This window comes from Augochlora pura, chromosome 9 (assembly GCF_028453695.1).
Source record: "Augochlora pura isolate Apur16 chromosome 9, APUR_v2.2.1, whole genome shotgun sequence".
NCBI classification, from domain to species: Eukaryota; Metazoa; Arthropoda; class Insecta; order Hymenoptera; family Halictidae; genus Augochlora; species Augochlora pura.
Window position 1 is genome coordinate 5,398,168 of NC_135780.1, and position 72,089 is coordinate 5,470,256.

The following is a 72,089-nucleotide window of genomic DNA, read 5'->3' on the forward strand; positions in this document are numbered from 1 at the left end:
CTTTCCTCTATCACAAAATACTAAAATACTATATTACTATATTACTATACTAAAATACTATATTACTGTATAATAGTAAAGTAACAATTAATTTTTCTCGGTTAATTTACTTGAACTTTGTTAGTTCATTCATCCAGCTGGGTCTATGATTTTTCGGAGTAAAAAAAAGAAGCGACTCAAAATCGTCGGCAATCGGGTCTTGCTCTTCAAAGTTCATCCTCCGTCGATTTCGTCAGTGGGAGACTTTTGCGCGTACGTAATTGCGAGTCATCTCGCCCAGAGGGACCTCTTTCCACCTCCGTAAGAGGGATCGTCGTCGCACGCAAAGGTCGCGCCGTGTAATTTACGAACGAGTAAACATTCTTCTAACCGCGATAATGAACTGGAAAACGGTACATGGGTGTCCCGTGATAGAGACGCGAGAAATACGACAACGGGGCCCGCGCGGTCGGCGAGAAAAATTAACCTTTCTATAGTTTCGCGCGCTAAAGTGACTCCGGAGAAAGCGACGCGCCGCTTGTTTAATTTATAAAGGATATACGTGGAATCGATTGCTAACAATTTGGAGGAAAACATTTATTCGAACACCGATATTATTTATACCAACAAATTGCGAAGTTATGTCTACTCGTAAAAATTGTCAAAATCTTCCAAAGTACAAATCGCAATATATAATAAGATTTTAATTTTATTATTAATTCACAGGAGTTGAGACAATATTATTTTATTATGCTCTTTTTTGTTAAACATTTCTATTTTAATACTAGATCTATCAAGTATGCCATATGCTCATTTGAAGCGTATATTTTTCAGAAATGTTGTTAACAAATTGCCATCACGCTGACTAGAGATCATAGGTAACGAATAAATATTATTAAATCATTATGGAGTAACTAGGAGTACTAACATTGTCATATTTCGATAACATTAGCGTTAAAGAATATTTATTTCCTTCTATTCTGCGCGACCTATATATTTAAAAAATCTTATGATAACATTGGAGCTTGCAGAGATGATAAATGATTGGTTGAAAAGCCGATTTGCAAAGTGTCAATATATTTATTATTTGTAAAGACTGGACCCGATCGTGGTCGCGGCGGACACCCGTTACAAAACGTTAAAGACGAGCATGTGGGAGAGTCGTGCACCAGGTACCAACGTCCCATATCCCCCAGTATAACGTATGAACACCACGGGCCCGGGCTGGTATAGGAGTTTAATTGGTGGTAATATGAATCCGCGTAATATAAACCGCCATCAGTCTCTCGACAGGAGAGTAAGCGAGCGAGACGGCCGGGGCCAGGGAGGCGCAAAAGAAATGACAGAGATGAGAAACGACGGGGATAGGCGGACGGAAACGATGTCTCCACCTTCGTAATACCGACGACTCTTTTTATCACTGTCGCGAAACACGGTGTCCTTTGAACGTTCCGAGAGGAGCAGTCCCGCTGCACGAAAAGCGAAAGTAACGGGGAGCAATTTAGATCGAACCCGATCGCTTTGTCGAGTTAAGAATTAGGTGTCCCCGGCACGGGCACCCGGGGACGAGACAGAGACGCGGGGAGTGCTAACAAGGTTTTTAAGCGATCGCGATTCCGTCCGTCCCGATTCTTCTGCCCGTCCGTTTTCTATAGCTCGGAACACCGTTCGACGGCGTCCCGAAGCGTTTCAAACTGCTCCGAGGCTGTTTTAAAATCAACCTCGTGGCGTGTTGTTTCTGCCATTCGGTGAAATTACAATTTTTATTCTGCTGAAATTTGTACCAACTTCTGCGAGATTCTTTTACCTTTTGTAGCGGTTCGGGCAAACAAATTCTTCGCGAATTTACTTTGTGGAGTCAGTAGTTTCAATGATTAAATGTTAACCTCAATCTTTAAAGAATCAGTGTCTCGAAATTAATTTCAATTATTAGAGAATGAATGATTCAAAATGGAGCTCTTTCTTTGAAGGGTCAATGTTTCAATATTAATTTCAATTTTTATATAATCGATAATTCAAAGTTAATTTCTATTTTTTAAGAATTCATGTTTCAAAGTTAATTTCTATTTTTTAAGAATTCACGTTTCAAAGTTAATTTCTATTTTTGAAGAATTCACGTTTTAATTTCTACTTTTAAAGAATTAATGTTTCAAAATTAATAACTACCCTTGAAGAATTAATGATGCAAAATTAATATCTGTCTTTGAAAAATCAATGCTCCAAAATTTATTATTTATTCATCATATATTTCTTGTTTCGTTGATATTAATTTCTTAAATCGTGTTTCAACTCTTTAATAGCAAAAATTCGATGGTTTATCATTGAAATAATTTCTAATGATGTATAATAGCAACTGTAAAAAGCAGGATATGCATCTGTATTTTTAGATGCAGAACGTTTAAATAAATAATAAATTCGGCTACCCATTACCATAAAAATAAAATATCAAAAACCTATAGAAGAACATTTTTAAAGCAAAATTACATGTTTAGAATTCCATAGAAATTGTTTAACCCTCTCTTAAGCATAATAGGTTTAAAATTTGCAAAAAAATCAATGTGCATGGAACTTAAAAAATGGCAAACTAAAATCACAAACGATTCCAAACACGGTCCGTTATTTGGATGAGAAAGTGTCGGAACGTTGAAAGCAACGGTACAAATTGCCAAGGGTTCTACGGCCCTCGGCAGAGCCCTAAATCGGCGGGCGCGACAATCTCGAACTCTCTGGCGAGGGACGGATCGAAAAGTTCGTTGACTTGCGACAGTCGTAAGTCTCGCGATCGCAAGATAAATACTCGAGTAGAAAAAGATTCCCGGCTCGGTCCTCCTAAGGGAGAGCCCCGATCCCGCCATCCCTCAGAGTCCATCTTCCCCGCCCTGCTCGCCTCCGGCAACCACCCCACCGCATTTTCTCTAATGTATTCACAAATCTTCCTTCCAGCGCGCGACGTTATCATTCTCCGAACAGCCTCGAGCGTCGTTTTCTTTCGGGGGATGGTACGCGCTCGTGGTACGCGCGCGCGCGCGCGCGTGTGTGTGTGTGCGAGAACGCGGCGGCCGGGTGCTTCTTTTTTTCCTCCCTTCCGTGGGAAGGGGTGGAATTCATTTCGCGGCCCAACGCCCTCGTCGCCCAGCCAGCGGCGCGCCGTTCGATTGCTTCGATTATCCTTACCTTATTCCTCGAAGCTCGCCAAGCCGGGGCGGCTCTCTCACCCCCTCCCCCCCTGCGCCGGCTTCCGTCTAACTGCCATCAACCACCTTGACCCGGGCAATCCTCTTTTTCTTCCCCGGCTCTCGATTCACCATTCTCGTTTCGGAACGTCGACGACGGCCGTCGACTCGATCGGTCCGCGATTCCTCGTCGCCGATCCCCCCCGCGCCACTTTCGACTACCCTCACCTCGGCTCTACCCAACCCACCGCCGTCCCTGAAATCTATTCTTCGGAGGGGGGGAGGGGTGCAGGTGCCCGAAAATCCCCGGATGGATCTCTCACCTACGTCGTCGGAGGGCCGGGATTCTCTCGCTCGAGAGACGCAGATAGCGAGAGGCGAACGGCGGTGGAATAGGGTTGAAATAGAAATCGAGGAACGAATGAGATCGGAAGGGGGGCGGGCTAGAAATTAGGGTTCTTGCGTCGAATGCTGAATTTCTTGGATCGCTGTTACGCGATATCCCTATGGTTACCGTGTTATTTTAGAGTTTGCCGTTTATTGCCCTTCTCGCGATCACGTGGGGGAGAAACGTGCCGGTTTGGATCGAGACGTTTTATCCTCGGCGATGGTTGAAACGAGCTTAAATCATGCACGTTCTGTTATTAAATCATCTGCTAAGTAGTTTCTTTATTTGACAAAAATATATAGAAATAGGTGAAATAAAATCGGATACAAAATATTTGATTTGGACTCTTTGGACGTCGGAATTTTTAACCTCTTACATTGTGTATTCTTTTCACCCTGCGTTGATTAGTATTTAATTATCCTTAACCCTTTGCACTCGAGTGGTAACTTTGAGCCACCACTAAAATCGTTCTGTCACCTACTAAAATCATTTTTATAGCAACAAAGCTTAATATTGGATAAATTGTTAAAAATTAAAGTTTTGGTACGAATCACAAGAGTTAATTTGCTATATGTAATGCACTTTGTTACTTAAAATGGAAATACTGTACATCAGAAAAATGATTTCAAATTTACAATTAAAGTTGCTTCGGGTTAAACGTTTCAAACCATTCTCCGCGCGTCTCGCTCTTAACATTCACCCGGAATCGAACCTAACCTATGAAAGTAATTCCCACCGCATTAAACAAAAATGTCTGCCTTTTTCCGCAACCGGGATAGCTTATCCGACACCGAACGGAACTGGAGCAGAAATTTATTCATAATCGACTCCGCTGCGGAAGGTCCCGGGGATTCTGATCATTTCTGTAGTGTAAAGAATATCCCCCATAAGACCGGCGCGTATAGGTCGCCCCGTTGGAGGGGTTGAAATTGCGTCGTCATTCCAGAATATGAGATTTTCAGGAGCGACGCTGGTGGGGGGGGGGGGGGGGGGGGCGGTCGTAGGTAAGAGGTTGCCGGTTTACTGGCGAAGGGAGAGAAGCTTCAAGAGAGAGAGAGAGAGAGAGAGAAATTCGCGAGCGTGTATCTGGGCGAAAGCGGACGTTCAGGGGGTGGATATAATGGGCGCGGCGTGCGGGGGGAAGGGGAGGGTTCGAGTCCACGGCTCCACGTACACGGCGGCGCATAAGCGGACGACGAATCCAGCGACGGGAAAAAGCGCGTGTTCGTACGAAGAAAGCCGCGCCCGCGGGGACATTATTGGATTCTGAGCATTCCCCGAGTTATTAAAATTCGAAGCAAACCGCGGCGGCGCGGCGGAGAACGGGAATATGCGGCCAGAACGAAAAATCCCCCCGCCCCTTCTTCGCGACGGGGGGTGGGGAGGACTGTCGAAGAATATTAAAGTCTCCCGATACCCTTCCCCCCCTCCCCCACGGTCCGTCGATCTTTCAGGGAAAAAGGCGATGGTTTTCCTGTAAACCTCACCCGCCCTTTCCTTCGACGGTTTGTTAACCACCAACCCGGGGTGGGGGAGAGAGGGGAAAACTCGGCAAGACTTATTCGCCTCGATAATTTTTCCTCGGAGAGAGAAAGAGAGAGAGCCACGCTAATTCGAACGGTATACTATCTGAGAAATTCGATACCCACGGCTCATTTCGCTCGTCTCACCCCCTCGTGCGTTCGATTATGCGCGGGTGGCATACTTAAATCGGGGAGTTTCTCGTTGCGTCAGGTTATTTTGTTAAAATTATAATTCGAGAGATACAGCGAATCTGCAAAGTGAATCGTTTTTAATAGAATGAAAAAATGAGGAGACAATCGAAGTTCCGAACGTTTATCAAGCTAATTTCGTCGCGGATCGATTTGAAACACGGTCAGCATTTTATCCGCCGCCCCGCCCACCCCTTGGCCGATGCTATCGGCCGCTATTATCGAATCAAAATGATCAATCATCAGGGTCAATAACAAATACAAGGCAGAAGTGGCTTTCTCGCCGATGTGGCAAACACAAAAGGCGATAGCCGGTTTTCAAGAGGGTCCGGTGAAAGGCTGTAGAAGTCACCCCCGGGAGAGGGAGGGGGGGAGGGGGAGTGGCGGATTTAGAGAGGGAAAGGTGGTGGTCGGTGCTTGTTCTCAAGCTAGGTTCTAGGGGGTGTCTATCGTATGCGAGCAAATGCAGGGATTGCCCGCCGTAATCTGTATAATCGCTTCGCCGTCCATCGATCATGTTTTAACAATAAACTTAATATGATTTTCCGTCGAACCGCCCGGAAACCTGGACACGCTCGATGCGCAACGTTTCGGCACGATCTCCCTTAATAACGCGCGTAACAATGGGGAAATCCGCGTCCCTTCGATATTTCTTTATTTCTGTCAGTTGTAGCCACGGCTGTTCAGATTTCGCTGCAAACTTTTCGACAGCTTCGCGAAGTTACGAAATATCTTCGATAGACATTGAGGCATTTATATTCTAGTAATAATTACCATTTAGATTACATGCAAATTAATTTATATACTATTCTGACTTAGTAATATATATATTATATATACTAGTATAGTATAGTATATTATAGTATAGTATATATATAGTTTAGGATCATACATATATAGTATACTATAGTATATATTAAAAAAGTTTTCTGCGAGCATACTAATTTACATAAACACCTATAGCAGACTTTAAAAGTTTGGAGTTACATAATAATTATAGTAAAAACGAATTAAATAGGTTGAACAATTTACTTTTTTATTAATTGTAGCTAACGCACGAAGTTAAACGATATTGGATCAAAATCCATAATATCAATTATTTAGTAAGTATTTATTCTTTCAGTAACTTGGATGAATTATTTGAAATGTTTCATCGAATCGAAATTAATCAATTTTATTGAAAAGCTTTTTTACCAAGCTATTCAAAATAATAGTAAATTAATTTATTCAAAAGTAACATTAAAAGTAAGTGAAATTAATAAAAGTAAAAGTAAGTAAAATTAATAAAAGTAAAAGTAACTAAAATTAATCAAAGTAAAAGTAAGTAAAATTTCAAGCAAATTGTAAACATTTCGAACAATTATTACTACAAATATCCTTACTTGTCCAACAAATACGCACATCGTAGATCAGTAAAGACTAATATGCACAAAAGCAAACGATTATCCGTTCAAAAGAAGAAAAAGTATAATCCCCGCATAAGATAACACAGTTCCATCCTAAAGCGTACAATAATTTCCCTACCGGCGCGCGTCTTTCTGACAAACAGGCTAAAGAGTCCGGATAAAATCGAATCGCCGGCTACCTCGGCTACCTAACGAACAAATAAAAATCCCTTCCGCGCGTTACGTTTTCCGGCGCATTGGTCGCGCATAATAGTTACCCGACATAGGCGGAGGAGGTCCGCTAATGGCGCGCGCGCGCGGATGGAACAAGGAAAACGGCAAACAATTTTTTTTTCCCCGCTCGCACAAATAAACGAGAGACGCGTATTTGCGTACGAGCGTGAGCCGGTACGCAAATAAAACGCGCGAGGATTAAAGACGGGGCGGAGAGAGACAGCGTTCATAGGGGGAGGGAAGGGAGGGAGGGCACCGCGAAACAAGGGAACGAGATGGAACGGGGGAAAAATAGAGGAAACGTCGGGCTCGTCCGATTCCGTTTGATTTTTGGTTTTGCATTGCTGCTCGCCGGCCCGGAAGAAACGCCTTTAGAGAGTTTTTCCAGCTGGGAAAGCCGGTCGAATGTTGCGCGCGCCCCGTTCTCCGGTAGCAGGAGACTCCTATTCAATCCCCTCTTTCATTTCCGTGATTGCTGTTTTAAATAATTGCATCTCTATGTTACCGCGCGCGCGCGGCAGGTCCGTCACCCTTTTCTCGGCTCGTTCGCGCAAAATATTTCGGAATCGGCAACGCCTACCCCCGCCTCGTGCACTCGCTCTATTCACCCTCTCTCTGCGGACGCGCGGTCGTGTTTCTCGTGGAGCGGGACGGCTCGCGATTTTTAATTAAATACCAGTATCGGCCCCGTATCGATGAAAAGAAAATTTTGGCATCCGGTCGCGGGCACGACGCGCTGCCAAACGCGGGGATTTATAAAATTGGCTATCAGCCTGGCGGGGGCTCTCTGTATCGGCGCGATGGACGCGGAAAAAGTCATTGGCGGGATTGAAACGGCCGTTCGATCGTTTTTTCTCTGTGTTTCCGTGGAAATTAAATTCGCCTGATATTTTTCCTTTGAAAAATAAAAACGAGAGAAGCGAGGGGTCTCGCCTTGTGTGCACGTACATACACGCGCAAGCGCGTTAGTAAGTGTGCGCGTGTTTTCCGCTCTTTTTTTGGGGAATCGGCAGCCAGGTAACGCTTCGACGGAGAAACGGCAACCCTGGGAAATTAGAAGCGTCCGAGGGACCCGCCGCTTTCGAGGGTGTTGTGCCCTCGTCACTGGATATTTTTTAACGAGCTACCGTGGGGGAAAATATCATATTTCTGTAAAGGCTCTCCCCTCCCCTCGGTTAATCCCCCTTGAATTTCAGTCACCATCTCGGGCCGGTGAACGGATCGATCGTCTTCGAACCGTCTCCTAGCCTATTGTCTCCGCCGTGGATAGGAACGTGGGGGAAACCGCTGGGAACAAAATTTACATTTTTCGATCGCGGTGCCTGCGTCAACTTTCGCGAGATAGAAATTATGCCCGGGAATCGATTAATCCCTTCGATCTTTTCACATTTTAATTCAACTAAACTGAAATATGAAAAATACATAAAAGGAAGAATATATGCAACTATTAAGAGCATACAACAAAATATAACAAAAATTAGGCAGAATATAGGAGAAAATATAAAAAGGGGAGCGCATGCGGTTATTAAGTTTTTAAAAGAGTACAAGAAAAAGAATACTTTATTTTTAATAGAACTGTTAAGGATATTTTAAAAAAGATCGATTTTTTAATTATCCCTAATTTTGCCACAAAGAAACATAACAGGGAACAAAATACTATTTACTTTTCTGTTTATAATAAGTAATTTATTACGTTTTTAATATACATGTAATTTATTACGCGTGCAATGCATAAAGGTCATCGCAGACCCGGCCATCGTCGTGCGAGGGTTAAATGAAACAATCAATCACGCGCATCACACTCTAGAAAATATAGCGGTGTAACATTTATTTGGCTGGCAGGTTTATCAAACCCGCGATATATCAAGTTATTTATTGTGGCAGAATGATTAGGAATGTTAAATGGCGTCCGATAGTATGTTTATATATATATGTATATATGTATGACATGCCAATCTGGAAGCTTTTCTTAACGCACCGTTGAATGTGGTGCTAATAAATCAGTTAAGCATGGACGATTCTATATTTCTCTCTCGCAACGATATTTTCTGGTCAAATTGTTATTACTGTTCTGTCGAGCATTTCTGTTCAAATAAAAGTGTAATAAATTTAAATTTCTGCTCTCAGGTTCTTTTCTTCTCAAATTATCATTGATCTAACAAGCTATATAACAATTTGTATTTTGAGTAGGATTGTCAAGTATTTCTGAAAAACCATATTTATAGACGTATTTATTTATTCTATAGTTTGTGCCTATTTTACAGATACAAATACTAGACATATCTACCTGGAAAATTTATTCAATAAATTTGTTCCTTCAAGCATGAACTATTATAAAGTACACACATATTCATTTACACACTTTCACTTTAATAGTTTTGCTTTAATAATTAATAAAACAATTGAGTAAAGCACGAAACATTCACGAAAGCCACTACAGTGGCGCGTCGTGCCTAAGAGGTTAATAGTCAGAAATTAGATAATCAAATAACAAGAGTTATAGCCTGCTTGTAACTCAACTTCGTTGGAATTTTAACAAAGTATAGTTCAATCTCCCAAAATTACCATTAACCCTTTGCACTCGGAGCCATTTCAACTGTAAATCTGAATGAATTTTTCTGGTTCGTGATATTTCCACCCCATTTAACAAAATCAATTTTTATGCATAGAAAATTTATTCATGTGACTCCTACCAACAGTTTCACTACTTGACGATATTTTCCATCTAAACCTTATTGTTACAAAAATTATTTTGCAATGTAATGAAATAATTTCAGTGATGCCTCGGAGTCACCACTCTAGTGTAAAGGGTTATTACCGCTACCAACGTGCAAGGATACCCGTAGACGTGTCGAAATCCTCTATCCGCGAACCCCCGAAGAAAGATTGTTTATAAGCGGACGACTGTCGCCGGTTCTCGAAAACAACGCAGCGTGCGGTGTCGGTGATGCAAATCGGCCGATCGTAGGCGTGTCGTTCTTTACCGAATCTCGGCCGGTTGACCGTGTCTCCGTTACACCGGAGATTACGACCGGTCGGGGTGCCGCGGAAGATAAGGGCCGAGGGCACACCGGCGCCGGAGGCCGAAGACAAGCGAGCAGCAGCGCTCCCTGCCACGACGTTTTTCTCTCGTTCCGGCCGGAATCGGGGAGCATGCGAAAGAGAGTCCCCGATCGACAATGCGACCGGACAACGAAATCCGAGGGCTTCCGCGAAGTGACCGGCGCGCGACAATTCTGACGGGGGCGAGCGGCGTCGGGAAGCTCGCAAAACTCCGATACAGAAGTGGCTCGAGCTGGGCGAACGAAACTTGGGGAAAAGGAGGGAGGGGAGGATAAGAAACATAGCTCGTCACGTATCACGGCGGCGGCGGTGCGGCTGTCGTGTTTCGTGCGAGCCGCGGCGGTCTCCTCATGATTCGAAATCGTTCGGTGCAAGCAGCAACGAGACAACGCGAAAAGAGGAGGAGAGGCCGGGACGAGAGAGAGAGGAAAAGCGAGAAAGGGGGAAGGCGAACGGAACGAGAAGGGAGGAGGCGAACGGAATGACAGAGAAGGAGAAATAGAGAGATGGAGAGAAATAGGGTGAGCAGGAGAAGTAGAGAAAGAAATAGAAAGGGAGCGAGATACCGGGAGACAGAAACGGGCAGGGGAGACAGAACGAGGGGAACCGAGGAGAAGGAGAGAAAGAGCGAGAGAGGCAGAGAAAGGGAAAGAAGCCTGGAGTGCTAAGCCCGATGCGAGAGTGGCCAGGCTAAGCCCAAGGCAGAAAGAAAGGTTTTATCTGCTCGCAGTTATTTATCGCTTTCCGTTGTAGCGCTGTCGTCGGGGCACGACCAATCAGAAGTCAGTATCCCTGGGTACCAGTCCGCGCCATCCGCATACATTATCGTGCGGAGCCTCGGCCATTGTCTTTCCACCGTTGTAAATCACATTTTATTCCCTCGCTTACGGTTTCGTTTTATTTATTTGTCGGAGAAACGTATCGCTACCGTACTCGTGGCCAAGGGGCGAGCGAGCGAGCGAGCGAGCGCGCGAGCGCGCGCCAACCGCTCGCGTTCTTCGCTATAAACGCTATAAACGCGCGCACACATAAAGGGAGAGCGAGAGAGAACGAGAGAGAGGGCGATAGAGGGGGGGACACAGAGACGTGTAGGATAGCACGAGAGAAGAAGACACACGGTCAACCCGTGCACCGAAACACACGCTTCCACGTGAAATCCGTGTAAGGGGAACACAGAGACGACCGTCCAGAGGGTACTGTCTTCGTGGCACTTGTGCTCCGTTCGCCTTCTACCCAGGGGCCGCGGCAGTATGTGTGAGAGGGGGTTGGAGGCAGCGACCATACGACTTCGATTTTTATTAAGCACCCGGACCGAGACCGACCGACCGACCGACGTCCTCGTCCTCGTCGCCGTCCCCGACGACGACTGTTTAACTAAATTCCATCGCGGGATCACCCTGCTGCTTCGTGATCTCCCTCTAGGCCCTCGCTCGCTACCTCCCCTCTACGCCGCGTTTTTTCTTCCCCCGCCCTCCTCCGCTCGGGCCCTTTCTTTCGAATCGGTTTCTTCTTTTTTCTCTCTGCACGCTCCGGTGGAATAAAAGTGAAAGGTTCGCCTCGCATGATTTACGGAAACGATGCTGATGAAGCTGCTTTCCGATTCATTCTCGGCTAACCCCGGGGTCCCCCCACCTCCCCTCCCCACCCTCCGCCGCCGTAAACTCCGATACGACGATCCGCTGCGGATGTCCAGTATTTATCTACTTGGACAATTCGCTATGCGGGCCTCGCGATTGGTTTTTCATTTTATTTGTTAACACCTTGGGTAACCCGTTACTTGTTGCGACGATGGAGTTATTTGACTGAGAAAAAATCATTCTTGCGTTAACCCTTTGCACTCCGTGGTGACACTGAAATTGTTACACAACGTTTCAAAATAATTTCTATATATATATTATTAAAGTATAGATTTTAAAAATCGTGAAATTTGTAACTTTGTATCACAAATTATTCTCTATTCTTCAAGAATTCTCCAACAGGAAATGGAAATACAGTTGGTCGAAGAATTGTTTTAGATTTCCAGTTAAAATAACTTCGAGCGCAAAAGGTTAATATACAATGGGATCATAATGCACTTTGTATTAACTTATATTAGGATGATTTCATGGAAATATTTTTATGCGAACAGATAACAAATAGAGACAAATATGCTATTAAATCATTTGAATGAAATCATTTTCTCTAAGGTTGAACGTTTTGCAAAAGAAACTTATTTTTTCACACCATTTCAATAGCCTTGATTTTTCAGTTGAATAAACATATACAAGCTATTAACATAATAACGATAAATTGGTATTAATTTATGCGTCAATATATATCGCGCTGTTCTCGCTTTTTCATAAAGTTGAAATTGGGTACTTCATTTTGCGACTTACATAACTAGTTTATCCAGTACATCGAACTTAAGATGTAAAATTATTCAGTTATAATTACTTTTAACCGTATCGGATTACAAAAATAATATAACGAACTTCATGCTTCATTCATAAGAGATACGATCGCGAATAAGACGCTAAAAACGAAGAATTATCGAACACACTTTTACTAATTGTTATTGGAATAAATTCATCTAAAAAGCGTACTCCCAATCAATTATTTTTCTTTCCGATTTGAAATTTGCATAAACGTATTACATCGGAAATATTATAGAACGGTTTGCTTCGTTTTGTTTTTATTTTGTTTTTTATTATTAAAGAAAGAATCGAACGACCTTAACTGGTTTTAATTTAAATTTTAGTGGGTTTTTTGTCACCGCGGATACATTAAAATGGCAGGGTTTCGCGAAGGCTGTGCCGCCGATCTTACTACCTGAAACGATTGCAAAAGTAGAACACTTTAGTTAATACCTTTTATCGACCGGCGATTTCATACGCGCACTTTGCGCCGCATGTTAATTATAGGTTGCGTTACCTTACGCCGATACTTAACTATGTACAGTGTTGCCGTACAACCAAGACGAAGTATGTGTTTCGCTCCCCGGACGAAGGAGCGAAGGCTTCGCGATGTTTCAAACAAGAAGAGTTGAAAAACCGTTTCGAGACGGACAACGTTTCTCTCGCAGCCTCCCCATTTAAATATTTAATAAACTCGATCTCGCGAGCGTACTTACAACAAATAACTTCACACATTTAACACGGCGTCGATTTAACATATTTAATGCCGTTACGGATTTGCAATGCCCTGTTAACCTGTTAACCTGTTAACCCTTTTTTTTCGTGACGAGAAGTTATATTATTTTCACCCAAAATTATTTTGAAACGTGGCATAATAATTTTTAGGTTAGGGTAATTTTGTACTGTTCAAAATAATTCTGGAACGTGCTGCAACAATTTTAATGGCTCCGCAGAGTCGCCGATCGAGTGCAAAGGGTTAAAAGTGTTATAGCGACGTTTGAAACGAAATTGTTAAAATTCGAACCGTTAAAAATTTCATGGTACAATAATTATACATTGAAAAATTTCGTAGACGAAAAAAGTCTGTTAAAATTGCTGTTATCTTCCTGATAGGACGAAATATTTCATCTTTCCCCATTAATAGGTTACTATCGCAATCTAATTTTCCTACCACCATGAACCATAACCTAACATTCATAGTATGAACTAAATCTGTATGAAGAAAATCTTGTTGCAACAAAGTTTCTTACAAGTCCGATAAATTCGGCGCACTGACAACGAAGACTATTTAACAAAGCATGTTTACCGAACAACTATACAACTAACAGTATGTTTAAATATCCAGATCTCATGTTCGGCAAACTGGTATCGTCGCGTTCAAAATGATTTCTTTCGTAGCGATCACATAAATCACGTTACAGAAACGTCGCTTTAGAAACCGGACCCTGCGTGCGAAGAATATGAAAACGACGATCGTCCACGATACGAAAACGAAGAGCGATTATCATTGATCGGCACCACTCGAACGAGCATCGTTCAAATGTTTATTGTTCGGACAAAAACCGTCCTGTTGCGCTACGAAACGCGCGAGCGCCAGTTCACGCGGCGGCGAAACAGAGTGAGACACGTCTGTAAAAGTATTCTTCTGCGTGTTCACAACGGAGGCGTCGGTTTCGAGGCGAGAGAGAGTCTGGCCTGCTCTTGTGTAGTTTCTCCGAATCGGTTACAGAAATTATAACGACGCGACCCTGTTACGATTTTCCCGAATGCGGTTCGCGTTCGTGTTCGTATCCCGGAGAGTACACGCTCGGCTGGTTTACGAGATTCGTAACACGTGGACCACCAAACCGTTTGCTCTCTATCGCAAAATTTCTTATCGTTTGTCCAAAGAGAATTAAGAGATATAGAAAAAAAAAAAAGAAATTACGTGAATCACCATCAAGACCGAATAAAACATCAAATGCTTGTGATAGTTTCAGCGGTGCAAGTAGACCATGCAGGCCAGGTTCTCTCCCAGCCTCAGTCGCGTCCTGGCCATCAACAGGTCAGTAACAATGATAAATATTCAAGTTTCTTTTACGCGTGATCCGTTTGAGAAGCGTAATAGTGTGTACACCGTGTATGGTAGTCTTGTCTCTTTTGTTCTTTTTTTTTTAACGTGTTCGACACGTTGATTGCCGGCATCGTCTCCATTTTGACGAAGCTCTCGCGCGAAATGAATTCCTTCCACCGACTGTACCAAATTTCCTTACGATCCGAAGGGATACAGGAGAATTGTTGTTGAAGAGATTTCGTGGTCGTCGTGTCGGCTGTCAACGTGTTAACACTGTGTAGATAAATTATTAATTATTATTGACACCGAGGTACTGTTCGTTGCATCTACGTGCATTTAACAATGCCTCGCCTCGATTGTTACTTTTGTGGCGTCGATAGCAGTTTGATCTGCATGCGAAGTATATGTAGAATGAATATTATATAGATATTGTTACATAGACGATGCAACAGTTGTGTAATTTAAGATAATACGCTTTTGTGGGAAAACCTCGTCGAATCGGAAAATTCATTTTTAATTCGCAATTATAATTCGATCATCCTTCAATTTAAAAAGCTATTTCCAGCAAATTAAATATAAAAATTTATTCGATCATATATATATATATATGTTAAATCGATATAAAAATAAATTCCTTCGCACGCGTGACACCCCAGAGGGAAATTACAAGTGACCGATTGCAAAACGGAATTGTTTATTTAATCGGTGAAAGGGAAAGCTGCCGGACAATGTCGTGCCGCTTCGAATACGTTACGTGTTCGCGGCTCGATCGTATATTCTCCCGTCGAAGCAACTATTTAATTGTTTGTTGTCCCTACTTTTCCTTTATAATGCCATTCATTTCGCGCGGAAACCGTATCATCGTACGTAAAGAAGAAAACTTTAAAACGATAATTTCGCATCGGGCGAGCGCGGTCGCCCGATGGGAACTTCGAAAAGTTTCCCTCCGTTTCGGAGCAAATTGTAGCCACATGTGCAACGAGACAATAACACGTTTAAGCTGTTGGTGCTCGTGCTTGCACGCAGCTACACGGTTCTATCAATTTTTTAAGGATGCTCGTAAATAAGCTTCTTCGCATTCTCGCCACATTTTTTAACGTTCCTATTTTAACGTTTTTTAACGTTTTCTATTGAGAATTTAAATGTGGTATAAAGAAAGAAATACAGTCGCGAATTATTCTTTCGAACGCTTTGAAGATCGGTGAAAATTGGAAAAAGTGGCAAATAAAATTTTCGTGAGAATTGTAGATAGATGCACGCTTTGAATAATTCATTTTATTAATGGTTCAAGAATGATTTTTATCGATACTCATTAATCGGTTATTTTTAGGTTATTTATAATTCGTTTATAATTAGTTAACAAACGGATTAACTTTGGTCGTTAAACGGTCGACAGGAGAGCAAAGAAAACTTTTCAACTCTTTGCCAGTAAAAATTTAGCTCGATTTTCGTTTCTATTTCGATTTTATTAATTTTATTAGTCGCGAAGGATATTTGATATTTAAAATAGTATATAATAGTATTAAAGGTTATGATAGTACAATGTGGTACATTTATCTCATTAATAGATATTAAATTATTGATTACTATTGATTGCTGATTTATAGGTTATAGTTCAGAGTATAACAAGCCGATTTATAGGTTATCTGTCGTAAAGTGTTAAAATATCTAGAAGATTTTCTAAAACAAAAACTCTTGTTACACTTTGTACATTCCACCCTACATAAAAGAGCCTAACTGACCTAAGTCGTTCGAAAATCGGCGGAACGTCAAACCATCGTAACCCATTTTCACGGTCGTCTCTGCATACCAACCCCCTCGGCGACAAAATCGACGCGGTCTAATCACTTCCTCGAGACCCCCATAAGCCACGTCCGCGTTTTTTTCCCTTGTACCCGCGGCTACACCATCCCCAAGCGACTTTTTTTCTCGTTGCGTGCAAAATTAGTCTAACCTCAAATTAGTTGGCCGTCTACCCTCGAGGTCTCTCTCCCTTGGCACACGTTTTTTTTTGCTATCTTTCTCTATGAAACTCGAAACCTGTGCCGGCAACGTTGTTTTGAATTACGTCGCGCGACCAGAAGCATTTTTTGCCGTCGTTCGCCTCCCTTTCGGTTCCCTTTCGGTTCCACTCGAGCGTGCCTCACCCTCCATGCAAATCAGCGTATCGCGAATCTACCGCGCCCTTTGCTAAGGGCGTGCGCGCACCACGAGTCCTCTTCCGAAAGGAAATACTCCGGCCGGACATCTTTCGCTCTCTCCCTCTCTCTCTCGCTCTCGCTCTCTTTGTGGGTTTGTTAATATCGTCGTTTTAGATGGGGTTGAATTAACCAGTCGCGTGTCAAGACTTACGCGGAACCATAACAGAGCTATAGAAATTATGAATGGCTAATAATTCGGGACGCAAAGTGTCATCTGTAGGGTTAAATGCTGCAGAGTGGTGTACTGTTGATTTAGATACACTAATATACGACTTCAGACAAATTCTTGGACAACTGTTACAATTTCTCTAATTTATTATAATTTCTCTATTTTATTACATTTTCTCTATTTTATTATAATTTCTCTATTATAATTTCTCTATTATAATTTCTCTATTTTATTATAATTTCTCTATTATAATTTCTCTATTTTATTATAATTTCTCTACTTTATTATAATTTCTCTAATTTATTATAATTTCTATATGTTGAGAAATCGTCGCTTATTTTTTTCTGAGATAACGTTGGACGAGACAATAAATTATTGAAATCTTCATGATTATTTGATCTTCAAATAATAAAATGTTTATTGGAAAATCGTACACGCGTCCCTTGATTTCAACAGATTTAAGCAGCGCTTTAATAAACATCGCTCTTATAAGCAACGAGGGTACGGATACTTATGGGACTGACTGTAAGTATTCCAACTATCACAGTCGTGGACCGGGAAGCCTCGTCAGCATTGGAATACAGAAAAGAATTAAGGAACGGTGAAAATAAACGTATCGCGAAGCGTATCAGTTACGAGCCTCGACCCCTAACACGACCCAAAAACAGTCAAGTCTCCTTGTCGTCATGCACATTTGTAATATTCCACATTGTACCAAACAATACCCAGCATCCAGCACCGGAATAATGTCAATGCTTATTGCCGTGTTACTCCATTATTCACCGTGTTAACCTGCCGTTGAAATCTCTTTCCGCGATTCAGCAAAAATAATTTTCCACAAATATCGATCGACAATGAAGCATTGTTCAACCGAACTATATTGTTAAGCTAATACTCGACGAGCATTCGAAAATCTGTAAATTAAATGTATATTTTATTACTCTAGGATAAACTAGGTTTCGTATTCCAATATTATCATAATTGCTAATTATTTATTATGAATTGTTCAGACGAGTATTTATGAAACAGCAGTATTTTCTAAAAGAATGATAACATTGTGCATATTGTGCTAAAAGTGTCAAACAATTCTTTAGCAGACGATTACTAAAGGATCCACGAGTGAAATTAATTATAATAAATGTTTTTAAAAAGTTATTCGAAAACTCTATTAAAAATCTGTCAGAATTTATATTTCTATAAAATTCTACTATAATTGAAATTTATAAGAAAAATCCACGATCTTACATTTTCAACGATATTAAAGATGCTTTATTTCTTAAAATCGACTTCGTCAAACGATTTGTACACACCGAAGAAATTCGCAACAACAACCTCCTCTCGAATGATTTTGATTGGAAACTCGCGGTTCAGGATTTGCCGAAAACTACCAACGAACGATTCGGCAACAAATAGGTGTAATAAACGAGGAGGGACGACGGACCGCGAAAGCGGACGGATATCCAATTATCGCTCGTCAGTAGTCACGACATCCGATAGCGCTGGAATTGCAAAAATAAATTCCTTTGTTGACCGAGAGAGAGAGAGAGGTGGGACATTTTGTCGAAGAGGGAGCGCGACATGGGGGGAAGAAGGCGAGAGGGGTTCGGAGGGGTTCGGAGGGGGATATGGTGTCAGGAAAGGCGGGTAGGTCCAATAATAAAACGTCTCCGCTTTGAACTTCTCGGGCCGGCAATTCTTGTTTGTCGTAGTTTCGATCAGCGCGAAACGAGACGAGCGCGAAAACGGGGAGAGGAGAAATAAGGCGAGAAAGAAAGGCGGCGCGGCGCGAAGGTAGCTGAAATTATTCTTTCCGTAAAGTCTCCGCCGCGCGTGTGTGTGTGTATCAGGGTGCACGGAGGTGGATCCCCGGTTGACATATCGACTAAACAGCGTGTCGCGTTCGATGAGAGACGGCGCGGAGCGTGAAATCGACGTCCCGATCGAAAACGCTTCCATCTTCCCGGCGTTCGCCCGGCCCGCTCTTTCTCGCGATCGTTCTGTTCGCCGTGGTATCTCGTGACTGTTTCGAACCGTGTCTCTCTCTCTCTCTGGGCGGGCCGCGTCCCGACGTGTATCAAAATGTCACGGGACACGGACGGGTCGTCGTCGGCCGGATTCAAACCGTTTTAAACGGAAACGATGGTAATTGCTCGAGAGAAATAATCCGCCCGTTCAATTTCCGCGGAAGAAGCGTCGTCGCCGATGAGACGAGCCACGCGAAACGTCTCTGTTCACCGCGACTTTCCGGCTGAACTGTGGCCGGGAATTCCAAGGGTTTCGCGGCGACAATGGCGACGATAAAGTTTCGCAAAGTTTCGACAAATTCTCGAGAGTTAAAATACAGATTTCGAGACGCTTTTTAATGATGAAACTACAATCGATATCGCTGCAATTTTGATAACGCTGTTGTTGAATAGCTGAATTGTTATTCGATGCTTTGACATTTTTATATTATGCATTTAATTAATGTGGACAAAATTCTAAAATACGAGCGCGTACTCATTCTCGTGCCGTGTCAAATATTCGTTCCAAAATAGGGACATTGGCTGTGATACATGGACCTTGTTCCATATAAATCTGTAAAATTCGCAGACTTAATTTGATGAACAGTAAAATAAAAGAAAAATATGTTCTATCAGCTACAATATTCTTTGTAATGAAACTATTATAGAGATATCAATTTTTATTTATTTTTATTAATACATAAAATCACTTGTATTTCATAAATTTCAACATATCACAAATGCATTCCTAATAAATATTTAGATTGTCAGAGCCCTAATATATAATATATAATATTAATATATAATATACAATATTTGGTTACGTCTAATTTGATTTATTTAAGTATATCAATATTGATTTAAAGGAAAATATCTCTGCAGCGATTAGACACCTTCCACGGCAAAAATTGCGGGGAACATAAATTGAGATCACGGATTCGGTTGGAAAATGAATACTTCGCGAAAGAAGGTAATAGTCACCGTCTACACAGTTACAAGATAACTCGCGACTAGAGACCGCGATAATTTGCGATCCGACAATTTGCGCACCTCTCTATTTGCTTTTGCGGCACGTGTTCGCGCAGGGAATGCGCGCGCGCGCGGGGGAAACACGCGTGCCGCGATAAACGAACCGTACGAAACGTTCGGGAGAGCCGCCCACGTGGACGGCGGAAAAATTTAGAACGATGATTATTTTATCCGCTAATGGACGGCTCCTGAACAATGCACGGACACACAAAGGCGAACGACCGTTTCCGCGCTCTTTGTCCAAGGTCAGGGGTTATCCCTGACTCCGCGCGCGCGCGTCACGCGTCACCTCTTTGAAAAAGAAGAGAGAGAGAGAGAGAGGGAGAGAAAAAAAACTCTGTAATGACCGTTCGTGACACGAAGCTATTTTATTTTCGGCGCCTCCCCGTCGTAAGAACTCGCGGCAATCGTGTGTCCCGTGATACGGGAAAGTACAAAGCAACCGTATAATCGGAATACATTTGCAAGAATCAGTAAAATGAGCACGCATTTTCCTGCGATACGGTTCCAATAATGGGAGGTGTCTTTGAAGAAAACGTTGCAAGGAAAATAAATTCTTCTCTGATACTTGTACAATAATAATCTCAAACAAACGATTAACAACTTCGCAAAAGTCCCGACGATATTTTTTTACTCCGAAGTCGATAACAATCTTTGATTCTTAATTTTTAGTGAAAAAAGTTGTACCGCGAGTCGTATAATTTTTGCTCGTCGCGATAAAAATTTCACGATGACTCGAATCATAGGAGAAGTAATTTCAAGAACGAACTTTTTTTCCTCAGGGTTTAATTACATTATAATTTTAATAGAATAAGTCTATAATATTGAAAATATATTTTACTGTAGGTAATTCGGCTTCATTAACCTTTTGCACTCGGCGCTATCATGGATGTGACCTACCAGCGCTTATAAACATTTATATTATCATATAGTATACGATACATATGTATATATAATATTGTTATAACAATATTCGATTTATATGAATTCGTAGACATCGCGAAATAGTTGCGAATCGCTAATAAACTTGAACGTTTAGAATCCCGATGTCCCCCGAGAGGGGACAACCGAGTGCAAAGGGTTAAATTTATCGTCACCGAACCACTTTGTGCTCGAACTGTTCCGATTCGTTGCTACCCGGCGCGATAAGAAGTCCCGGCCCACAGGGATTCCTTTTTTCCCTCGCGTACGAAATCAATACGAATGACAGAGTTGCTGGAAACGGAATACCAGAAAATGAAGCACAGCATGGTCATTTTGAAACCGTACAATGTTGTCCGCTTGTAAAAACTATGGAACTTCCTTCCTCTATCATTCGAGGCCAGTTTCTTATTAGGGGTGCGCGACCTATCATCGGCTCTACCCTTGACAATACGGTGGCGCAACCCTCTGCCGGTAACCTCGTCATTATTTCTAACTGGCTTAAGTTTATTCGTGCATGACATTGAACAAGAGGAAATGTTTCGTTTTTGTAAAGATAGTTTCTATAGTGAAATAGCACCCTCGACTGTGCCTCGCATATGTTCAGCTGGTAAACGCGATCTACTGTACCGTGTTCTACTTAAATATTCGAGCTGGCGTAACTATCCGAAAATTATTAGGTCGCTCGGATGCTTTCCTGTACACTGTTTCATTTATTTAGTACTTTTTCCCAAGAAATGAAATCTGAATTAATCGACGAATAATCTCGTAATGGCAGGCTTTATGAATGTATAATTGAAAACATGTGATCGAGCATAATGTTCTATTGTCTTTGATATAATATAATTCTTTTCTTTTATCAGAATAATCGAATCTTGTATAATACAATTAATTGTAAACTTTATTTACTTTATTTCAAGCTTAAGAAGCTCTATTTTATTTTAGGTTTAACATGTTTTATTTTATTTTGAGGTTAAGATGCTTTATTTTAAGCTCAACATGTTTTATTTTATTTTATTTTGAGGTTAAGATGCTTTATTTTATTTTAAGCTTAAGATACCTGCAACGTTTTCTTTAACCATTGAACATATTAACAACGACAAAGATTTTTAAACTTTTGAAATCACTGCAAGTTATTATAAATTCAATCGTTACTTTTTTTAATCGAGTGAGATTTTTGTTAATTTTATTTCAAGCAGTGGTTCAAATTGTATATTTGAAACATGTTCTTCATATATCTTTAAAGACATAAAAATTTGATATTACGAATAAAGCGCGACATTACCTCGTAATATTTATTAACCCAATTAACCAGATATTTCAATCAATAACGTACAAGCACGAAACATAAAAACAGCTGGGTCGATTCTAAAAAAAAAAGAAATATACTACCCTGCCGCGTACGATCGGCCCCTCGATATAAGTTTCTTTTTTTTTTTTTACCCCACGAAATATCCTCACCCACCCCATAATTCGACTCTTCTCGCTCTGCGTGACTATCGCGCATGGTTATTACCCCAAAAAAAGGGAGGGAGGGGGTTAGGCATTAGTACCATCCTCCCTCCCCTTCGTGACGCCATAAATATAAAAATATCCCCCCTAACCCCTGGGACGACTTTCTCTCATCCGTGTGAGAAAACGCGGCGCGTGGAAAATACGATTTTTGAAGCCGACATATGGGGCTCCGTTAATGTTTAAATGAATGCCGTTCTCGTTGATTTCGTTCTGTGCCGAACTATTTTTACTCGACTCTTCGTTCCAGCCATTTGCTATTTTACTAAAACTTGCTATATTATCTGTAATCATTTATAATCGTATATAATAGTAAAACAAATTCATTGCAATTCATTCTTGTGATGGAAATTTATTTTTTAATTCTATAGTTGTTATAAACTATTTTCTAACCAACTATATTGTACAACAATAATTTAACTAAACGACTCCGAACAAAAGTGCAAACAAGATATGTTAATCTAAAGTTTCTTCCATCTTTTATTTCTAGTTAGTGTAAAGTAATAAAAATATGAAAAATTGTACTTTTACTTGAAAAATTAAACCACAGTGTTCAAATTGATACGTAGAAATAAGTATATATAAAAAATATATAAAACAACGTAACTTATCAACGAAAATTATCTCTACTCGATAAAAATTAGAATTTATATAGAATTAAAAGAACAATAATTATTTTCCGTATTATTATACAAACGAAGAATTTTCGTTAAGACACAAAGTAGCTTCACGAAATATTTTCACGAAACGTAATACATGCTTTGGTTCGCCAAAGTAACGCGACCCTATAAAAATGAGAGGGGCGACGTTTCGGTGCCCCCCATCCCCCCCTTTCTCTGCTGGCGAAGCACTGGCGCACAGAAGGATGACAAAATCGCCCTTTCCGCGTATTTCGTGCGTGTCGCAAGGGACGCAAAAAAATAACCGAAGGTATACCGCCGGCAGTGCCTCCGGGATTGTAACCCCGCTAATGTAGCCCGCTGAAACTTATTGTGCGCTACACACCTTTCTCCCTACCGTCCGTATCTTTTCCTGTTTCGTCGGTCTCTCGTTGCCACCCCTGAACTACCTCGTAAGGGAAGGGCGTCGTCCCTCTGTATTACAATCTACATTCGTTAAGACGTCGTCCCGTCGCGGCAGATTCGCAAATCGACAACAAATCGTATCTTTCTTTGACTTTTTAACCAAGTCTCGAAATTGAAATAAATTTTCATCAAATTAAATTTACTCACAAACGTGTAATAGATTTCTGAATTAGGTATTTGTAAGTATATATCAATATATAAATTTTATATATTTAATATACAATATATAAAATTTATAAATTGATAGAGAATTAATTTGTAATATATATGAATTTAAATGGAATTATATTGACACATTAATAAGTATATCCATAAGAGGATTCATTTATAAATTCACTTATATAAATTTGAAGTGAATGAAACTGTAGACCATACTGTACGATAGCAAAATTTTTGAAATACAAGAGCTTCAATCTAATATTCTCTATGACAAATTATAACTTTGAAACTTAACTTTCTATTTTCGGTTTCCTTAATTAAACTGACTTATTTTCTGCTCTTTCTTTGCTTTAAAAATTCTTTCCTTCCTATATTAGAACTTGGTAAAATTACCTGCGCGCTGTTAAGATTTCAGGACAGAAATCGAAAGACAAAAATTTCAAGACAGAAATCGAAAGACAAAAATGCCGAGCGATTATTCGACGAAATAATAAATAAATAGATAATTTCTATTTCGCGACAATTTACCAGAAAACCTACTTACGAAGGGGGGGGCACATGGCGTTATCGCAGATTCGAATCTGTCTCTATTCCAACAGTCTAATCTCGGCGGAGCATTACGTGTGAATCATCGGATATTGTCGCGAGACCGCAGAACGCGTTCGCCAAATGTTTCCCCAGCGATTCGGACATTAATTGCCGTGGCTGTAGCTGGTTGCGCCGAAAAAAGAAAAAGTAGTCCACGGACCCGACAAAAGGCGGCGCAAGGAAGAAGCGGCCGCCACGGAGTCATAAACATGAGTTATATTGGCTGTTAGATAGTTGAATCTCAGTATTCTGTGGCACGCTTTCGGTCCGTTAATATCTTCATTACTAAATCATCCCCCGGCCTCGACGATGGTGGTGCCACGGCTTCCTCCTACCGCCGCGCTCTGATAGACAATCACGCGTGGATGGGGGAATTTCTGGATTCTACCCTAAAGTAGAACCATTCGCCGCGCGTCTCTCCCTGCCTCTGCTGGCGGATCGTATCCGATGCCGGGAAGCTCTCTTTCTTCGCGATGATATTGGAAACCCGGGACGTTAATAACACGCAGCGTTCTCTTATGGAGGGAAAATAGAACGATTAGAATTTCAACGTTGAATACGTTAATTCTCTTACACGGTTTAACCCTTTGCCGGCGAATCTAAAATCGAAAGTAATTTTTCTGACTACTACTATTTCCACTTTATATAACAATATTTATTTTATGAAATCATACAATAGTTATACCTTTAACAACAATATCGAAATAAAAATAGTTATCAAATTCTAGAAACAAAAGTGCCTAAAGAAAATAAAAGAAAGAAAAATCGTCTTGCCCTATTAAAGGAATATTAAAGATGAATAAATATTAATCAACGCAGCGTTAAATGAGTGCGTGGTGCAAGGGGGTTAAGCTCCCCTATCCGCCAAGTATACTCGTCCACGAAAGAAGTCACAGGTGCCATAATCGCGCGAATAGCACGGCGTGCGAACGAATTAAAGCGACGGATCTGGATGGACGTTTGTAGCTCATTAAAAAACCAGAGGCGCAAATGAAAGGGCAGAAAAGATCGCGTTAACGACGTGCTCGACAATTAACCAGGCCGGATGGAAGAAAATGGGGGAGGAAGAGAAAGAGAGAGGGAGAGAGAGAGGTCTTCCTGTCGTCGGGGCGACAGGCCGGCCGTGGGGACAATTAATTAACGCCGTCTTAGCCGTTCAATTTAGGGCGCAAACGAGTTGAATCCTGGCTTACCGAGAACAGCCTTGTACAAACGTCCTCCCGCTGCAACCTGTTGCTAGGGGAACCAAAAGAGAGGCAGAGAAGAGAAACACGAGAAAGAGAGAGGGAGAGAGGGAGAGAGAGAGGACAGGGTAGAGAGGATGATGCCCAACGGCGGCCCGTGATAGGGTGGCCAGAGTGATGCTGCGAGCTGGCAATTAAGCCATCAACCCCTTAATGAATGAACCCCGTTCACGGACACCGACCTCTCCGGCAACCCCATTAGCTAACTAACCCCGGAGTTATTTGCATATCTGTCGGCGAGGGGTGGATCGCTCAGATTCGCCGGGAGACAATTACCACTGACTTCATGGTCAGGTGCTTAAAGGCTTAAAGCGGAGGAATCCTTAAAGAGGTCCCGCGAGTTGACGGTCGAGCCAACAGGTACTTTGAATCGCTCCGCTAACGAATCGGACCACGTCGAATACGTTGATTCGAATTGTGATCGATTCGCAACCGCGTCTTGATCTCTATTCTTTCGCGGTCTCTTAACGGCTCTTAATTAACCTCAAAAAAGTACTTAATACAATATCGCATTTCCGGAATTCTTCAGTTTCTACGATTATTCTATCTATTTATAAATCGATAAATTAACGTCAACGCTAAAATTTATTTTAGCTTTTATTTGTTCTAGTTTTTATAAATTAAAAAACGTAAAATTTACATTTTAACAATAAACAGTGAAGCAGTTGTTATTAGATTTAAAATCTTGCAGTATTAAAGTAATAATCAATATATTGTGGAGTAAGCACAGTATTAATTGCAACAAATTGGACTCGAATTAAAATATATTCCTTTTTTGAATCATGTTAATAAAGTCAAAAGAAAGTCTAAGATATTCTAATTTTCATCCACATATTTTCCTCGCCGGTGTATAAAAATCGCAGTATATTACTTCCGAGTTACTTTTATTTAATTATTGTTAAAACGTTTGAGAACATTATTCAATAATATAATCCCTCATAATTCCTAGGCGGTACAATTTATAAAGATCGAGGATATAAATAGCAACGTTTCATAACCATTAAAATAGTTTCAATTCGCCGACTCGACGAAATCGTTAACACGGTTCCATAACCGTGTAATTGTTGCAAAAATGAATTTTCTGCAAACCTATTTCACAGTGGACGGTGCGCGCGCGCTTATTACGAGCGGAACAAGAACGAAACGCAAACCGTGATATTTCGATGCACATGCACCGTAACCAGCATTAGCGCACGGGTGGTAAACGTGATGGACTGTTTCCGGCCCGTAGTTAAGAAGTATTTAATTAGTGCAAGTTAACACGGTCGTCTATCGCCTCTGCTCAATTTCACACGCGAGCGTGCACCCCGCATCGTCGCAGGAATAAAAGATTCCGTCTTCGGGGCGTGAAAAACACGACGAGATAGTTCAGCTCTTTTACCACGTGGGTTGCCTTTATCTACGGAGGTGATCTTCGGGACACACGGCGCCGAGCAAATTTTTTTCGTTCCGGGGCTCGCCAAAGGGTAAAAACTTGTCTTCGCGTGCGCGCATTTACGTATCGCTGAGCTTGCGTTTTTTTTTACTTCGTCGAGTAAATATTTCTTAATTAATTACTTAAACAAAATTCGATGAGCTGTTTAACCCCTTTGCCGTGCCATTTTCTTCACAATTTCTACGATTAGAATTTTATATTTATAGCTTTCTTACATTTACTCGAACGTTTAAATATCGGTGACAAGAATTTGATTTCTACTCGAAGGAACGGATTGATATTTAATAGGTTATCACTGGAATAAAATACTAGATTAAAATATTAGAATATTATAGATTTATAGATTTTAGATTTTTATAAATATTAGATATAAATATTAAGGTATCGAGAAGAAATCAAATGAAATAACAATGTTAAGAGATTAAAGCTGTAATAAAAACACGAAATATAGCAAATACACTTGCACATAATTAATCAATGAAAAATTAATAATGTGATTTGCTTAACATCTCCGGTATTTGTTCTTCATAATTCCTAATCTTTTCTGCATGTACAGTATTGTTTACTTGCAATATTAAATCATCTGAAATCAAGTGAAAATAGATATAAATTAATAAAATAACGAAGTGTGCATAAATATATGTTGACGATATAGATTATAGATTTATTGTACACTGTTAGCGTTTGTAATTTCCAACGTTGAACACGATAGGTTAATGGTAACTTGCGGGACACCGCGTATAGACGGAGAAGATCGTTGAAATAGTCGACGAAAATTGGCGAAAGTGAAACGGCGTCGAATTAGTCAAAAAGGCGAATCCGTAAGGGACGCGACGAGTGTGTTTGTCGTATCACCGCCATTCCGGGCCGCATCGCGTGCCGAGACGCACTTTGTCCACCTAACTCCCTATACCTTATCCAGTCCTTAACGCGGGAACGCTAATTCGTTGATTATCCTAATGACTGTCAGGGAACCAGCAGGAAAGAAGAAAACCACGGTACGTGGTTTTCTTCCTTAATTTATTCCGAGTAGCCCCTTTGAACTCACCGACGGGCGTTTGCATATTCTAAGGATTTCGAGAGCTCCCCTCCCCACCCCCACCCCCACCCCCGAGCTCTCCTCTCGTTCTCTCTTCGGCCGATATGATTACGTTCCGTTCCCCGGGCCCGCTGATTCCCCAATTAACCAGGCATTCAATCAATATCGGGGGAAGAATTAAACAACCGACAAGCCCGATAACACAATACGCGACAAAATGATAGGATATCCCAAAATTTCTCGTGTTTCTCAAAGCCAATAATGCATAGAAAGGTTTTGCATGTAGCTGTATAAACAGTACCCCTTATTTATGAACGCGTGAGAAAACAGCCACTGATTATGTCTTTTTACAGCAATTTTATCTGTTTATGTAAAAGACGAGCACGACAAAATGATAGGACACGTGCAAATATGATTTTTATTTCATTTTTAACCCTTTGCACTCGAGGCCATTTTAGCTCGAAATCTAAAATAATTTCTCTGTCTATAGTATTTTCATTTTGAGCGACGAAGTGTATTTTACATATATAAAATTTGCTATATTTCTTCATTTGCATATATATAGTAATCTTCATTGCTTATTACGGCACCGAGGCATCTAATAGTTACATGCGCAGAGTCTTGATCACGATAGGGCTTCTTAATCTTTCCAGACAAATCTGACGACCTAGTTTCTCTCACTTCCTCTCGTCTGCGCTTCATTCCATTCCGTGGCGAACCCGAGATTGAAACGTCACCGTTCCTTTCTCTCACCGAACCCTGGATCATCGACGCGAGAACGTCCAAGAACAGTGCTTAACCCTTTGCGGTCGAGCGGCGACTCCGAGCGATCGTCGCACGTTTCAAAATCATTTTTATCAATATTAATTCGATATTAATTTGAAATAAAACATTCCTTGACGTTCGCGAGGACGAAAATTGCATTATTCCTGTATTCATTACTTTCGCGTAATAAAAAACAGATTAATTTATTGTTACAACTATTAGCACAGTTTTGTAGAGCAGAAACAGCTCTATCGAATCGATAAGAAATCGTTGTAAAATAAAAGAAAATATATCAATTATAATATATAACACTGTGATCAAAATCTAAGTAATTAAGAATAGCAAAAAGTAATTAAGAATATAATATTGATAAGTAAATACGTGGGTACGGAGAAAACGCTAAACGAAGGAGAAACGGCCGGGCAATTAGAGATGTCAAAATGTGCAAGGTCCCGAATAATTGAAAGAGGAAGAGAGCCGCAATCAACAGAGCCGACGAGTGAAAGTGCCGCGTTTGAGAAGACAATAGCGAGAAGAGACAAGGAGAAATAATAAACGGTTCTCCGCGGCTGCTTCGAGTAGCTTCCAACACACATCAGCTTGCGACGGCCGTGTGCGCGCGTACAAGAAAACAATACAACGAAAGTATGCAAAAGTTGTTTCAAGTAACCCCTTAATTCGACTCCGGGTCGTTGAGAGGACGGTATATAAATGCGAATTTAAATTATACGGGTACCGGTTGCCATCTCCTCGATAGGGTTTCTTAATCCCCTCTGGGAAACGCTAACGCCCTACTTTTACACTCGGCTATTCAGCCCCCCCTCCCCTCCCTCTCTGGCTTAATTACTTTAATCATGTGTCGGTGTCGCCGGGGATCGACCAATCGCGGGACAGATTTAATGCTCGGTTACAAGCAGAATTTCTTAACGCGAAGGCTGAAGGAAGAAGACCCTAACGTGCGCGAGAACGAACTCCATTTCCCGTGATAAGTACCCCGGACCGTTCATCCAATTAACGCCTTCGAAGCATTCTGATTACAGGGCGCCGCCGCTGCTGTGTTTTATTTCTTAATTTCTGCCCGTCGACGACGACTCGCACGACGACCAAAGACGCGCTCGCGTTGTTCCATTTTTTTCTTCGTGAAATTTCGAGCTCCGTCGCGATTACCGAGCGAACCCTGCGTACGCGATTGTTTTGCTCGATTTTCGATCGCCTCGCGTAAAACGGCGTTTCTGAAAACGATCGTGCTCCTCTGGCCGATAAACATTTCTTATCGGCGAATCAAACTCGAGAGATTATACGCAAATGAAACAGAGAGAGAGAGATTATATATACTGAGAATTATATATACTGAGAATTATATATACTGAGAATTATATATACTGAGAAATTAATATACTGAGAAATGAACTGTATCACGCTAGTTAGTAAACGTCTTTTATTGCCGCGGTTAATTTACCCTTTCGCTACAAAGACGTAATTTAATTCATCGCGTCTTTTAATTGCACGTATAATATTAACACAATTTACAGACGACCGTGATAAGAAATAATAAATAATCGCGCAATATCTACGAACAATTCTAAGAGACGCGATAAATAAATATTTCGAATTATTTTAATCGAAGGCGAATAACTTGCAATGTTCCGTGTCCCGCTCGAGCAGCGACCGCATTAGCATTTCCGTAATTAAAAGCAAAAGGGGAAACGTCATAAACAGAATATGAACGAGGTAGACGCATGCATGTGGATATGCAACCTTGTGCGGCCGCGAAACGATAAGCGAAAAAAAGGAAGACACACCGCGGATTTGCAACTCGCCTCGCATTGATCGCGGCGCTACCGCGTTGCTTTTGTTTTCACGGCGGGGCCCGGATAATTAGCGTCCGCGTATCGATTACTCGCCCGACGAGTTCGATGGGACTTCCTTATCGCGCGCGATAATTAAAATTCACCTGCGCGACGAAACGAAAAGAAAACGAAAAGAAAACGAAAAGAAAACGAAACCCGGGGAGCAACAGCCGCCCGTGGAATAATCGTCGTTAAATCGGCCGATCGTTTTCTTCCTCGTTTCTAATCGTAAATTAACCCTTTGACTACCGTTGGCGCCTATTGGCGTCCGAAACATATTGGCTTCCCGGTACTGTAGACGCCAATAGGCGTCAAGATCGAACTTCGCCCCTGTTTATTATCAAATTTGATTAATTATATATTGTGTAATATTTGTTATATATATTGTAAAAAATCTTAATATTATTCTTCACTTCAAGTAATATTGGTTTAATGTAACAGAATTCAATATTTTAAATATTTTAATATACTTCCTCAGAAATGCATGTCTAACGAAAAACTACGGCCGTGCCAAAGTCTGCCGTAGCCAAAGGGTTAATACAGTTATTAAATTTATAAAATCAAGAAACATTTCGCCTGAACCCGAGCGTCGAACTTACGGAATTGTAGCAATTAATAATGGGGGATGGTTCCCCGGGTCTTCCTTGTAAGCCCGGGGGAACATGATTTGAAATAAATATTTATGTTATATATTGTAAAAAAAGCTTGAAATTATTGTCCACCTCAAGTAATATTAGTTTAATGTAATCGAATTCAATACTTTGAATATTTTAATATACTTCCTCGGAAATGCATGTCCAACGAAAAACTACGGCCGCGCCGAAGTCTGCCGTAGCCAAAGGGTTAACAAGATCGAAAGAAAATTTTTGGCCACGGTTTGGTTTTCTTCGGAACGATAATAAGGGAGCGATAATAAACGACGGTAGCGAGTACGATATTAAAATCTTTCTCCTTGCCGGGCTTCGAGTGGTTTTTCCACCGGGAAGAGAAGGAAGCTTCGAGCATTGTTTGCGGGGTCGGCTCGACGAGAATCCTCCTAATTAGAAAATTCTCGTGGCGGCGACCCCGTCTTCGCGGCCGCCTTCGACGCGAACCTTTTTATTATACGAAGGCGTAACAAGGGGCCGAGGGTGGCTTCGTATAATTATTATTCAAATATTTTCTTCCTCCCCTCGCCCGCCGCCGGACCGGCCGCATTAATATTTACAATGGTGCGCCGACAGTCGTCCCTTCGCGCAAAGGGTTTACGCGAAACGGCGAACTCCACCCCGAACGTTGAAACCCGGCTTTCTTTCTATCAGGAATCTCGTTGGAATCAGTGACAAGCTTCTTATGATCCCGCTTCTGGAAAAGATAAACTATTCGAATCGATCTTAACGATTAATAAAAAATCAATTTACTTTTACTTAAGAAATTCAGTTCCTTTCATTCTGGATTACAGTATTAACCCTTTCGGTACGAGTGCCGGATATATCCGGCGTTCACGCGACGACCGCTGTGGACGAGCGCCGGATATATCCGGCACACGTGCGACGACCGGTATAAATAACAGAATTTTATATAAATAAATCTTAATATTTGATATAAGTACCTCTGAATATCTCTTAAGTTACAAGCAACACTTTTGTTCAAAAATGTCAAAAATAAGCACAGTTTTTCTTTAACGCTTAGGAAATATTTTCTTACAAAGGAGGACTCATCATGTGCGGCGGCAATTTTCGGCGCGGGGCCTCGTACAGCGAGAGTGTCATGGCGGACAGAGTGCTCGTACCGAAAGGGTTAATTAAAGTGTATTTCAGGAATCTCATCGTTTCATTGACAAGCTTTACGTTTCATGCTTGTATTTTGAAGTTGTTTAACACTCTATCCAAATTGTTGTTTCTTTAACCCTTTACACTCGAATGGTGACTCTGAGGCACGATTAAAATTATTCTATTTCGTTCCAAGATAATTTTTATAAGAATCGGTCTCGGTAGACGATCGATCTCCATTATGCTAAAGAGTCGCGGACGAAAAAATTCGAGTTTTCCTCGGCCGAAAAAAAATTCCATTCTACGCGCGTTTGATCCGCGTAACAAGCGAAGCGTGCCCGTTGCTTGTAACGAGCCGCGAGCATTCTCTCTCGCACTATATAAAAAAGAAAAAGAAGAAGAAGAAAAAAGAAGCGAGAACAGAAAGAGAAAAAGAGGATAGCGCACCCCCTTTGGGTGCTTCCTAACGATGTGCTAACAAAATACGGACCGCGGATAAAGGGCTGTTCAAGGAGGAGCATAAGCAGATTGACGAGAAGGAGATCGGCTGTGCGTAAAGGCGGAATAAAAAAGCGAGGGCTGGGCGAAGGCAAATATAAGAGGTTCGGGAGTTAGGTTCAAGAAGCGGACGGTGAAAACCGTTTTCCTCTCCTCGAGTCAAGACGATATTTCCTCGAGAGAGAGAGAGAGAGAGAGAGAGAGAGGAGGGGGCTGGCTCCACCACCCCTTAATTATCCAACTGACAATTATTTTTAACGACTACGCGATATCTTAACGAGACCTAATCCGCCGACGTGGCGTCTATTAAAGAATCGACCTCCGTGGAATGGTAAACGGAATGTCGCAAAAAAAAGGGTGTCTCCTTATCGTGTCTCTTTGTAATCCTTCGTCGGAGGCCGTCCGTGCCCTCTTCGTGCCGTGACTTCTTCCCGTCGCGCCAGCCGAGTGTCAACATTTTACTTTGCCCACGTTAATTGCCGACTGACGCGACGCTTTCGTCGAATTTCGCTTCTCTCGCGTTACGGTAGAGAAAATAGAAAAATATTGATTAAATTGTTCGAGCGTCTGCTTTTAGAAAAAACACTTCGATCAAACAAATCGAGCATCTGTTATTGTAACTGCTCGTTTACGTGGAAAATATCTTCCTCGTGTGGTGTATTTTACCAGAAATGTAAAGGATTTGTTTAGCTCCTAATCTTTGAAATTTTTCATTAATATAAATATACGTAATTTTCCTCCTGGCTGAGAAATTTTATTAAAAGAAAATAATACGTTATTTGTTACCAAATTGTCTTGTTATACAGTAGTTATACATTTCTGTAACGAATTTATTACAACTAAATTTTACCCATAGATTTTCAGGCAAAAGTTTACGAATCGAATTTGTCTTCGTTTAATTAAAATGTACTACACCATTTATTTGTGAGAATAAAATAGTCTGCCTGAGAGGAAGACTTTTAAACCAATAGAAATTGTCTGAAATATTCAGTGGACTAATAATGAAAGCAATTTTAAACACAAGTAAACTGAAATTATTGAAGGAGGAAATTTTAATTTGAGTTTGATCGCGAAGAAATTTTGCTATAGATATCGCGATCGCTGCAAAGCAACGTCTGTGATAATGAAAATTAATTCGCGGCCAATTATTAATTGAGAGAGGATGATTCTTTTTTCTTCCTTCCCATTATAACGTATGATAAATGTAATCGGCTACCGTTGCGAATTTATAAAATCTGAGTCGCGCGAAACAAGAGCGAACCGTTGAAGCGGTCCACTACACCATGATCACATGACAGTGTCCACTCCTATCTTCAATCCCTATTACAACACAATAATTACCGCACGATAGACGACTTCCCACGTCCGGCACGCCTCGCTCATTAAATTGTCGCTTAACGATGGTTACGAGTCCACGTCCTTTATGGTTATAATCGCATGCACACGGTCATAACAGTCAACGATATATCATGGTTAACCTTATTTTAATATGTATCGATCCTAACATCCGCATTTATATCTTAATGCAAAGTCATGCTTTGCGTCGGGCAACGTCGTAACAACGAATTATTCTTTTTAATGACCACACGCAACCAAACAACTGCAATCGCTTTTACAACATTACTTTGACATTAAAAAATCGAATTTTTGCCATTTTCTATCGATTACCGGATTTCACTGGAAAGTGATTTTATTTTTTATTCTCTACTTATGCCGTGGTTGTGATTATGATTTAATAACATTATCTTATCAAGGTAAAATGTCTTATTTATAAATCTCCCTGTTTTCAGGATTGTTTTTTTCAATAATATTTGAAACATCGCGCGCCCTTTTTATTTTTTAAGCAATGCTAGAATATTCTATGCACATCGTCGAGTGTCAAATGTAATATATTTGTTACGTAATAACAGATATGTAATATAATGTAACTGATTTGTTTACACGTATTTAAAAGTGATTTTCAATGTCTTGGATGATCAGAATTGCTTTCCGAACGAATTAAGTAAAAGCGAACTGAATAAGAATAAGAATCTTTGAGCGATTATAGTTTAACCCTTTGACCACTGTCTAAAATGAGAAAGTTAAATTTACATTTAATAATTATCTTGTTTTTACATTATAATTATAGATTTTACTTTAATAATATTTCTTGCTTTAATAATATTTCTGACTTTAATCATATTTTTTACTTTAATCATATTTCTTACTTTAATCATATTTCTCGCTTTAATAATATTTCTCGCTTTAATAATATTTCTCGCTTTAACCATACTTTAAACATAAAAATCGTGAATTACTTCCGATCGCCTAAATTGGCGAAAATTTGACAGCACGTCGGTGGAGACCGAGATCGCGGTAGAGACCCCGTTAAAATTAAATCTCGTTAAATATGCCATCGCAAACAGAGCACAAAAGAGATGCGCCCGTAACCTAGCAAATTACATAGAACATTCATCACGGTGAAGACCGCGCCGAGTGTATCCAAAGAACCTAACGACCGGTAATTAATGGTAGTCCATTAGCAACAGTCGCGCGCCAGTAACCCGAACAATTACCGATTTGATCCCCGATACGGGAAACCGATTGATCAAATGCCGTGTGCTCGAGCAAACCGTGCGTACAAAAAAAGAAGAAAAAGAAAAAAGAAAGAACCTTAAGAAAAACAATTATCGCTGACAATCGACGGACGGCGGAGTACCGATAGCCATCGGCACTTGACCCCATCAGACTCGGAACCTCGTGGAAGGAGTGAGGCGAGGTGTACGCGCGTCGAACGGATTCGGCGTCGAAAATTTCATCGAGACACGCCACGCTCTTTTTTCGCGTCACTTTCAAAGGGAGGAGCATTAAACGATCGACGGATGATTATCGGAGCGTCGGCGAGGAAACAACAACGAAATTTCGGCCGCGGTCGAATTCGTGAAAGGCAGAGCCCCGATGGAATTCGAGAGGGCAGAGGAGAGAGGTGAAAAATATAACGAGGTGGGGAGTCCGCGTGATCCGCCCCTGACTTTCGACGCTCCGGTGTTGCTCTGCATTTAAATAATTAAAGATCCGACGGGACGGATGGACACACGGACCCGTCCCGTATTAATGGGATAATCGAGCGTTCAACGTCGAGCGAGAAGAGAGAGAGAGAGAGAGAGAGAGAGAGAGAGAGACGCGCGTCCACGGTAGTAGGGGAAAAGGTTGGTGGTTGGTGACGACGACGACGACGGCGGCGGCGGTGGTGGTGGCGCGGCGGTGGTGGACGGGTGATAATGATTTTATAGTCAGCTGAACTACCCGGGGGAGGAGGGTGAGAGACAATTGACTCGATAATACGGGTCTTCCTGCCTGGCACCCGTTGATACCGACGGCAAATCAAGTGCGAACACCCGACCAAGAGAAAGAGAGGAGAGCCGAGGGACAAGGATAAATGTTCCGTTCGCTAATGACCCTGGTGCCTCTTTAGGGACTGCTTCTCGACTTAGGCTACCGGTCGAAGACCTTTTCTATATACCTCTTCGTTACAGGCCCGAGGAATCAGGTACCTGACAGCAAACTCCACCTTCTGGCTTCTGCAACACCCCTCTTGTTATGCGGACTCAATACGGGGATCCAGCTTTCTGCGGATCGCCCGAAGAAATCGTTCTCTCTCGGTCTAGGCTGATCGCACGGTACCCGTGTGATCATCGCCGCGATACCTGTCTTCGAATCTTCTACGAGAACTCTTTGATCTCTCATCGACTATCCTGCAGAGCAAACGATTCGCGATCGTGGCAAACAGAAATTAGATAAATTGTGTTTCCAATAGCCTTAACCCTTTGCACTGCACAATAAATTGCCAACTAAAATATTAAATCGTTAGAAAGTCGAATTAATGAGATTTTAAATAACTAATATACGTATAGCTGAAAATAATTTATAAACGATCCTGACATTCTCTCGACATTTTTATTGTTTCGAATTTCTTTCACAGATGAATAATGAAATCAATAATAATAAATAAAATCAGCAATTTACTACTTATCTTAACATTATAAAATTATTTAAATATTGCCACCATTTCACAGCAGTGGTACTTAAAACGATAATGAAATTAATAAACTTATAAACAGTTTACAAACAATATTTACATGCAAGACAGAATACGGGAAATAATTAGATTCGAAAACGAACCTAACCTTAATACGTTTATAGGTTATTAAACGCTCGTAAGAAGTAGCAAATTCAAGTTTCTTTTCTTATCCGTGTCCTCTCAATCCAGCAAACGATGCACAGGTGTTAAAAACAACACCTGCCCTGGTAACGCTTTTACTTGAAAATTACCATATAACAATATTCAACATCGAGATTCAATTTCGCTGAAACGCGATTGTTATTATTAATACGTTGCCAGCCGGTGCGACGTTTACGAAGACAACTTTTATCACTATTGTCATCCCGAAGAAACGAAACAGGGTCACGCATGTCGCCGCGCGCGAGAGGCTGTAAACGTGTCCATAATTTCGAAGGCAACAAGCGTACCTAAAAATAAAAAAAACAGAAAGGTCGTTTAATTGGCATTGCTTTTACAATAATTATTTCTCAAATAATCAAAATCGGCTCGAATTAGAAAATTTTCAATATCGTTTAGCACGTTCGCTGCCGATATTACTATAGTTAAATACGTAGTCATATTTATTCTATCCATCGCATTGCAAATATTGTATCGTCTTAAAAGATATGGTAAAAATGTCATCAAAAAGATCTATAAATTCTCTGAATATCACGTTATACGTTACAATAGCAAATAATTACATTTACAAAAATTATTTTGAAATATTGTAAGTGAATAAATAATTTTCAAAAAGTCAAAACATACTCGAATAAAAAATTGCAACACTTCGACTAAAAAAATTAACTGTTGCGTTAACATCTTCCTAAATCGATTAAGATCCATAAAACGTAAGAATATTGAACAATTAATATCGTACAACTTTACTTTGAAATTTTAATTCGATCTTATTTAATTATTAAAATGTTTTCGAAGTCTGTCGCGACGTGTTAAAGCGTTACAAACAAATATCGTCGAACGGGGGGAGAAAAGGAGCGACTCGGCCCGAAAATGGATTACACGGGAAACAGATTAACGCGTCGAAATAATTCGAGCCGCCCACCGGAGGGACGGACATGATTTTATTCGAGGAAAGCTCGGATAAAAAGAAAAGGAAGAAGAGAAAAGGGAAGAGCTTCGAGAGAGAGAGAGAGAGAGAGAGAGAGAGAAAGGGACCTGTCTGCCTTCGCCGTGCCAGGCGAACGCAAAAATAGCCTCGAGACATGTCAATAATTAATTAACAGAATTTATCGATACGCCGCCGCCGTTATCTTGTCCGATACGCGTACGAAACGATTTTGTGGCCGGGCAGGGAGATAAGCCGTCGTCAATTCACTCGGCTGCCTCGTTCCCGTACAAATTACGACTTCCTCGTGATCCTCGACATCCAACATTTCCTGAGGGAGGTGCAGAGAGAGAAAGAGAGAGAGAGAGAGAGAGAAGCCCTTTACAACGAATGTCGTTCCCCCCGGCCGGTATCGACGTCAAATGGGTGGGCAGGTGACTCGGAACGGCCCGACCCGAAATTGGGACCACGAATATGAATGTCGGCCGTTTAGCCGCATAAATAAGCGTCCACGAATTTATTCGTGGCCTCCTGAACCAGGTATTCCCTCTTCCAATAAAAACGGCCTTTATTTATACAGATTATCATAAGCTACCGACCATCCACGATGCCCTCTTAATGAAATTACATCGTCCGAGTTTTACCATTTCCCTCTAACACCATCCCCCATTATTAATTGCTACGATTCCGTAAGTTCGACGCTCGGGTCCGGGCGAAATGTTTCTTGATTTTATAAATTTAATAACTGTATTAACCCTTTGGCTACGGCAGACTTTGGCACGGCCGTAGTTTTTCGTTAGACGTGCATTTCTGAGGAAGTATATTAAAATATTTAAAATATTGAATTCTGTTACATTAAACCAATATTACTTGAAGCGAAGAATAATATTAAGATTTTTTACAATATATAACATAAATATTGCATAATATATAATTAATCAAATTTAATAATAAACAGGGTGGAAATTTGATCTTGACGCCTATTGGCGCCTACGGTACCGGGAAGCCGACATGTGTCGGACGCCAATAGGCGCCAACAGTAGTCAAAGGGTTAAGGAGACGAAGAGATTATAGCGAATGTTTATGCTGTACTCGCTCGTGCATTCCCACCGTTATTCTCGCCGCCGCTAGAACTTTACTCTGAAAAATGCACGGCCATGCATGGCGGAACTTAGGGCAGCGGAGATGTCGAAACACTTTCGAAATAAATATGTGGAACTGGGTCGAAGTTCTTGTTTTAGAATCTGTCCTGGGAGAAATATTTTTAAGCGGTTCCCGTGCGAAATGTCCATAAAATTGTTCGGTTCGCGGGAAAGGAATTTTAAGGCGGTTCGACAATGTTGGGAGCGAAATGGGATTTTTATAGGTTATGGTAAATATCTTAGATCGAACGTTCAACTGGTCAGAATTAATTTAATATGGTTTGGAATCGATGGTTGGTTAGGAAAAATAATTTAAATCGAATCTTTCTTAATTCTAATTTTTAATAATTTCTATTTTATAAATTTCGCTTAATTCCTGAAAAAATTAAGTGATCAATCTACAAGCCTTAAAAGATTTAAAGTCTGCTTAAGTGAGGGGGTTATTTTTTATTAAATCAGTGCTTCTTCTGTACAAGGTATCATTTATATTAATTCAAATGTTAATAAATATTATTTGTAAATATAATTCATTAATAAATATTCATTAATACGAAAAATATAAAAATATTGTTAGAACAAAGATACATGCTTAAAATTCTGTAGACATTTCTCGAAGTGCTACAGTCGGTGCTGCATAAAATAATTAATTTCAAAAAATCGGCCGAATCGATTCGCTTATTTATAAGATACGTCCACGATAAATGATCGAGTAATGTTCCTAGAACGAGAGACGCTCTCTCGCAAACAATTAGATGCGCCGAATAAGTAATCGTAAAAACACGTCCATGGAAATGACATCGTCGCCGGTCCAGTGTCGACGCGTTCGTAGCCGCGTTTTATTGAAACTTCCGCGGCGTCTGAAAAATCGCGGTTTACGGTTCGCGCGCCGTGTCGTGATCGTGGACGGTCGGTGAGAGCGACGATCTTTTTTTTTTCTTTCTTCTTACAAGATAGCAGCGGACGAGAGGCCGACTATTGCCATCCCCAATCATGACCGAACCGTTTCTAACGAAGTGCCATTCGCTGATCCAGAGATACGCGCCGGGCGAAAGAAGAGGAAGGAGCGCGAAAAAAAAAAAGAAAAGAGAGAAGAGAGAGAGAGAGAGAGAGAGAGAGAGATAAAAACAGAAACGCCCGTGGAACGAGCGAAGAGCCATTGATCCTGGTCGGTGGGACACGGTTGAAACCGTGTCCGGGCAAGCAGTTCGAGGACTCGGGACATCGGTCCCTTGACGTCTCAAGCGGGAGGGTCCCGCGTCGGCCGAGATAACGAAATTAGCCCGGTCGCTAATTTATTTCCTAATTCTCGCGGGAGCGGAGGTGTGAAACAGCCGTTCTGGACCGTGGTATCCACGATAACGGGGCCTCTCGACGCCGGTACCAAAAAAAAAGAAAAGAAAAGAAAAGAGAAAAGACGGTGGAAAGGGTTTCTCTCGCTCTCGTAGAAAGGCGATCGGCGGAAAGAGCGAGAGAAGGGTGGGGAGGGCAGACGGAGAACCGGGACGGAAACGGAGGAGGGGAGAGGGCCCCGCACGGATAGAGAACGAAGGAGGGAAAATGGAGGAGAGTGAAGAGAAGATAATACGAAGGCAGGAATGCACGCCCACGTTCGCAACGTGTTTTCCTACGTCGGTGTGTGGCGGTTGGTCACCACGTGAGAAACCGACTAGAGAGCTGCACACGGAATGCGCGCAGTTGTTGCATACTTCGCGTACCCGTCGGTTAGAGATGCGCGGATGCATCGATCCCCTGGCCGTGGCATTGATTTCTACCCGATCCCCGGGCCCGCTTCTCCGCGCGATCTCTCACCTCGATCGCCGGGATCGCACGAAAATCAACGATCCTCCTTCACCGTCGTCCGGCTATTTCAGTTCGGCGATACTCTTGCCGCGGATTCTCTGGTAACACACCTGGACGCTCCGATAAATATTTATCCGTGATAATTGTCCGAATGGATTCTCGTTCGAATGAATCGAATAATTATAATCGAAAATGCAATCGAATAATTCTGCAATCGAATAAACTATTCTTACAATTCTTTATTAATATTCGTTCTTATTACTTTATATATTAATTACTTGCTCGAAATAGTTTTCTTGTTTCTACGCAATTTTACTTTATTTTTACGTGAATTTTCTAATTTTTGTGAATGCAATAATATCTTGTTTCGTTGGAATTTGTTGTCTGTCAATATAGCTATGAAATTGACTTTATCATGGTCCATTCTTTTGCTGCAAATTATTTCTTCGAACTTCGTTGTCAAATATCTTTTTAACGAATTGAATTTTAATTGAATTTTAATTTTACTGAATTAAATTTTAATTTTACTGAATTAAATTTTAATTTTATTGAATTAAATTTTAATTTTACTGAATTGAATTTTAATTTTATTGAATTGAATCTTAAGCGTGTACCATCAGTGGTGCACGTGGCACGGAACGCATCAACGACGAGGTAATTGCTCCCGATGCACCACGAAATTTCGCATTCGTGAACCAACTTGATCGTGTGGATCGCTTACCATATCATCTTAAATTCAATGTACCTAATCGGTGGTTTGGCGATTCGATTAGACGGCGCACGGTTTAGCGAGCCGGAGATCAATTTGACAAAACCTCGCCTCGCCCCGTCCCGCTCACTTCCAGGACATCCATTAAAATTCCTGAAGGCGCTAACGACATTCCCGATTATTTTGTTCGACGCCCTTCGAATGCGAGTTTATAGCTGTCAGGATATACAGACATATACCTACTTACCAGCGCGCGGAGCCCACGGTATTGCGTCTGACACGGAAACTCGCTCGTAAATTCCCGCCGAACAAATTTCCAGCATGTGTCGCGGCTATCTTAGGGCCAGTGCCTCTCAACCCTTGCAACGCGGGGCCCGGTTGGCCAACGGATCGTTAACATTCTGGCTTGTTAATAAAACCCTGGCCGACACCTTAAAATGCAGTTCTATAAAATGTCTACGCCGCGACCGTCGGAGCTCCCTCTCTCTCTCTCTTTTTCTCTATCTATCTCTTTCTCTCTCTACCTTCTCGCACGACGCGCTGCTAAAAATTCATCGTCGCACGCCGCTCGAGATTCGCCAGAAATTAATCGATGTTCGGTACACTCGACAGAGCGGAGCGACGTTCGGTTTGCTTTATATGCTGGGAAGCGTGCCCCGTTAGCTCGCGTGTCCGATTTGAATTGCCGTGTAGGGGTCGCCTGCGAGCAATATTGAGAACCTCTGGGACTTGGGAGCGGCCGGCAATCAGAATCTCGTACGTAGTCACACATTTAAACAAAAACACACATCGAGGTGGTACCGAAGCACTACTATCTCAATCCGTACGCAAATGAGCTCCTCTGCCCTCTAAGAAGACGAGGCAAGAGCGATGCCCGTGTAAAAGTGCTTCCATCGATGTGCGAGTGCGTGTGCCGCTCTTCGACGTGTGTTTTACGTGCATAAATTGAACACACGTGCGCCAATACGCGTACACAATGCCCATAACCGACCGATGTTGATCGTGTACGTGGAAGCTCGTGGAACGACGGCAGGAGTGTGAGAGAGAGAGAGAGTGAGAGAGAGAGAGAGGGAGAGAGGGATTGGGCAGAAGGGAGGGCAAATCAGAGCCACTCAAAGAAATAACCAGTGCTCATTAAGAGTAATAACCCTCTCTTCGGTCGGGCCGATTGTTTCAAGGGTGTCACACGGGATCGGGCAGCTGCGATACTGCGCGTTACTTAACGGTCCTTCCTTATTATATTATTTGATTCGGGGTTGCATCGGGGCCCGAACGGTGACCTTGCTGGACAGAAGAACCCTATTAAACAAGACAGTCCTACAGAACGTCAAGTGATCCTTACTTCCTTTCGACGACTAGGCGACCACGAACTACACGCGCCGCGTGTCTCTTCTCTGAAACTTTTTCGCTCCTTGTCCAACCATCGACCTGATGCGACGCTGATGCGACGGATATCTTAATCTTCGATTAACACTCTGACTGTCACTCTCCACCATACGTCGGTGACGAATTTATTATTTGCTTCGATTTTAAAATTAATTTACACGCTATTATATTTTGCGAATTAGAATGAAATACTTTCATTATAATAGACACACCAATTTTCGTGTGTTTGTACATTATAATCAGGTATAAATATACAAATAGGTGAATTTTATTTAAAATAATATCTAAAATGAACTTGACGTGTTTAAATAAATTTCGCTAACAAGCTTCATTGAATTTTGTGGGAAGAATTCTCACTTTATCGCGTAATTGAGAAAATATATATATTATCAGATATTTCTATTTTGTGTAAATTAATTTAGCAAGAAGTTAAAGAAAGTAACAATGTTACTGGAATAAATCATTGTAATAATATCTGATTTCAACGTACAGTGCAAGGTAAAAGAGTTGGAATTTGTTGCCTGCTTCGATAAAATAATATCACGTGACATTTACTTTTATCAAATTGATATTATAACAGTGCAATATACGATACCATATTCGACAGACAATGCAGGTATTTAGTGGTTATATACTTTCGATGAATTATATATCCCACTTCGTATTTCACTTCATATTTATTTGCATTTTCGCACTAGATAAGAATTGAATAGAAACTACGAACAAAGACCACTGTTATACATAACCTAAACCCTTATTTAAGGTTTCTATTCAATTATATAAAATAGGACACGTTTTTAATTCCAATTCTTCATTATACACGTATAAGTATATTATACTAATACAAAGTATATTCAAAGCAAACGCCATCGTTCCTGAAACGACCGCGTTCGCGTTACAAAAGGGGAACGATTATCCTTCGCAGAAAGAGGCACTCCCGGCCTTACGATCGACTAACGACGTCGCAACAATATCTTCCAATCTAGCGTAGAATTTCAGTTATTTTACGGGAGGGGAGGTGTACGTCCGCCACGGGGTTCGGATTTCGCGCTATTTATACCGGCCCGTATATAGATTATAACTCGGCCGATTACAGGAACCAACAATCATTGGTTCGCGCGTCACGGTCGAAATAGTCCGCGACACCTTATAATGAATTTACAACATTCTTCGCGAAGCTCTACGACCTATAAAAGATCGAGACCCGGGTGCCTAGGCTCGCGCCGACTCCGCGAATACATACCTCGATTCATACACGCCGGTATTCCTCTTTTTTCATCCTTTCTTTCGTTCCTCGCGACGTTCTCGCTTTTACCTTCGTCCCGCGTCGCGGAAAAAAACGATTCCGTCCATCTCGGGGCATAAAAACACGGATTATTTGCTCTTACGATCGTGGCGAACCGTAATCCAGACAGCCGCGAGGTACCAGAAAGAAGCGTTGGTCAAACAACGTTACACGAGTGTCCAGGGGTTCTCATTACCGTCGGCAGCGCTAGAACAAATTGATCGACGACACCCGCGAAAGCGATTTTATCGTCTATGTTGTCGATGCTATAGAGTTCTCGCGAGAGCAAAAATACTCGCGTATGTTTCGAGGCAGTAGCCATGGAATTAACCCTTTGCTCTCGAAGCGATTTTAAGCTTAGATCGAAAATTGCTATTTCGACTTATTACTATTTTGATATTATTTAATGTAGTACCAAGTATTATATAATTTACTGTCGAGCTTTTAACAGAAGGGTATTTAATAATGCCAACATTATTTTGTGAATTATATAACAATTTTCATCGGCGAAACAGACAGAAGCGTGTTTCGTCTTTTAACGATGTTATTACATTCGAAAGCAACCGTAGTATTTTTAAACGCCGCTCGCGTACGTCTTCATCCACGTTTTATCCATCTATTTTCGCGATAAAATTTGCGGTCGGCCCATAAATCGCAGCGCCATTCCGCGACTAGAGAGGGCATCGATAGTTAAGCGTCGATGATAATATTCTAACCGATCCAACACGCTCGGATCCGGATCGAGCCGATCACGACCTACGAAGCTTGATAATTACAGACGAGCGTCCAGCGAATGAACACGGGTATCATTAACACTTCCTGCCTCGTAACGACTCCTCTCGCCCGATACACGATATACGCTGGTATACCCCTGCGCGTCACTGCGTAAACCTGTCAACCTGCTTAATTGACATCGAACACCGGCCGTACCGTTAACAAGCGTTTAATCGCACCGATCTCGAACTATTCCACGAAAACCTCTTCGCTCGCGGGGGGATCGGTTCGTATAAAAACCCGTGCGCCGTATACTTTCCCGGCGCGGAAAGACGAGGCCGAAACGGGGAAAGGGTTGATCGAATTAAAATTAAGCTGCCGGTAAAATTTTAATATTAAGCTGCCGATAAAATTAAAATTGTGTGAAAATTTGTCTGTCTGCTTAATACTATTAATATTAATTAATAGATTAATACTACAAGTAGCATTGGAATTGTTTTTCTTCAGGGATCTACGCAGAGCATTTATAAAAATCGTGGTACAATCAGTTGAAAGATTGATAAACAATAACGTTCTCTATTCGAGAGAAACGAGTTTGAAAATTCGGCGAATATGCGCGCGATTTTAAGTAGAGATCGTCTGGCGCGTCTGATCAAGACTCGCTGATTCTACTTTTACAGAATACGCGACTCCGGCAAATTTTCACACCGACTTTCCTCTGCAACAAGCTTTTATTTTGGCATTGTTAAGACACCTCCTTGTGTAACAATGCCAAATTGTGTCTTATTGTGAAGACAGCACATCAAAAATTAACAAATACATTCGTTCGTTCGAACACGTATTAATATGAAAATTGTAAGCAATCTAAGAAAATTCGATCATGCAATTGTTACAGATTTTATGCGTTGATGATAAAAATTAGTGGATCGACTGGAAAACAGTAAAAATGTTCAAAGAATCTGAGAATATTCTTGCATTATTTTTCACTCTTCAAAATTGTTTATAACAAGCAATTTTGTAGAAAAATCGTTGGTCTAGCCAAGTAAAGCGACACGTTGCAATGATTGTTAGCTTTCTGCATGGTTAATGTCAACATATTGCAAGCACTTATTTTTCTAAAGACTCGCGACGGTTCAACCTAGATGCTAGCCCAAAGAAGGCTACCCTTCCCCATAATAAAAAAAGGAAAGACACGAGCTTTGCTAACGACATCGATCCGTTGTTTGGTTTCAGTAGCGGCTCCAGGTTTAAGCGGCATGATGCACGGTAGCGGTCTAATGTCGTTGCACGTGGAGGGCGGCACGCAGGTCCAGGTGCCCCGCTCGTTGATGCAGGCGTTCCTGCAGCAGGACCCGAACCATCCCGGGCTGGAGACGGTGCGGCTGCCGACGCCGCCGTGCGGCTCCGACGAGACCGACCCGCCGCCGCATTGCCGCGAGGTGGAGACCGAGTTGTGTCTGGTGTGTCGCCGTTGCGGCCGCGCTTATCCGCAAGAGTCGACGCTGCTGACGCACCAGCGTTCCTGTTATCTCGGCAACCAGCAGCGTCGGGGCGCGCTCCGCTTGGTTCAGTCGCGCTACAGCTGTTCCTTGTGCGACGGTAACACGCCGACGCGCACCTACGCCACCGTGACCGAATGGCGGCGTCACGCCGAGACGCTGCAGCACCGGGCCCGATTGGAAGCCAGCCAGGAGCGACAGCAGCAACAACAACAGCAGCAGCAGCAACAATTCGGCAACATCGGCGCGCAGTGCGGCGAAGAGGTGCACCCGCTGACGGACGAGATGGAGGACGTCGTGAACCAAATCACCTTGCTGGCGGCCCGCGCGGCCGCGGAAAGCACGACCGGCAGCCAATCGCAGGCCAACGAGAGAACGAACCCGGACAACAACAACGCTCCCGACGTGAAGAGACAGAAACTGGTGCAGGAGGTGGCCGCACTGGCCGGGGCCCGTTAAAAAAGTGCTCGCGCGAGCGCGGACTGCTCCGACGAACGCGCGAAACGCTTCTCCGGGGGGTTGAAGCTTTCGCCCGGGACGAGCGCGGATGGGATATGCGGTATGTGTGTTACCCGGGTCCTCGGGGATGCGACACGCGCGTCTCGCAGCCCCTCCGGAAACCGCGCGGATCGGCCCTCGTGTGTCTCGCTGGACCCGCGGTCGGCAACGAAACAGACCGACCGGCCGAGAGACACCAGGCCTGTGTACCCACAGGGCCGTGAGCGAGAGAGAGAGAGAAAGTGTTCGATGGGTGCTCCGCGAGGGATTTATTACTCGATAAACTCGGAAACAACGTTCCTAACTGACTAAGATAACGGGGAGGGGGGAGAAGGGGGAGGGATGGGGAGGGGGAGAGGGTTCCAACGTAGGGCATGATACAATTGTCGGTGAGAGGCTTTTTCTTCCGCATCCGGGCACGCCAGGGAATCTTCGTCGATACACTAGTCCCCCCCGGGGTACTCGCGCGCGGACGGTGGACCAATTACTCGAAAAAAGATGACCGCATGCGTAACCCCCCTCTTTGACTTTTCGCTTTTCTTTTTCTTTTTTTTTTTTTCATTCGCGTTGCGCGCCGCCACTGTCGCGCGCAACCCGCCGGTGGTTCTATTACCGATTGTTTCTTCAATTGTCGGACGACTGCAAACAAAAAAAAGAACGGCGTGCCACCGAGCAAACGCGTGTTACACACCAAAGTTCCTTCGATTGAGAGAATTTACGAGATTGATGGTAAAAATGTTTGGGACTGGGTTTTTGGGGGGGGGGTTACGAACGATGTACGCGAGAACCGAGGGGAGAGATTTATCTGAGCGGATCGTCGATGAAACCGATGATGCGAGGGGACGGTATTGTATTATCCGTGAAAAGTATGCTGTTTCGCTTCGCCGCGGAAGACGGACACGGACTCGGGCTGAACGTGCTTTACTGTGGACAGAACGAAGACGACAGGGTGAGGACGATGATGATTATGATTATGATGATGATTATGATTACGATGATGATGATTATTATGATTACGATGATGATGATTATTATGATTACGATGATGATGATTATTACGATGCTGTTGATGAAGAAAGAAAAGCAAGAGGAGGAGGATAATGATGATTACGATTGACGATGATGGGGAGAAGAGTGATGATAATGATATTGATGAGACGAGAACGATGACGAAGACGATAAAGACGATGACGAGGACGACGACGATAATGATTATGGTGATGTTGATAGCGATGATGATAATATGATCATGATGATGATAATGATAACGATGATGAAGGAAAGAAAGAAAATGAAGATGAAAATGACGATTGATGATATTGATGATGAAGATAATGACGACGAAGATGATGATGACGATGATGATCATCCCTTGACGGCGACGCCAGGCTAACGCGTCGGGGTGGGCTGACTTAAACGTTCCTATGTAAAGTAATAATAAAAATTTAATGCAAAAAAGAGTTACTAAAGAAACGAGCGAACATTAAAAGACGGCGCGGTAAGGTAGGATAGAGGGCACACGGCGTTCGCGACGGAGAACGAGAAAAAAAAAGAGAGAAAGGAAAACGACGAGAAGGAGAACCGCTGAATAAAAAAAAAGTGCCGCGATTTAATTACGAATACGTACGTACATATTCATCTAAATCTCTTCACTCTTTGTCTCTCTCTTTCTTTTTTTACGCGCGCGTGTACATGTGCGGCTTGACGCGGAAACGTGAGGGAACACGAAAGTGACACGGTATTCGCGAGAGAGGAAGAGTAAGCGTGTCGTGTTTTTCACGGGAGGACGATGACCACTGCAAGAACAACGCCTTTGCTAAACTATTACACCGGCGGGAAACATTTGGGAAAGAGAACCGAGTGCGTGTGTGTGCGTGTGTGTGATGACGCGCCACCGGGTCCCTTCTTTTCTCGCGCCGAAAGTGTGACGACGAAAGGGAACGACGACCGGTGAAAAATCGGCGAACGGATAGCAAACATTTGCAACCTGCATGCACGCACACACACATAGAGTCACGCGCGTTTTTACAGGTACACAGACAGGTGACACGCGCGATCACACACCACGCGATCATACACTACATGATCACACGTTCATTTCGCGCGATCACGCGGAAGCGTGTGTGTGGCAGCAGGACATTGTTCTAATCAACCTACACACACACACACACACACGCACGTGCATTCATATACCGACAGAAGGCGCATCATACGAAGAGAGACAGGCAAAGAGAGAAACGCGCGCGCGTACACGTATGCAGGGGCACGGTAGACCCCCGTAGAGCCGGGTGTGGGGTTTAAAGTATGAACAATTTCGCTAGGCAACGTGGCGAATTTTAAAAAATAAAACGTTACTCTCTCTCTCTCCTCTTTGTTTCTGTTCTCCGCGCGAAGAACGACGCGACGCACGCTCTCTCTGGAAACAGGCTTTCGAAGCACGAATCGAAAAGAGACACACACACACACACGCGCGCGCGCAGAGGAGAAAACAAAAAGGCGGATGGGAAAAGCAAAACTGAAGGAAAAGAGATATACGGAGGACGCGAGGCGGGCGGCGGGCGAGACCTCGTCCCTCCCCCGCGCGCGCACGCGCCCCCTGTCGCGGTCACACAGCTCGCGTTCACGAAACAAGCAAGACCCAGCAACATGGTTCCTATATTTAATAAATTATATTTAATAACGCTAAACAGAAAAAATAATGATTAATAATAATAATAATAATTATAATAATAATAATAATAATACTAATGATAACAATAAACATAGTAATAAATAATGATAGTAATAAAAAAAAAATCATAGTTATAGCTATCAATTAGCTGTAATAATCGTGCTCTAGTAAACGGATCGAGCGATCGACCGGTCGATCGATCGATTCGGTCGGTCGATATTTCGGTCCGTCGATCGATCGGACGAGTAATATCTGACGCGCGCGATCGGGTCTCACGGTGCTGACAACGAGAGAGAGAGAGAAAAAACAGATAGCGCTAACTGCTGGCACGCGAACGGATTTTCCGACGGTGGCCTTTTCTCTCGCCGCCGAGAGCCGACGATCCGTCGACGACGGGCACCGATCGCGGCGAGAAGCGTTTCGACGCGTCGCAAGGAAGAAAAAAAAGGAAAAGAGACGCGAAACGGGTGGCTGCGCGCGGACACGGCGGCTTTTGGGGGAACGGACGAAAAAGGTAAGGCACGGAATTTCGCGCGGCGCGCTGGTACCGTCGATCGATTCCTACGACCATCCACGAAATCGTGTCGATCCGGTTTCTCGAACGCGGCGGCGGCACTTGGATCGCGTGGCGATCGAGAGACGCGGATAGTAAACGCGGCGCGCGCCTCTCGATCGGCGGCGGATAAAGGGTTTTGTAAAGATCTGCTCGGGAACGACGACGACGACGAACTCACACTATTAGGACGTAAGGTTTACGGTTAATCGCAGCCGATGGCTAATTAAATAGCGTTTAAGAGCAAACGATGGGAAGGGGGACACGCGGCATCGGTGTGGAACGAGACTCGGGGCGAACGCACGCTCGCGCGAGCCATATATACATTTATATAGATTTATATGTGTATATAGGCGTGTGTGTGCGTACGCGGAGAATATAAATAAATATATATATATATATATAAATATATATATGTATACATGCATATATATACCGGCGTATATATATATATGAATAAATGAACTAAAAATGAATAAATAAAAAATATATATATATATTTAAGTAGATAAAATATATATGTGTGTGCGATATATATTGTACGTGTGCCGCGCGTGTACGTATGCACAATATATGTCTCATGTGTACACATATATAATGTTGTAAACGCTCTAGAATCCTCGCGGGTGACGAAACCAAAAAAAATGAAGAAGATTTATCCGGAACGGTGAAGCGCGTATTGCACGCGTACGTACGCCGTGTTTCTCGCGTTCGAGTATCGATGCGGGGAGGGGGGGCGGACGATCCGCGCCGCCCGTTTCTCTCGATCATGATTTTCAACGGTGAGATTCGGGCGGGATATCCGGACGGGCAACAATCACTGGGATAGATCGGTATAGATCGGTATAGATCGGGATGGATCGGGATGGATCGGGTCAACGCCGAGAAGAGAGACAACCACGAACGGCGAAACGGTGTCGCCGCGGTTTGTTTGCGAATCGGGTAAGGTTTGCGCGTTCGGTGCGATCGCACGCGAAGAAAAGGTTTGGGGAGGGGAGGGGAGGGGGGTAGCGCTTGTTGTGTCTGAATCGCGAACGAGACGATGGCGGAGAGCAAAGGCGTACTAGAAACGAGACAACAACAGCAACAACAACAAGAAAACGATGAAACGAATTGGAAGAAAGTAAATCAAGAAGAGAGAGGGTATGGGGGAAGGGGTGGGGGGATGATGATAAGAGAGATGAACAAGATAGAGGATTGAGGGTGGGGGTTGAGAAGCGGATGGAAGCATTAAGTTTGTAGGTGGTCGTCGGTGGGTGGGGGTAGGGGATGACGGGTGGGGGTGATGGGCGTGCGAAGCGCGATTGCAACAATTAATTTCTAAGGTACTAAGCAAAAAAAAAAAATAAACTCGAGGTTCCTGTCTGTAAAAGATGCTTTTTCTAATGTAAACGTTGATAAACGGCACTTATTAATATATTATATTTGAATTATTCTGAATTATTATCATTATTTTATTATTATAGATTAACGACAATTATATTTACATATATGTGGTCACGTATTTATTAATTATCTAATGTAAAGAAGAAGAAAAAAAAAAACGTTACAGCGTTGAACGATTCACCGAGAAGGCGAAAAACCAAAAAAAAAAAAAGAAAGAAAGGTAAATGAGTACTCTCTCACACGTATACACGAGTCATTGACAGAAAAGAAGAAGAAGAAGAAGGAAAAGAAAGAAAAAACGAAAAAGAGAATGTACACGCAAATTGTTACAGAGACGATATTATTACCGATCGACGAACAACCATAAGTATCGTACGCGTGAGAACGGAAAATCGATTTTAGAGACCTTAAACAAGAACAACAACACGATTTTAACCATCGTCCTGCTCCGTGAACAACCATCCGTATACTTGTTTTTTTTTTCTTTTTCTTGGTCATCGCATTACCGAGCATCGAATCGAAAGCATACCTTTGTAACTGATACCTCGCAAATTATGACAATTGTTAAACTATTCGGTGGTCGCGGACTAATTAATCTTTGTAGATAAATTCGAGTTAGATCGTAGCGGTCCTGCGTTTACCATAGGTCTCGCAGTTAACGTCGATCTCGAGCGCCGCACCGCAAAATCGGCGATCGGGAAACACGCGAAAAATAAAAAAAACTACGGCGCGGGTCCGCGCTAGTGCAACGACGACGCGTTCGCATGGGAAAAAACCGTTTTCCAACCCCGCCGCGTTGCTTTTGTCGTTCCCCGCTTGCGCGCGCGGCGATCGCCGACGATCGTGAGACGGTTCGTTCGCGCAACGGCGATCGTCTGCGCCGCCCCCTGGAAACCAAATTCGGCTTTTTTCGTCGGAGCGAGAATTAACAGTGAGATACGAATGTCATCAACGACGAGTTCCTACGTTCGACCACGAATCACACGAGCGCAACATAGTCACGGACTTAACGACTGGGGCGTGTAAATACTACATATTTTAACAGTCACCCCAGAGTGGCGCGTCGTCGCCGTTACCGATCATTCTCGGTAGCACGCGCGAGAAATGTGTTCTGTTTTCAGACGAAAAAAAAATTATTGGAAAGCGTCTCGCGGTCGTGCGCGACACACGTTTTTAGCAACGGCCCCACCCTCCCTCCCTCCCTCGCCCTCCCCACGTTGCACTAACGCGGGACCTAGCCATCTAACCAGTATCACTAATCTTAGCACGAGGTGTGTATTCCAAAAGACGATGCGATCTTTTTAACATACATTTTTAAGAAACGGTATACACTTTGGCGCACAAAGGAGTAAATATCATGTTCCTTTCGATCGTATACATATTCGTACACACACACAGACACACACTCACACCGGACACGCATAAACACACACAGACACACAGATGATATATAAACGTATATGTATACGCCGACGATTAATTTTTCTAATTGATTCGCCGTCATGCGATTGCACGATGATCATTGGGAAATCAACGAACGCGCAAGTGGAAAACGCGACACTTCTCACGCGCTGTGTACGTTCGACACACACACACAGGATACACGTACATGTACACGAAGAGACACGCACGGAAAACCACAGAGACTCGGGAGAAAAACAGAAAAATTCGCTAAAACAGAAATTTACAAAAATAGAAAATCGCGAAAACGCAAACGAAAACGCAGAAAATCGCGAAACCATTAACTCTACACAACTGCACACAGTAAAGGACACTGACACGTACATATATATATATATACACACACACACATTGAATTATCGAGAAACACGTTTCTCGAGATCGATGATATCGCATAAACGCGCGTAAAGTTCTCAAAACGCGGTAACGTACGTGCGCGTGTACGCAAAACTGTATCTGGTTTTGGCGTTTTGAGTTTTGAGTACTGGGAGATTGCGTGATAGAGTAACCGAACCTCGCTACTAGCTGTTCCTAAAATCAACAATGAATGAGTGATAAGCGTGCGCGAAATAATTTAAGGGAATGATTATGATGAGACAGATGCAATGGAAGAGAATGCGAAAGAAAAGATATTAATTATGTTGTGAGACTTCGATGTGTCCCTTCACGCCGCCGTTTCTCGTTTCTCTCGTCGTGCCGCGCGACCCAACGTCGATTCCGTCGAAAACGAACGGCACCCGCGCGTTCTCGTCCCGGGAACGTTTTGTCCGTTAACAATCCCACCGGGATCGCGAAATCTTTATTTGCAACGTGGAAAATTCGTGAACCTTTGAATATAATATATAATATACAGTTCGTGAATACCGTTCGAAGAAACAATATCTTTCTTTTTATCAGTGGCGTTAGAAGCTAAAAATGAGAGACCCACCGTTCGTACGTTCGACGACAGAATAGAGCAGCCGGCGGCGAGAAAGTTTTTCAGTTTTCTAATCTCGTTGAGTTTCTACGATATATGTTGAGACACTAGTATTTATTGTAGAACACCATTGGTTGACCACCGTTGCTATTGCAACGGTCTATTATTGCGGCCATCATTATTATTACAATTATTATCACGATCATTATTATTAACAATTATTATTGTCATTATTATTGTCACGATTATTATTAACATTATTATTGTCATTATTATTGTCACGATCATTATTATTATTGCGGCGACAGAGGGTGTTTTATTACTATTATATTGTGAGCAAATTACGACTACGACTATTATTATTATTATTATTATTATTATTGCTATTATTGCGGTTCGCATTATCGTCGATTGTATTGTACATTTGTTCGATGCGACTATTTCATTGACTATTAGTTAATAACGGATACTAATTGATAATGATAGCGACTAATTCTTGTGAGAGATTGCCATGTGTATATCTTATATGTACTCACTATGGGGGCCCCGTTGGTCGCTGCGCGGCGGGCCGCTCTCGCGGAGACGGGCCGCCGGGACGCGGGGCTGCCCGAAACGCCGGCTCAAAGACCCCGACCGATGTTGGCGCCGTGCAACCGACCCCCGCGCAAATACGAGGAGCAATTTAAATGAGAAGAAAAAGGGAAAAAGACCTCTCCGGGATATCGGTTCGTGTCGCCCGGGTGAAACGCCTCCCCCAGCCACCCCCGCAACCACACCCCTCCGCAGGTTTGTGCATCTCCTCTCGGACCGCGATGCCGAGCTCCTCGCGCTTCGCGCCCGCCCCTTTTTTTGTAAAACGCGGAGGCGCGGGGAGACGTGTCCAGACGAGAGCACCGAGCACGGAAAGAGAGAACGAGAGAGAGAGAGAGAGAGGAAGGATGAGAAAGAGTTGACTGCTGAAAGTGAACGTGCGATCGCGAGCGGAAGAAACGATACGGGATACGATTACCGACGGGCTACGGGATTAAATAGAAAATGAAAAACCGACAAAGTATGACGCAGAGATATAAAAGGGCGCGCGCGTACACACCTCGTAACTTCACCGGAGAGAAAGAGAGAGAGAGAGAGATGCGTAAGAAAGACGTAACCGCGTGGACTTCTTCTTCATCTCCTTTCCTTGTTCTTTTGGTATCGATCATATACGACGACGATCACAAATCGCCACGATTCTTTTCGTTCGTGATCCTTGCTCGTCGGTTTCCGCGCGAATATACGTCGCCCGCCGGTCGTCTTTCGCGCGACTTTTTTGGACGCGCGTTTATATCCTCGCGCGTGTTTCAGGAGGGTCGTAGAGAGACGAACAGAGAGAAAAAGATACATTAAACCACGGAATTAACCGAGATAGATACAGAGAGAGAGAGAGAGAGAGACACGTTCGGGACGTTCTTTCTTGTTCATCTCAGCCACCTACGCTCGCCCCCTTGTGTACAAATATATATTTATGGTGCCATATGTGTTATGCGCGCGCGAATACCGGGGAAACCCAAAACCCCCTTTATTCACGCGCGCATCTAGATTTTATAATAGAGAAAAGAAAAAACGACGAGGAAAAAATGAACGCGCGTTCACGTATCGACACCGTATACACACACACACACCTGGAGAAAATCACAGACACACACACCCCGTTCACGGTAAAAAAGCCATGCTCACGCACGCGCGCGCACAAATATGCACACGCGGATGCACACGAACACGGTGTATTTACACGCGTCGCCGCCACACACACTAACACACCGTCGTACACACACAGAGACACACGATACACGAGATACACGTGCCATTCGAGATGGCTGTACCTGTATACGTATATAAATATACGCGAGCATACAGTGATGCACATATTTACGTGCGATATTCCTATAAAGAGTAAATGAGAAAAAAAAAAATGAAAATAGGAATTTAAGGGAGAAAGAGAGGCGTGGGAGGATGCGTCGAGGCGCCAACATCGTGCGGCAAATGGGTGCGGTGCAATCATGTTCCTATTAGGTTTCATATCTAAGCGAGTAATTATACCACTAAATATAAAAATGATGAAGAAGGATATAATGATATTATATATATATTATTGGATATATATATATATATATATATACATATATATATACATACGATACGATTACATAGATTCTAGTCTATAAACTATGAGAGAAAAAAAAGAGAAGAAGATTCCCCCGTTTCCCCAAAGGTTCCTTCCCCTCGAAGAAGAAGAAGAAGAGGAAGAGATGAAAAGAAATCGCAGACATATTTTCCCATAAACAAAAAACCCTTCTCCCCCCCCCCCCCCCCCCCCCGCCGTCACGTGTAAAACAGGACTACACACTCTCTCTACTCACACACACACGTTCGCAACGATTCTGGGATATATATGCGTGTAACGCGAGCACGCGTGCAGTAGATTCTGCGAGCTGGTCACGACGATGCAGTTCGGGGAAGGATGTTGTGCTCCCTTGCACGAGTTTAACGAGGACCTCGCGAACGAAAGAGAGAAGGTGAATAACGAACTCTCTTCGTCTAGAATGTAAGCCAGGGCATATACGAGTTTTTTTCACTAGCCGCGTTCAACGCTAAACGAGAGAGAGAGAGAGAGAGAGAAAAGAGGAAAAAAAGGGTGAAACGTGAAAAAAAGAGAGAAGCGCCGTCGAATACGGAGCCGCCAGACTTTTCCGGGGGCTGTCGATGTTGTTTGAAACGGCCGTCCGCCGTCGAATGCAAGGGTTCCGATCTCGCACCGGTTGTGTGATCGTTACGATATCACCGCGAAGGGTGGGGCCGGGAAACGAAGGGAGGGGGGCGACGAAAGCGGGGCGAAGAAGACGTCGAAAAGACGGGAGAGAGAGAGAGAGAGAGAGAAAATGAAACGAGGAGACGAGGAAAAGTATAACTTTGGTTCCTAAACGCGTCGTCCATGGATCAACGCCTCCTAGGATAACACGCCGTGTTCACGTTACTCTAGAAGGCTTTGCCAACAGATAAAAAGAATGAATACTCTGAGAACAAAAAGATATCCGAGCACCTCGTTTTAATCCTGTCCCATCCCCCCGCCGCCGTCGCTTGATTTCTCCGCACGGTTTTTTTGGTAATCTACTGCCGCTTCGAGTGCTGTTCTCCCGGTGAAATGCGATTCACGTTTGTTAACAATTTTTCTTGTTAACGAATCTCCGTCTATGTAGCATCTTTCTATTTCGTTTCTCCGTTTCGGCGCGTCCCCCTGTTCCGTTTTCTTCCCCCCCCTCCACGATACACGTAAGGCAAAACAGGGAGAGACTTTGATAAGGAATTTTTTACCAAAATGGAAAACTGTCTGACAGAAATAAAGCTTCACTTCGGTAAGAAAACGAACATATCACTCATTCGTCGAAGTAATCATTTTACTCGAGAGGAAGGCCGCCCTTTATTTCTTCGATGAAGGTCTGTCCCGTGAACTCGCGCGGCGCGTCGTGTTTCGCTGTTGGACGAATTCAGTTTACTTTATTCGAGCGGCGATTAAAAATGGCCTGTTATAAAGCTATTACAAAATGTCCAATTATAAAGCTATTACAAAATGGCCAATTATAAAACTATTATAAATGGTCCGGCGCATAAAATTGTGTACAGATTGGTACAACTTTGGTATTCCAGTGAGACGTCTTGTATTCGGTTGCGCCGGGAATTAATGGCTTTCTGGTAAAGAAATGATGGGATCTGTTGCGTTAGCTACCGGCGAGTAGCGGAGGGAGCCTACTCGATCAGAGTAGCGTCTAGATATTATCCAACGAAATAGTATTCGGTTAAATAAGCGCAACGTTATTTATTAAACAAATCGCCGCTCGATCGAGTCGCTGGACCTGTCCGAATCAGCCCTAAGGGAGACTATGCTTCGGAGGAGTAGATCGACAAACGCGAACCTTGCAGCGTTTAACACGTTCGTCGCCGACAATTATACGCTAAAATCCCCGCATAATTAAAGCAATTCAATTAATTAAAATAAAAGTAAAAAGTTCAGATTTACCATAGGGGATGACATTAGAACTCTTTCGAAAAATCACAGTCGAATTCATTTTATTCGAATATATTGCTCGAATATTTAATTTGCTATAATAATATTATATTGGTTCGAATATATAAAAATAAATGTTCTAAATTGGTCAGAAATTAGTGTCACCCAGATACAGGTGACGCGGCGACGAACGTGTCAATTAATCGTGGGAGGCGACGATAGTTCTCATCGTCTCGCATCTGAAAAACTTTTATTTCGGCAGAACGAATTGAAAACCAACACCAATACTCGACTCCATGGATTCCCGGAGTGTCCCATTTCCGTGTTCCGATATATTAGCTCGCCCGTCAATTTGCATAAAGACGCGAAACACGAGCGCTCGGCGAGCCAATGTCGCGATAACACGCGACGCAAGGTAACGCGCCGGTACCACGATGACCCGGCGCTGTTTTCCAATGATGTCATTACCGATCTCTGCCTATGGGAGGCAGCGGACGTGAATCGATTCTCTCCAGCTTTCGTCGCCGCGCGACAATCCGAGATCACGCGTCGACGTCGTCGATCCGTCGTTATTGTTTCTGCGTCGCCTCCCACGATGCTAAACCGACCAATTATTATCGGAGCCCCTCTTCCAGCCCCCCACTCCACCCTCTCACATCTGCAAAAGAACTTCGTTCGATCCTTTTCTTCGTCCCTTGCCGCACAACTCGGTCCGTCTCTTTTTTCTAGTCCCCGAATCTTATCGTGCAAAGTCTCTGCTTGAGTTTTCTCAGTCCCGACAACAACAAGATCGACAACATCAACAACAACTAAAAAAAAAAAAAAGTGTAACTAACTTCGACGTATTCTATTAAACGCTAGTTTATCAGAAAAATCGACATCATTGTGTCTTCATTGATCACCTTTGGTAAACGACGCGTCTTGCTGTCTCTCCGCTGCTGCTGCTGATTCGTTCGTCTTCGTCGAACACGCTCGTAAGTATACATTTTCGATATTTTATCTTCTGCAATAATCTTGGGAAAGTTGAATATAAAAATCTTTGGGAATATTGTTGCTTTTAAATAATAACGTCGCTTCTGTCAACTTTTTAATCCAAATATTAAATGGCCCTTTGTTCTTCAACTCATTCTTTATTTTATTGCACAATCTTTTTTCCTCACAATCGTACCATAGTTCGATGTATTTATTTTAAATATGAAACTGTGAACAAAAATCAATTGATACAATTAAAATAAACGATAAAAGTTTGTTATTTCTTATTTCGATCAAACGTTGATTTTACGCGCTATCGCGAAAAATATCTTACTCGATAATTAATTGATCTTACTCGAATAAATTCATAAACTTATGAAGAGAATATTAATTTTCACCGTATTAAAATTATAAAAATTCACTTCTCGTAATTAATACAGAAAATTCGTTCGTTTCGCGTAAAAATCGAGCACTCGGTGGATTTCGCTTTAAACGAAATTTCGCTTTAAAGAAACACGAGCGTCCAAGATCAAGCCGGAGAAGGATCGACTTGGTCCAGAATTTCAGGAAAAGATTTCATCTTTACGCGTGTAAATAAATTGCTGACGGAAAGGAGACAAACAAGAAGAGGAGCGGCGACGGATCGGCGAAAGGAATCGAGGGGCACCGAATAGCACTCTCACACGAAAGAGGAGGAGGGAAAGGCGGATTCGATGTCGTCTTCGCAGAGAGAGAGAGAGAGAGAGAGAGAGTTTACTCGCGAGATGAAACGCAAATTAGGTTTAGAAGGGGATCCGAACCCCTGTTGTATCGAAATAAAGGCAGCGCATAAAATACATTGCGACCCCATCCTCGTTGTTCGTAACCTTTTGGATAGCGGCCTGCGACAGCGAAGCATTCTTCACCTCCTTCGGTCCTCTATCTCAACCACCCCCGATTCCTCCGTTCGGGAAAACCCTTAAGCATCCCTTGCGACAACGCCTTCTCTCGAATGCTGAAACAGTAAACTTTTCTGAAATATCGAAGAACCGGGGTTTCCTCCCTTTTTCGAGTGCTCCGTTGGAAGATGTCTTCATTAAATTGCTTGAGATTTTTAAGCTTCGAAAATTCATCGAGCTCAGAGATCGCTGCGACAGGGATAGCGATAGTGTCAATTGATTTACAGTCTTCTATTATTGCTGGACTTTAGGTTTTATGCATTTATCGAGAAAATGACTTGAAAAACAGTGGAGAAGCAGTTAATAATATTAATACACTGCTACCAGCATTTTAAAATTATTAAACAACGTACTGCTGTCTTCTGGATCGGATGCAAATATTTATTTTCCATAAAGATTTTAATATGCACGTAATAATTATCGTAATATATTACGACTGCGCATTTTATATTAAACACGACAATAAATATTTCAAGATAGTATGCAAAATTACCTTAAAAGATCTAAAAATAGTTTAAATATTAATAACGATATAACAAGTAGTGGAAGATATAGTATATATTTATAAAAAAAAATTAAGTCCTCGTTAAATTTCAAATACGTTCGCAACCTGTTTGTCGTGCAATTCTAAATAGCTACGGAAGAGTACATCAAACTAAAGGAGACGGTAGAAAAGCTTCACCGAGATTCCTCCGCACATGACGAAAGCAGGAACGTACAACGTTTTCCTCTTATCTTTTCCATTTCCACTCAATCGCATCGAACACTTTAGTATTACATATCTCGGTATCTAGCAAACAGTATATTCGGAACAATTTCTCTCAGAGTCTGATACATAGTTCTATATATATACATATATACAATATCTTATATCAACAACGAAATTAAATTATCAGTTAATTATCCTTTATAAAAAAGCAGTATCAGAGTAATAAGATATTTGACCAAAAGAATGTTTTAACACAAATGTTTATTCCTTTGTATTATTATTACTGTATAATTGCTTCGTGCTCCAAATTAAATAGTTAATAATTCTTTATAAAACAAAAAACAATATCAGAGTAATAAGATAATTTTCCAGCGATTCGAAGCAACTACTTTGAAACAATAGTCTCTAAATCCATTCGTCGCTTAAAATTTTTATTTTATAAACGTCGTATAATTTTGCGCTCCGGATAAAATGATCCAAAAAGAAGTTAAAGTAAAGCGCAGAGAGCACGCAGCGTGCGCAGGAAAAAATGCGGCCGGCACATGATTCGTTCTCGAGCAGCGTTCTCGGAACAAGCACCCGGTATATAAGGGACGTACATCTTCAGGTGTTGTAGCATATAAGACTGTTATACCTACATATACGTTTACCAGCCGGTCGTATCTTCTCGTTAGCCGCGCGATGAAGCTACCCGCGCGCTGGTAGAGAGTCACGTTTTTAATTTCTACCCGGGCCGGGCCTTAGTTCATTTTCACACCCCCTCAGTGGGCGCACCCCCCTCGATCGCCCGGGCCGTCTAATAAGTAAATAATAACTCGTTCCGCCACATAACTCCTATCTCCGACCTCCCCTTAGCTCGGCCGGGCCCCGACAACCGCCGTTCACCATGCAATTAATACAAATTCCACGGTGACACGTCGCCGCAACGAGGCGACATTTATTCGCGATCGTCGCGAGGCGCAGCCGACGATCCGAAAAGAAAGGCTCGCAAATCTTTCCGCGAGCGTATAAAACAATCTGGCCGACGCGTATTCGAAGCGTTCTTTATCTTTTACTATGGAAATTAAACGATCATAGCGATTTAATCATCGAGCGGTCTGAAGAAAAATTTCTTGCTGCGTAAAATTTGAATTCGTGGAATTAATAGATTTATCGGGCAAAACAGTGTTAGTATTTTTAGCATTGTTATATTAATACTAATATTGGTGTTAATATTAAACGATATTATTAGTATTAATATTAAACGATATTGTTAGTATTATTTCATTCCCTTAGACACTATCTAAAAGGTAGCCAAGTAGTTAGGTTATGTCAGGCTATGTCAGAAGATTAATTTTATGGAAGCTTTTCCAATTTTCAATACAAGTGTTCCAAGACATATTTGTTTATATGAAATTGTCAGTCTTCGTTTTACTGTCGGACGTGCTTTATCTTTTAATAAAAATCGTTGGTATTTCCCTAATATCCAACAAAATATTAAATTAGTAAAGGGTAAATACAAATATTAATTAGTAGCATCTAACGAAAAGACTGTTCATAAATTATTATATAAAACATCGAGTGAAAACTACAGCGGAGTTTAGCTCATTTTTTACAGAATTATATATAATTTTATATAATTTTAAATAATTTTAAATAATTTTAAATACTTTTATATAATTTTAAATAAGTTTATATAATCTTTTATAATTAGTTAACATCGAATATTAGAACCACGAACGAGAGAAATGATTACGAAACGTATCGGTGGAAACATATTTCGATCGTAGCGCGCGTAAACGAAAGCTTGACGGGGAAAAGGGATTGGCAAAATTACCTTTCTGGCTCGTATGAAAACGTAGATGTATGTCGCGGGGACCGAAAACGAAGGAGTAGAGGAGGAGGAGGAGGAGGGGGGAGACTGGAGGGAGACGGAGAGCCCAACCTCCTTAGAATGCATGTGTTTGCCTTTAATACATTTTTCGACGATGTTGACCGAAGCGTATCTTCAACCTCTGTGTACGTGTGCACGCATATGCATGTGGAGAGAGAGAGGGAGAGAGAGAACCAACAACCTACAGGGTGCCGCTAAAATATTCACCTTGTCAGAGCCGGACCACAAAATGTAGACTGCAATTTCCGCGGTGGCGAATTCAAAGCGGCCGAACGTGCGGACCAATGGGGGTGGGGGGAGTGAACGAGTTTTTCGCGAAAGAATTCACCCTATCTGATTTTGCGACTAGGAAGGCTCGGTTTTGGCAAATCTACTGAACAATAATTGCAGAGTTTGAAAAGTAATTGTTTTATCGAGTTTAAATGACTAATTGAATTTATGCACGAACTTTGTAAACGAACTTGGCGAAGATTAAATTAAAGGAGTATTTCTTATGGATGAATAGAATCCACAGTCTAGTGATTATTTAACGAGTTCGACTTGCGATGGGAATTACTAGCAATAAATTATTATGGATAGTATGGATATTATTTTGTTCTTTGAAATTGTAATCCTTCGTTATTAATATTTAAGCATTCTAATAAATTCAGGTATAGAATAAACATTAATGTTCCGTCCCTCTTAAAGAATTATATTAATTGAAAAATTCCTAATCGCAGTGCCCGTGAAGAAAATGGCACGGCAAAGGGTTAACACGATCGACAGGGTGCACGATCGTCGTTATCAATATACCGACGATCAAATCGGAACGGATACATATTTTCTACCGCCATTACGCGTGTTTACGCACGGTAAACGCTTTTTATCGAATCATTAAGACAAGCCGCATTAACATAATCACAGTCGCAAGCTGAGATAGTAATTTCGGAAATAGCTTCCCCCATAAGTGTTCCGGTTCTGGGCAACCGCCAACCGGCTACGGAACGATTTCACGGGGAAATTATTCGAGGCTTAAGTTTCGCCGTAACTGTTACCAAGAGGAAAAAATATATGTTATTATGGCCGCGCATGCAACCCTAACTCATCGTTCAAATTAAACAATCGGTTCGCGTCGAACGGTACACGTCGACTTTTTAGAAATACATTTTCGACTTCGCACGTGTCTAGGCACTTTTGATCCCATAACTAACGCTTCAACTATGCAATAGTTCACGGAATTATTCGCGCAGATTTTAACATTCATTTTTACGCTGATCTATTATATTTTCCTATTTTTATCAGAATCCACGAAACGTAGAAATGTTAAAAAAGTAATCGATGTTACACAACTTAACATTTCGATTTTTGTTCGATGACATATAATTTTTTATATGTTATAATAAAGTTGATAATAATTTTGATAACATTTTTATAATATCTTGATAAAATTTTTATATCATTTTTATAATATTTTTATGATATTTTTATATAGGATTTTATAAAATTATATTAAAATATATATTGTTATACGATGTTTAAGGTTGCAACGTAACGACCAAAGTATTAAATATTTTCAGACGTAGTCATAAATCGTTAAAAAAAGGAATTAATTAATTTCGCAAGGTTATCTTATTTTCATAGTTAATCGTTGCTAAAAAGAAAGTGAATGTATTCACAAGAAACGTATCAAAGATCCAGCTACGAGACAAATTAGAAAAATACAGGAGATCGCTCAGGCATCGCAGGCATTTAAAACTTTCCCAAGCAGTCGAGCGAAAGCCATTTTCCAAATGGCACTTCCGCTGACCACCGCAGCTACCTCGGTGCCCGTCCAGCTTCGCCGACGACCTCGCGTTGCCTTTGCGCCACCGGTTCCGTCACCGGCCGCGCCGATCCAAAGGGTGAGGGGTTCAAAGACCCTCCGACGCTATTTCCCGCTAAAATCATTCGTGAAAGATCTCCTTATCTCGCTATGCAAAAGAAAGGGAGCGGGGGCGTAGATAGAAAATGACAATTCTTCTGGCCTCTGTGCGCCACGGGAGGGAACCGTCCGCGTCCGTCTCCCCTTCCTCGTCCACCCTTCAAACGACCCGTTCTGAAAAGCCGCGAGTAACGAAGGGAAGGGACAACGGCGATAGCATGCGACGCGAATCTTTTTCTCGAATGCGGTGAACGTCGTGAGACGGATAGATGCGGGCTCGAGGGCGAAGGGTAGAAACAGAAGCAGGAACAGCACTTGTAAAAGCTATGCCAGGAAGAGGCAAAGACCCGAGAAAAGGTAAGAAACGCTGCCGAGAGGACGGAGCAAGAGCGAGGTAAGATAAAGATGGATGGAGAAGGAGGAAGGAAGGAAGGGTAAGAAATGGAAAGACAGAGAGCGAGAGAGAGAGAGAGACGGTACTCGCGCAGTGTTTGTCCAGAAGGATTCGAAGGAGTAGCGAGTGTGTTCGTAGAGGCCGGCAGAGGGTGAAAGGGTGGCCACCCCTCTCAGGGCTACCTACGTAGGTGGTGGTTGTTGCAGGAGAGCCTCGAAGGTGGGGTGGCTCCGAGGCAGGCAGTCCTCTCTTAGAGCATTTCAATATATGGCAAGGGTCTTTGAGGTTGCGGGGGTCGGGGGTGCTCGAGGGCAAGAGGAGGCACCCACCTTCGGTGGAAGCCGAGGGGGGCACAACGCGATGGTGTGGGGTGAGAGGCGCTATTGATTCTTCTTTTAATCTCGTCGCGACCCATCCCACGGACTCGACCTGAGGTTCGGGCGGTGGGAGGTGGGTGTGCGGCGGGGGTGGATAGGGCGGCGGGGGGAGGGCAGGCAGGCAGGCGAAGAAAACGAAAGAAGAAGGACCGTACGGCCGAGGGGTGGCGGCAACGCGAGGTCCCTAGGATTGGGTGACACGGCGCGGCGAGGGGGGCCCCGAAGGGGCGAAAGGATGGTCTTACTTATTTGAATGTGTCGTCGCGCGAGACAAAAACGACGCCGGTGAATCTACGGAATCGATGTGCCGTGGCACATCGGGCTCTACGGCCACCCTTATCGGCGCGCTCGACGAAATCGTGGAAAGTTTCGCGCGAAGACGGCCCCCCTCGCACACGCGCGCGCGCGGGGATGCCGCTCCGCGAGATGATATTTATGCACGTATTGATTGAGTGTACCGCCAACGCCGACGCCGTCTGCCTTCTTCGCCGTGTACGGCTCCCGTGGAAACCGACCTTGATGAAACAGAGATTTTTACGTAGCGCGCGCGTCGCGGTTTCCTTAACCGGCAGATTAAGAGGCTGCGATTTAACGCTTAACCTATAAATCGGATTTTTCCACCGATCGCTAGCCTAGTCGTGGTAACCAATAATTTAATTTCAATTATTAAAATAAACGTGTTAGATTGTACTATCGGAAGCTTCAATGTTACCATATAATTTTCTAAATATTAAATATATTTAATATCGCGCGGTTAATAAAATAAATATAATCAAAATAGAAACGAGAGTTTAACATTTAGCTAAATTTTTTACATTTGTTAATTTAAATTGTCAATCGGTAATGCCGCAGGAGAGCAAATATTTTAATTTGTTGGAACAATTTATTATTATATAGTACAGGGTGTTCCGTAACATGTGGGACCCACTTCAAGAATATATTATACACGTGAGATCGATAAGAAAACGTTCGTATAAATATACGCTCTATTCGACAATCGTTCTATTATATTAGTGAACGTGAAGGGAATGGCACGTTAAGGGGTTAATGACGACAGTTGGCACCAAAGCATTCGGCTGGCAAACGCGTGTTTGTAAACCGATAGGAGGCGCGGCGTTACTCTTCAAAATACTCCCGCATCTGTATTCGCAGTAGATATCGAAATTGGGAGCGCGCAGCACGTGCCAGCTAGGTATTAAAAGTCCATAAGTATGGGCCACATGCAACGTATAAAAATTCAGGAAACGCAATAAGCGCAACGAAATAAAGTCGTGCAGTTTCTCCCGTTACCCGCTATTCCACCGTCCTTCTTATACCACTTTCGAACTCTAGGTCTACGCGTGCACTCCATACCATCTTCTCAACGTCTTTCTCGATTTTCTCTATCACCTCTCTCTTTCTTTCTCGGGCAATATTTTAAATAAAGCTTTTATATTTTATTTCCTTCCCAAAAAGGGAAGGAAACAGCGAGAACTTGTACAAGATCCTAATATCTGTCTAGAAAAAGAGAAAGAAAGAGAAAGAGAGAGAAACAACGAGAGGGGAGAGAGAGAGGAACGGCGGGTGTCGTGGAGGGGCGAGAAAAAATCTGCTCCGCGGCCGAAACAACCAGGGTGCATGGGCTGAAAGACGTAGGGATGAATTGTGGGATGAGAATCGGCAGTGGAAATGACGAGAAGACGGGGGAGTCACCCTATTTTTTTCTGCCCTCGGCCGGGTTGGGGTAAGATATTGATTTTTTTATTTTATAATTAGAGGCTCGCACCCCCGGGGGCTGCCAGAAAAACATGTCACCCCGCGAAAACTTTAACGCGTTATACCGAATAGCAGAAGCGCGTCTACGCCGAGGCTCGGCGTAAAAATGACTTACATCATCGAACCGATGCAACCTCTTCTCACATTACTCCGATATAATTAATTCCTCTGAGGGGTGCAATTCTTTCTCTTATATATTTCTTTCTTAACGTAGCTTTACAAGCGTTATCCTCTACTTTATCTTCCACGCCTGCAATCATTAGCACTTCTTGCTTTTTATCTTAACACTTTACCTATTAATCGGTTCTTTACCAAAAAAAGCAATAATTTATTTACCAAGGCAACCAATAATTCTAAAATCTATGTATCTTACCTTTGCCAGCTTCCGTCTTATTATATAATTATATAAATATATTAGATACCTTTCGCGACGAATAAAACAGAAATAAAATATATACAATTGCTTAAAGATAATATTGCAAAAATATACACGACGATACTCGTAGAAATACTGTCTTAATCATTGCGATAATTTCACAAGAAACATTTCTCTCGACCACGAAACAATAAAAAACGTTACAGATTCCTGTAAAAACTGTTTGGTACAGGCACGGTTGTTCATGGGTGGCACAATGCTCTAGGATACCGCATCACGGCGTGCCATTAACCCCCGGCGCCCGTTATAGCACACAGTGTAGACACTGCCAAATTGAAATCGTGTCTGCTCGCGGGCCTCTCCGCGTCGCGCGGCAGCCCCACCCCCCAGGATCACATCCGCGTAACCGTCACTTCCGATTCCTTTCAAAAAATCAAAGCCACCCCCATAGGATCTCGCGGCGACGGCGGCGGCGGCGACGGTTCTCGGTAGGAAGAAGGAGACCGGTAAAAATCACGGTGCGCGTCGGGTTTCTGCCGGTCTCGTTTCTCCACATAAGATACCAAGATTCGTAGAATTTCCAGCTTTGGGGGGTGGGTGGGTGGGTGGGTGGTGTGTAGTAGTAGCAGGAGGAGGACGCGGAGCAAAGAGGAACGGAGGGAGGCAGGATGGAAGATTCTCAGGCATGGGGCGAGCTCTCGCGAGGCAGAGAGGGTGCCGTGGGGTATGGGAGATTGCAGCAACCCTGTAAAGTACAAAGAAACCGGCATAGCCGTGCACACCCTCCTCGCATTTACGTTTCCCCTCCCCCTCATCCTCCTCCTCCTCCTCCCGTCTCTCGCCTCTCCGCCACGACTTTTCTCCCCGCCTTATACTCTCTTGCCTCTACCACTTCCTCCACCCTTCCCGCCAGTCCCGTCGGAGGTGACAATTCCTCATCTGCCTCTGCTCACACCTCCGCCCGATTCCTTTGCAGCCCCTCTGCGATCTCCGCAGACGAACGAACGAACGAACGAACGTACACACTTGCGCCCCTTGCGCGCGCACACACACACACACACAGATTCATACGATCGCACACGTAGACACCGTTGCACGTAGAGATCCGCCGGTTCTCTCCCGTTCGCCTAAACGCACCGACGCGGACGAACACGCACGCACTTTACCGACACTGCGCCTCCGGTGGAGGTGTATACACACCACCACCACCACCACCACCGCCACCCCACACCTACACGAGCATACATAACGAGTCGGCTTGTCACACACAGAGTATAATATGCAAAGACCCGCCCCCGGGTTGCCATGGTAACTCGGCAGCCAGCGCGAGAGAGGTGCCCTGTACAAGGGGGGCAGGGGGAGGAGGGGGACGGGGGGGTTGGTTGGGTGGTGGAGGTCGGTCGGAGGGCCAAGAAAAGGAGGTTCGACGAAACGAAGGAAACGAAGAGAGGAGACAGGCACCCTTGGAAATTTGTATAACTACCCCCGAGGAGCGGGCGAGAGGGGGGCGACAGGGGGAGGGAGGAGATGGGTGACTCTCTCCGTGGAAGGCGGGGGCACACACATCGATCCGGGGAACCACCCCGCGCCCCAGGCTCCTTCGTCATCTCTCAGAGCTACTGCCACCCTCCCGGTCCACCACCCTCCCCCAACCTCCTCCTCCTCTGCCGTTTTCTTGCTAACCCTCCCCCCCTCCCCCCGCGAAGGGAGCTCCGCTGCATGCCTGCAATGCCAGAGAGCCCCGTCGAATGTTTATACCTGCATTAAAACCACTCTTTCTTCCCCTAGTTACCGACACTCTATGCCGCGACTGCATTCCCGATACGTGCCGGGATGACCGGAAACGCGATTAAATGTTCGATTGGTCCGCGGGCTACTGAGATTTTGTCGCTGGAGGAATCGTTTTGGGTTTGAAATATTAGGTGCAGAATCTCTGTTAACACTTTAGCGGTCGTTTGGTCGTGAAAATTTAGCTCATTTTTCGTTTCTATTTTAATTTCATTTGTTTTATCAATTGCGAAGGAAATGTAATATCTAAAAATATTGTATGATAATATTGAAGCTCACGGTAGTATAGTCTAACACATTTATGTCGATTACCATAATCATATAAAAATGCATATCTTCTTTCAAAAGCTGTTGATTCAATCAGAATGTACCCCATTTGTTTCAATATACTTTTCCCAACGCGAGTTTAATTCACAAATATCTGTCCTCAAGAAATTCTGATTTTTCGGATCAATAAACTATAGTATGGAATTTTTCAGACTGTCTCCATTTACATACTGTTTAGCCTATAAAAACTATGCATACGTCGTACCAAACAATTGCGAAATTAAAATATAAAATTTTATAAAATTTTAAAATTTCTTTCGCCCGAGAGACTTTCACAATTTTAAACATTTAGGACAGTCTTTGCACGTGCTAAATAGAATATAAACGAAGACAGTCTGAAATATTCCATATCATAGTTTATTAATTCTAAAGATCCGAATTTATTTAGGACAGGAATTTCTGTATTGAAATCTCCTGGAAAAAGGTGTGGTAAAGGAAACGGTGCATATTTTGATTAAATCAAGAATTTTCGAAAAAAGATATACAGTTTTATATATTTAGTTAAACATCCGACAATTTCGTATGCGCCAATCCTCGTTTGGAAAGACAAGAGAGAACGAGGTACGAATAATCAACACCAGGAAGTCCGACAAACGAAGCACGACCTCCGGAAAGGAGATTAGTCGATCGGGCCTCTCATAATCCGAACGTAAAACAGATCCATGATGGAGAGTCGCTCACGGCGAATCCTGACCAGGGATCTACACGAGGGCGATTCTAATCGAATTAACTGAACTTTCACCTAGCCCCGTCGGTCGGCTAACGACCAAGTTCGTCGCAATTACCAAGCCCCTCGTATTTCGAGACCCGTACCGTTTTTGATCCCCGCCAGTCACAGATTTACCCGACCGCATTCCAACTAGTTCCCGCGTCTTACAAACGCGGCCATCCTCTGCTTTTTTGCAATACATAATGCAAGGCTTCGAGGTCAGACGATTTTAAGACTTTGCCACACTTTCAGATCTTCTTCTCCCATTTACGAACTTTATTATAGCGTATATTATATTATAGGTTATATTAACATAACCTAGCACGCAAAATGGTTTCTTAGATTTTGGCCCTAGAACCACCTTCTATTTTTCAGCACAAGTAATTTTATAGGATTGCAAGTAACCCAGAATAAGATCTTAATAATTAAAAAAATTATTTATTACATTCAAAGTACAATAAAACATGTATTATATATTGTATTTATATCATTATTGCATTATATATATTATACAGAATCCTAAGGGATCTAAGGTTAATACTAAATAGTTTGAAGTATTATTAAAGTAATACTAATAAACTAAAATTAAAAAATTATTAACTGAATATTAAAATTAGTCAAAATTATTGTAATGAAATTCTGACCATAGGGGCAGCTCGCAATCCTATCTACCCTGAATTTCATTCCAGTATTGGCTCTTCAATCGTACACTAAAAGTACTATGGAGTATACCTGTCCCTATGATAGTATATACTATCTATATATATTCACAAACAGGAGATCTATAAATGCATACAATTTCAGTAAGATCGTTGACTCCGTTTCGCAGCGTCCTCGTCAGACAGGACGATTCTCTCTCTATACGCGCAGCTAACGTTAGAGATGGCAACAAGTTCCTGGACAACTTATAAAGCGGTTTGCTACTACAGGACAGCGTGTAATAAGTTTTGGTCCATAGAGGCGGAGGAGGGAGAGGGAGAGAGAGAGAGGAAGAAATTGCCGCGCGGCGATACGCCAGCGGATTCCATTGGACCCGGCCAAGCACAGTCATAATCATCGTAACGATAATTATGTAGGTAAATGCTCGGCCGAGAGGGATGGTACGAGAACGAGAGAGAGAGAGAGAGAGAGAGAGGGACGAAGATGAGTCCCGATTCCATCCGCTGACCAGCTGCTTTATTCGATCCTTCGCTAATTACCCTCGTAAGCATCCAGTTAATTGCTACACCACGCCGCATCTCGTTCCGATCGGTCCTCCATTTTCATCCCCCTTGCCCGCCCGCCAGCGCGATACTTTTTCGCCGACTCCCTTCGCCCCCTGCGTTCCTTACCTTTCCCCCCCGTGTTATGCGAGTCTCTCCGCGAACCTCTCACCGAGTAGGAAGTGGCAAAAGTGTAACGTGGGACCGAGTGTTCCTTTGCCATTCAAACGTATAGTAAACGCTTCCTCCTTCGCGGTGAGCGCGATGTTTATCTCTTTCTGGCAAAACTATAACGCGGATTCACTTCCAAAGTTCGAGATTCGATTATCGCGTACGGCCATTTGCGATTCGTCGATACCATTGTTGCTCGCTGTGAACGATTCGAGTAGGCGGCAAAACGTTTATCCGCGTTAATTTGCGAAATGATATTTTATCGGACGTTCAATTTTATTAACGCGTGAGAAGGTTAGGAAATGGTGCTGAATTATTTCATTTATTTATCGTTGTAAACTGTGGAACGGGTTGTGTTTTCTTTACGTAAATTCGCAGAATATACTGTGATTTGTCGTTAAGAGGGAATTGTTAACATTTCGCGTACAAAATAGTCCGCGGATGCATATTAAAAAAGAATTTCAAAGAGGATAAAATGTCCGTGTTAGTTACAGTCAATGTTAATTAAATAATGTGATTTTATTGATAAAATATTGATAACAGTGATGATTATAACGATTTTCTAATTTTATTTAAATGTGAGATTAATATTAACTTTTTTAATAACTAAAATTGATTTTTGTTAACCTATATATTTATAATCTATATAGTTATATATAATAGTTACGATTGATGATCGTTGTAAATTAACATTTGTTGATTGAAAAATCGGGTGTTTACTATTTGATACGTTGAGAACGTTCGTGCCCGTCACGGACGATCATTA

The 72,089-nt window shown here is 42.6% G+C and overlaps 1 protein-coding gene across 1 annotated transcript; it reads left to right on the forward strand.

The window, feature by feature from the left end:
- Positions 1-14,305: 14,305 nt before the first annotated feature.
- Positions 14,306-47,122, forward strand: Zfh2 (Zn finger homeodomain 2). The gene is made up of 2 exons (XM_078190380.1): positions 14,306-14,371; positions 46,043-47,122. Exon 2 carries the CDS (start codon positions 46,066-46,068, stop codon positions 46,765-46,767), a length of 702 nt encoding a protein of 233 aa, XP_078046506.1. The 5' UTR covers positions 14,306-14,371; positions 46,043-46,065; the 3' UTR covers positions 46,768-47,122.
- Positions 47,123-72,089: the final 24,967 nt, after the last annotated feature.

What these genes read in the sequence shown, in the direction of transcription:
- Zfh2 (XM_078190380.1), top strand. Translation starts at nt 46,066, where the DNA reads ATGATGCACGGTAGCGGTCTAATGTCGTTGCACGTGGAGGGCGGCACG.